The following is a 64,868-nucleotide window of genomic DNA, read 5'->3' on the forward strand; positions in this document are numbered from 1 at the left end:
CCTGAACTGACAAGATGGACACCAGCATCATATTATCACAAAAATTAGCATCACAGGGGCACCTGGTTGGCTCAATCAGTAGAGCATTTGATTCTTGATCTTGGGGTCATGAGTTCGAGTCCCACCTTGTGTATAGAGCTTTACTAAAAAAAAAAAAAAATAGCATCACAATTCTTGGGGAGATGTGACAGTGATGTGGTCTCTGATATTCCACATAGACAATCCTGCCTGGAGGAATGAAGGACTTATTCCACCAGCTCCTGGAGGTACTGTCAGCAGATGATCTCTAGATGAACAATGTCTTGGGGTACCTAGGCGGCCCAATCGCTTAAGTGTCTGCCTTCAGCTCAGGTTGTGATCCCCAGGGTCCTGGGATCGAGCCCCGTGTCGGGCTCCCTGCTCAGCAGCGAGTCTGCTTCTCCTTCTCCCTCTGCTGTTCTCCCTGCTTATGCTCTCTTTCTTTTCTTCTCTCTCAAATAAATAAATAAATAAAATATTTTTTAAAAGAAAGAAAGAAAGGGAGAGAGAAAAGGAGAGAGAGAGAGAGAAAGAAAAAGAAAGACAGACAGACAGACTTCTTTGGCAATTTCCTTGGCTGCTGTCTTTTTGAGGCAGCCTACATACAATGATTGATCAACTTGGGAACAGAGAGGCTTGGTCCTGTTGCCCCAAGTCAGGACAATTTTGGAAGACCTGTCCCGGCTTCAGAGTTTCCCATACCGTCAGTTGAAGCCTTCGTTCTGACATTGGTAGCTCAGAGTTCTCCCTCTGCTCTATCCTGTTCCTTCTTCTCTCTTCCACAGGTGATCCCAAGAACAACCCCCAACCAACCTCCTGCATGTCTGTCTCAGAGTTCACTTTCCAGAGAATCCAACCCCCACCCCCATCCATGCCAATTGGAATGTGACTTTGCAGCTTCTCCAATCAAGAGATTCTTTTTCTCCGCTCCTTGAATCTCGACTGGCCTTGTGACTTGCTGTGCTGAATGAGGCAGAGGTAATATTGTACCAGTTCTGAACCTGAGCCCCCAGAGCTCTTGCATGTTTCTCCTCTCACTCTTGGAGCCCTGCCACCACCATGACAACAGGCCCAAGCTAGCCTGCTGGAGTATGAAAGACAAGTGGCCGAGTCACTGCTGTTCCCCAGCTGACAGCCAACCACCCCCCAGAAGCAGAGCCACTGCCTAACCACAATGCATGAATGAATAGACAAGAAGAGAATACTATCTAGCCGAGCCCATCCCAAACTGTTGAGCGGAGAGAATTATGCCCTAATCAATAGTTGTTTTCAGTCAATTAAGTTTGGGGTAGGTTTGTTATGTAGCAATCCCTAAATGATAAGAGAGATAACTGTTTGAGAAACCACCTATAATATTGTGATTTGTTATAAGAAATATATATTTAATCTTTATCCCCATTTTTGCCTCACGCTCCCCAGTACCTTTGGAATTTCCTAAGTATTGAGAACAAAAGGCGTCTTTTGTTATGTTAATGACATGACTTTAGGAAAGCCCTAAGAATGGGGGCTGGTTGACAAGGGAGTCAGNTTCTGTTGTTTTTTTTTTAACTGATCTCCATGCCCAACATGGGACATGAACTCACAACCCCAAGATCAAGAGTTGCATGCTCCACCAACTGAGCCAGCCAGGCACCCTGGGAAGAACTTATTTTTTGCCCCAGTAAAGGAGGTAGAAATAGGGGATCGGAAGTGAAGACAGGAGGAGGAGATAGTTGTAAGCAAGATGGTTTGAGACTAGGAACAATAGGGTTGAAACAGCAAGTGGAATCCCCCAACAGGAGGTGGGAGGCGGGGATCTGTACTCATGGAGATGAGAAGGCAGAAAGACAATTAACCAGAGATCAACCTAATAGTCATTTTGAACTTCTTTTGCATTTCTTTGGTGTAACCACTTCCGTTTATTTGCATCCCATCCAATCTTCAGGAAAATCTTCTTACAATACAGGAACCCTCCCACTCTGCCCTAGAAGTATAACTGCAGAGCAGTTCGGTAGTATTTATCTAGTGAAGAACAAAATGCACGTGCCCTTTGACCTGGCAATTCCATGTCTAACTTTCTACAGAGAAACTCTGGCTAATGTGCACCAGGAAACATGCACAGAGTGTTTGCTCTGTGCAGCACTGTCTGTAATAAAGGAAATTTGGAAAAACCTCAACTGTCTACAAGCAGAACTTTAGATAGATGAATTTAAAATATTCCTGATAAAATACTACATAACAGATAAAGGAATGAACTAATATCTATATATACATCATCAAAGATAGATCTCAAAACACATTATTGTGTAAAAAAGTAAGTTCCAGAGAATAAAATACAATACCATTTTTGTGCATTTTATTTACTTATTTTTAATTTCTTTAAAGATTTTATTTTTAAGTAATTACTACACCCAACATGGGGCTCACACTTACAACCCTGAGATCCAGTCGCATGCTCTACTGACTGAGCCAGCCAGGTGCCCTTTTTGTGCATTTTAAGTCCATGCAAAACAGTGTTATAAGCATTTATGGATACATTATATGCAGTAAAATTATAAAAACAAGATTTGGAAGGACAGACACCAAATTTCTGATGGTGAATTCCCCTGGGGAGGGTAGTGTACAGAGATTTCACTTTTAACCCTACTAGTTTAAAAACAGCAAATATAAAAGGAAGCCAATGATAAAATAACATTAAATTCTGAGAGTTGGAGGGCATGGGTGTTTGTTAGATTATGTTTCGTTCTTTTGTGTATTTAAAATTTTTTACCAACTGAGAAAAAAAATCTAATTATACCCATGAATGCTTTCTGTGACTTGGGTGGTTATTTGTCTGTGTGTGTGGCTGAGTTTCACATCTGGGTCACAGAGTTTCATGCCAGAACCACGCCCCCAGAGGCAGATGTTACTGAGCATGTGAGCCCCCTGGAGTCTCCAGACTCTTGGAGAGAGTGTGACTGTAGACCTGGAATCAAGTCAGTCTTACTGAGATCACCCATGGTGAGAGACTCAAGAGTACATCTGGGTTACATGTGTAATTGTTACAGGCATTGATACCAATGGTAAGGTGCTCTTATCAATTACATGAGTGGTGAAAAAAACTCTTCTCACTTTGCTGATTTTCCAATGTCTATGATCAGGCTAGATATGCACGCATATTTTGGCATATTTTCTTCCAGTCACTTAGAAAATTAACTCCAGGGGCACCTGGGTGACTCAGTCGGTAGAGCATCTGACACTTGATTTCAGCTCGGGTCATGATCTCAGGATCCTGGAATCGAGCCCCAAGTCAGGCTCTGCATTCAGCAAGAAGTCTGTCCTTCTCCCTTTGCACCTCCCCCACCATGCACATGCAAGCACGTGCTCTCTCTCTAAAAATAAATAAATAAAATCTTTTTTAAAAAGATTTTATTTATTTATTGGAGAGAGAGAGAGTGCAGAGAGAGAGACCATGAGCGGGGGACTGGGGCACAGCATAGGGGGAGAGGGAGAAGGAAACTCTCTGTTGAGTAGGGAGCCTGACACAGGGCCCAATCATAGGACCCTGGGACCATGACCTGAGCGGAAAGCAGACACTTAAACGGCTGAGCCACCCAGGCACCCCTAAATAAATAAATCTTATTAATAAATAAAGAAAGAAAATTAACTCTACCCATTGCATCCAAAATGTTTTTTTGTAAGTCCTGAAACTACACACACACAAATCTTTTTGAGTGGGGGTTCATGTGTGGGAATTAAGGAAGAAGCGAGATTTCACATGTGATAAACACAGTGCAGAATCGTAATAGCTAACATTACATAGCTCTATGTCTGTTCTGGGTTCTTTACATACAGTGACTCACCCCCATCTTTATACCAACCTGAAGAGACAGGTGTTATTCTCATCTTCATTTTATAGATGAGGAAACTGAGGCCCAGAGAGGTTAACTAATCCCAAGATCACACCTGGAGCAAGTACTGGAGCAAGTACTGGAGCGAAGATTCGAACACAGGAAGTTTGTGCCCTGAGTTCACACCATTAAGCACCGAACCTCACTATCTTTCCAGACAGACTTACCAAAAGCCTGGAGTCAGGTACACAAAAGCAATGCATAAAATTCACAGGACTTTCTCTAGCACTTTCTCACAGGCATTGTTCTAAGCCCTTATTAGGTATTAATTTGCATAAAAGGTCAAGTGGGAGATTTTAATCCATCTTGGGTCACTCTCAGAGGGCTGGCAGGTGCAGCTAAAATGTAGATTGTGTGGGGCACCTGGGTGGCTCAGTCGGTTAAGCATCTGACTCTTGATTTCAGCTCAGGTTATGATCTCAGGGTCCTGAGACTGAGCCCCACATCTGGCTCTGTGCTGAGCATGGCGTCTCCTTAAGATTCTCTCTCTCTCCCTCTCCCTCTGCCCTTCCCCCTGCCTCCATGTGCTCGCTCTCTAAAAATAAATATTAAAAAATAGTAATTTAAAAAAATAAAATGTAGATTGTGTGCCCTATCTCATTGACTGCTTATAACTACAATCTCAAGTTGGCATTATCCCCATGAACAGATGTGAAAACCTAGCATCAGGGACGTGACATTCCATGCCCAAGATCACAGGAATGTGAGAGATTCACATCATGAAGCTGAAATTTGAATTCACATCTGTCTAGCTCCAAAGCCAGGCTCCCTTGGCCTCCTAAAATTTAAAGTGTCCTCAAGGTGAGGAGGCTGCTGGTGCCCAATGCCAGGAGGAGGGAAGCAATCAAGTTGTTTCCAACAGTTTGTCAGATTAATGAGGCAGACACTGGCTCATCCAAGCGGCTAAACAGCATCTAAACATGTTTCAGAACCATTTAGAGGCTTCAGGGATGCTTCCCCCGAGTCTAGAGTCTGCAACCACACTGAGTGACAGGGCACGACAAGGAATGCTGTGACTGGACATGGCACACAGCTTCCCCAACCAATAAACCACCTCTGCTAAGTTCTGCTAAGTTCTCCGCTAAGGTGTTGACAAATACAGTCATGGGAATAAAAGGGCTGGGACCTGGCTTGAAAGGACACCCACACTTCATTCCTAAAAGGCCAGTCTACCACAAAACATTCAAGGTCTTAGCATGGGCTGCTAGAGAGGCCAGGTGAGTGATGGTTCCACAGCCGAAGCAATCCTCCTCCAGGACTGGAGACATAGGGGGCAGAAGGAGCCCCTACCCCATGCCATAGATGGGATAGGATGTAAGCTGCCTCTCAAGAATGCAGGCCCCAAAGGGGGCCTGGCATGTGAAACAGGGAAACTGAGTCAAACCAGAATATAGAAGAGTAGAAGCTGAAGTTTTGTGAGCATCCCAGTTATAACTTGCATAACCAAACACTCAAAATTTAGTGGCTTATGATAGAAATCACTTATTTGTCTCGTGAGCCTAGGATTTGGGCAGGGTTCAGGAGAGACAGCTCATCTTTGCTTTTTTTTTTTTTTAATTACAGATTTTATTTATTTATTTGAGAAAGAGAGAGAGTGAGCAAGGGAGAGAGCACAAGCCAGGGAGAGAGGCAGAGGGAGAAGCAGACTCCCCACTGAGCAGGGAGCCTGATGTGGGGCTCGATCCCAGGGCCCTGGGATCATGACCTGAGCTAAAAATGCTTAACCAACTGAGCCACCCAGATGCCTGACAGCTCATCTTTGCTTACGCAATGTCAGCTAGGACGGCCCCAGTGAGCCTGGTGATTCCATTTCCAAGATGCCTCACCCACATGGCTAGCGCATCGGTGCTGGCTGTTAGTTCCTCTCCATGCAGACCTCTTCTCAAAGCTGCTTGGGCTTCCTCACAGCATGGTGGCTGGATTTCATGAATGAAAGTTCCAAGAGACAGGAAGTAGAAACCAACAGTTTCTTAAAGCCCATGCCTGGAAACTGGTACATCATGGCCACCACTGGTCCAGCATCTGGAGCCCAGACCCAACAGGAGGGGATATAGAGCCCACTATTTGCCAAAAAGAATATCAAAGAATCTGGGGGTATATTTTAAAACTGCCACAGTGAGAACTTCCCCTTGTATCCTATCACCACAGGGAACGAATGGCAAAAAGTTTTTTCTGTCTGCCTTTTCCGATGCATTGTGGGAGATTATGGGATGGACCACTGCGGTGAGGATTCAGAATCTCTCTGAAGGGGTGGATCCAGATTCCATCTCTGCAGAAACACCTTCTCTCTTGTCTCTCCATTGCTTCGGAAGCTTTAATTCATTTATTCATGCGTGCATGTATACATTTCTTCACTCTTACATTGATTTTAGCAATACTTGTTAAGCACCAATTCTGCTCCAATCCAGCGGTGGTCAATAAAGCAGATATGGAAACTGCACCCATGGAACTCCCATACTGTGGGGGAGTCAGACAATCAGCAAGTAAAGAAACAAATATGTAATTAAAATTGTGACACGTACTTTGAAGGAGCCCAAAGGGGGCACTGCTGAGACCTGTGCAGGAGCCCAGCAAGGACAGCCATCAGTGATGGACAAACATCCACGGGACTACAGACACCAGACTTCGACAGAGACACGGCGATGCAGCAAGAAGCAATGTAGTGAACTGATCCGACTTCCTAGTTTTCTCCGCGGGTGGCCCTGGAATTGTACTGATGCTCTAAACCCCAATTATCCCCTAGGATTTGAAAATCCAGGAATCAGGAGAAGCCTAAACAGGGAGATCTGGGCCCTTGTACAAATAAGCGCATGTAAGGATTTGAACGAGTGGAAAATTAAAGAACAGTGGCCTCATTTATGCCCTCAAGCTAGCAATGTAGGTCATTCTGGTTATTTCAGCTGATTAAGAATAAGAAAAAGACCATTTTTTAATTTTACTTTCACTTATTTCTTCCTAAAAGCTTTTCCTTTATGTAGACTTGAGTTTCTGACCTATATCATTGTCATTCTCTAAAGAACTTCTTCTTGCAAGACATGGAGACTGGCAACACATTTCTTCAGTTTGGGCTTGTTTCTGTTTGTTGTGAAGGATAATTTAGCAGGTACAGATTTCCAGGTTGGTAGGGTTTTTTCTTCCAACGCTTTTTTAAAAATTCTAATTCCAGTGTAGTTAACATGCAGTATTGTATTAGCTTCAGGTGAGCAAGGTAGTGATTGCACAGCTCCACACATTGCTCAGTGTTCATCCTGATAAGCGTGCTCTTTAGTTCTTGTCACCTATTTCACCTACTTCTCTTCTGTTTGTTGGCTATAGTTAAGAATCTGTTTTTTGGTTTCTTTTTTTTTTTCCTTTGTTCATTTGTTTTCTTAATTTCCATATATGAATGAAATCATATAGTATCTCTGACCAACTTATTTCACTTAGCATTATACTTTCTAGATCATTCCATTTTGTTTCAAATGGCAAGATTTCATTTTTTTATTGCTGGATAATATTCCATTGCATATATATACCACATCTTCTTTTTTTAAGATGTTTTTATTTTTGTGAGAGAAAGTGCGCGCGCATGCACCCCCTGCTGAGCAGGGAACCTTAAGTGGGACTCCATCCCAGGACCCTGGGATCATGACCTGAGCCGAAGGCAGACGTTTAACTGACTGAGCCAGCTAGGCACCCTATACCACATCTTCTTTATCCATTCATCTATTGAAGGACACTTGGGCTGCTTCCATAATCTGGCTATTGCAAATAATGCTGCAATAAACATAGGGGTGCAGATCTTTTTGAATTAGTGTTTTCCTATTCTTTGGGTAAATACCCAGTAGTGTGATTACTGGATCATATGGTAATTCTATTTTTAATTTTTTAGGTACCTCCCATACTGTTTTCCACAGTGGCTGCACCAGTGTGCACTCCCACCAGCAGTGCACAAGGACTCCCTTTTCTCCACATCCTCATGGACACTTGTTTCTTGTGTTTTTGGTTTTGGGTTTTTTTTGAGCCATTCTGACAGGTGTGAAGTGTTATCTCATGGTGGTTTTGATTTGCATTTCCCTGATGATGAACGATGTTGAACATCTTTTCATGTGTCTGTTGGCCATCTGTGTGTCTTCTTTACAGAAATGTCTGTTCATGTTTTCTGCCCATCCGTTAATTGGATTATTTGTTTGGTTATTCTGGTTTAAAAATCTCAAGCACATGACTTGTACTGACCAAGACCCTAGAACCTGGTGAGTGAGGAACCTAGTTATAAAATGCAAAGGCTGGACAGGCTATGGGATGGGAAAGAATGATTCAACTGAGTCTGTCCTGGGGCTGGAGTTATCAACCTCTTCAATTTAGAGCAGAATTTCCCCTTCGTAACTGGAGAAGGCCTGAGCCTGCGGTAGATGTCAAGAGGTCTCAGTTGTAGGGCAGGAAAGAGGCAGGAATAGAAACCAGGCAGAGGATAATGGATATTTCATAATACCATTTTGTCAGGGAGCCNTATTTCATGATACTTTTGTCAGGGAGCCAAAAAACTGGAATTGAAAAGGCACTGGCATATGTGCAATAAAGGCAACTGCTCTCAGATGTGATGATCAGTTGGGTTTAGTCTGGTTGCAAGTAATAGGAAATCGAACCAAAACTGCTTATGTAAAAGGGGACAGTAATGGCTCACAGTCCAACTGTGTCAGGCTTCAGGTACAGTTTGATCAGGAGATCAGAAGAGCTCACCAGATCCTAGTTCCCTCTACCCCTATTCTATTCTTCTTCAGTTGCTGCCTTGAGTTCCAGGCCTTACATGAGAGCAAGAAAGCAGTGGCGGATCCAGCTCTTGTGTACTCTTAGGTTGTACATACTGTAGGAAACAGACAGTCCCCTTTCTGGAATCCCAGGTAAGTCTCACTGTATCTCATTTGCTTTGGCTGGGTCCTGTGCCCATCCATGAACCAATTGTTGGGGCCAGAGGGATGAGATGTGCAAAGTCAGGAGTTTCACCCCCAGAAGAGAGGGTGAATTCAGTTTCATCTGATTCCATGTGGAGTGATGACAGGGCAGAGAGTGTTTTCTCAGAGGAAAATTGGGGTGTGACTACTAGAAGGTGTGAGGTTCACATGTGAGCTCCAGAAAGAAACCATATCTAGAAGTATTTAGAAGGGTGCATGGGGCCCTTGACAAATATGTTTTGGGGAGCCCTGTGTATGTAAACAATTTGATTAGAAATAAAAAATTCCTGGGCCCATATGAGGGGCAGGGATTTACTGAGAAGATTGGGGATAATGGGTATGAAGTGGTACTTTGATGTTTATTGTTCAGTCAGTACACATAGGGGTTCTTTGCGGTAGCCATCTCTTCCTGTTCTTTACTGTCAAATGTGCTGTTCTGGGATGTTACACTGGGAAGCAACTTAGTGCTTACAATGCCATACTCTTTGGACCCTGTTTATACTGAAACAATATAGATCTTGCTTCTGCATTTCCTTAATAACATTTATTTAATGCTGGTTACACTGTTACTCATGGGGCTGCACCATCCGTCGCGCTGCCAGTGAATAATGGCTCCCATGGACTCTCTCAAAGGCAGTGCCTCATTGAGGATGGCCACTGAGGTAAGTCTTACCCAGGGTATGGGGAATCTGTGAATGAATATTCATTTTTGGTCATGTTAAATTTATCATTTGGAGTTTCATAGTGTCCAACCACGACCTCTCTTTAACTCTTTGAGCTGCATCACGGCATTCCTAAAATGTGATCTATTTCAATGTTGACCTCACTCCTGCCTGCTACACATCACTGCCAGCAGGAAGCACAGATAGGGGGACCATGGGCGGAACAAGAACAGGGCAAACAATGTTTGTGCTCATGCAGTACAGCTTAAGGCTAACCCAGAACAGTAAGACTTGCCTTATCAGGGGCAAGAAAGGACATTGATAACGATGTACTTTTGGAATGTTGGTGAGGTGTGAAGCAGAAGGCCAAGAAAGAATTCTTGAGACAGTCATCTTTGGTGCAAAAGAGGTGATCTTATTAAAGCACAGGGACAGGACACGCGGGCAGAAAGAGCTGCTGCAGGGGGTTGTGAGGGGTGGCTGATTATATACTTGGGAGTTAGAGAAGGTAAGGAAAAGGGAGGTGTCCAAAAGGACTTTCATATGCTAAAGAAGACTCTGGGGATCCCAGAGGCCTTGTTGTCAAGCTAAAGCTGTTTTTCCCTCTAGCATTAACATTAAGATAGTTAGGAGTTTCCAGGAGGACTGTCACACACATCTCACCCAGGAGTGGTGGAGGTTGGGGGGCGGGGGGCAGTTACAGGGTGTCTGCTTGTGCTTTGTCCTCAGCTTGCCTTTGCTCCCTCATCAATAGGAAGGGCTCAGGAGCCCTGCAGACCAATGAGTTGGCACAGCTACACTCAGAAGACTGACACATGACCCAAAGGCTGCAGAGTGGTTTGGGTCCAACAGAAAAAAGTTCACAGAGTAAGGACACTTGCTGGTACCCTAAAATTACCGTGAGTGCTGCGGACCAGTGGTGGCACTACCGTCTGAACACAGATGGGCGAGAGCCAATGAGCAGGCCCATATATGTGGTCAAACCCAAGGGTCAGTGGTAGATCATTCATAGCTCAGAGCTCTGAACCCCTCCTGTGTCTGATGCGAGAGTCACCTAAAATCTGTGTGTCGGCATCATTCTGCAGACGTGATTTCATGTGATACCACAAAAGAAAACACCACACGGGCCAGAGGTAGTGATCCGCTCCTACATCATCCTTCTGAAGCAGGTCCTAGCCACAACACCCTAGGAACACCCCACAGGCATGATCTTCTCAGGTCATCTGGTCAAGTCCCTCAGTGTAGTAGAGAGTTAGAGACCACTTTGAACGAGGGGGAGAAAGAGGAACGAGAATCCATGTGAACCCCAGCTCAGGCTCAGGGAGCCCCATCTAAATGACACTGCCAGCCCTAGCCAGTCAGAGTGGTTCTTAGGAAATTTTGAGGTAGGGACACCTGGTAGCTCTGTTTGTTGAGCGTCTGACTCTTGGTTTCAGCTCAGGTCATGATCTCGGGGTCAGGGGATCAAGTCCTGGGTCAAGCTCTATGCTCAGTGGAGAGTCTGCTGGAGATTCTCTTTCCCTCTCCCTCTGCCCCTCCCCAACTTGTGCACGCTCACTCTCTCTAAAAATAAAATAAATCTAAAAAAAAAAACAAAACAAAAGGAAAGAAAGAAAATTTTGAGGTAGGTGCTTCTGGCAACCAGGACTTAACACAGGACAAGGTACAGGCGGAGGGTACCAGGCCTGAATACTACTGCCAGCCCCACCTGATTCCAGACACCAGAAGAGGACATCCTTCAAGGAATGCACTCCAAAGCACGAGGCCCCTGAGGCATGAGCCTAGAGCAAGGGACGCCCCCCACTGAATCTCAGAGCTAACCACACGTGCAAGTCAGATTCACAGTTCAGCTTGACACATTTCCTGAGCACCTGCTAAGTGCCAGGCCTGGGGTGGGGACAGACTGGAAATCTGCGAAGCCACGGTGCCTTGCACATTGCAGTGTCGCTGCAGCAATGAAGCACTGTTGCGTGGCATCGCTTCCCTCCTGTCCAACAGATTCCACAGTGCCCTGGGATCCAGGGACCTGTTCACACCTCACTGTATCCACTATTTCATTCCAATCCACTAAATATTAAATAACAGGAAATACCGTTATTCCATGTGTTCCAGGCATTTGTTTAGACCTCATTACTTTTTAGAGGGAGCTATTGGGTGGAGGGTGGGGAGTGGGGAGACAGTGAGAAGCCCAGAGAGGTGCATCATGAGGAAGCCCAGCCCAGGGCTGGGGTTTGTCAATGAAAACAATCCTCTTTCCTTCCACTGGGGTTCCTTTCATGCCTTAGTAAAGACTCTGCTGGTTATCAGGCGAAAACTCCTCAAAAACGGAGACTCCCAAGGGTTCACAGGAGGAGGCAGAGAAAATCACCAGTCAGATAACTATGGCACTCTTGTTCAGCTGAGAACAGGAAGCAAGCTGCTGGTGGGGCTGAGCAGCATGGAAAACAGAGAGCTGTTGAGGGAGAAGAGGAGACGAGACACAGGAGCAGTGAGTAGTGTGGGAGGGTACAGATGGGGAAGCCCAATTCGCGCCTGATGTGTGATGTGAGAGGCAAACCCCCTGCTCTGTCTCCTGAGTAATCTTCAGTAAAAGATCTTTTCCCATTAATGTCCTGTGGCAGCCTTCACTGTGCCCGCTCCTGCATTCCCAAAGCTCCACCAGCACAAGGTCCGTGGGGGGTATATCCGTTTCCTCGGGCTGTCATAGCCAATAACCACAAACTTGGTGCTATGAAACAACAGAAATTTATTTTTTCATAGTTCTGGAGGCCAGAAATCTGAGATCAAGGGGACATGAGGGTCTGGCTCCCTCTGAAAGCTCTAGGGGAGGATACTTTCTTGCTTCTGTCGACTCTGGTGGCCCCAGGCATCCCTTGGCTTGGGGCCATGTCACTCCAACCTCTGGCTCCATCTCTGTCTCTGTCTTTTTGCTTTCTCCTCTATGTTTTCCTCTTCTGTGTCCTTTTTTGTTTTTAAGATTTTATTTTTAGGGCTGCCTGGATGGCTCCATTGGTTGGGTGGCTGCCTTCGGCTCAGGTCATGATCCCAGAGTCCTGGGATCAAGCCACATGTCGAGCTCGCTGCTCAGTGGGGAGCCTGCTTCTCCCTCTCCCTTTGCCTGCTGCTCCCCCTGCTTGTGCTCTCTCTTAAAAAAAAAAAAAAAAGATTTTATTTTTAAGTAATCCCTACACCCAACATGGGGCTCAAACTTACAACCCCAAGATCAAGAGCCACATGCTCTGCCGACTGACTGAGCCAGCCACGTGCCTCTCTTCTGTTTCTTTCCTTTTTTTTTTTTTAAGATTTATTTATTTATTTTGGAGAGAGAGCATGAGCAGGAGGGGCAGGAGGAGAAGGAGGCAGAGAGAGAGGGAGAGAGAATCTTAAGCAGACTCCATACTGAGCTCAGAGCCCAACACAGGGTTCGAACTCACGACCCCACGTTCATGACCTGAACAGAAACCAAGAGTTGGATGCTCCATCAGGCACCCGTCTTCTGTTTCTTATAAGGACACTTACTATTCATTAGATTTAGGTCTCATCCAGATGATCCAGGATGATCTCATCTCAAAATCCTTATCTTAATTATATCTGCAAAACCCCCTTTTCCAAATTAGGTCACATTTATAGGTAGATTAGGGTGTGAATGTTATCTTTTTAGGGGAGCCACAATTCAACCCATTGGGATAACAATGACCCTGAAGATCTGGGGCAGTGTCATCACAGAATGAACTATATCTTTAAACTGAGCGTTAGACATCACTGTGGCCAATGTTCCCCACCTGGGAACGTCTTACTGGATACCTGACTCCTTTTGCCTTGGCCTCTTCCCAAGTTCTTTCCCCATCTTCCCTCTATATACTGTGTACCAAAAAATCTGTTAAAACAAGTCCTGGGCACCTGGGTGGCTCAGTTAGTTAAGCGTCTGCCTTCAGCTCAAGGACCACCCCCCCACTCCTGGTACTGAGCCCCACACTGGAGGTCCTGCTCAGCGGGGAGCCTGCTTCTCCCTCTCCTCCCTGCTTGTGCTCTCACTCGCATCTGTCTCTCTCTCAAATAAGAAAAATCTTTAAAAAATAGTGCTAAATAAAGGTTGGAAGTCAGGGAGAGATATATGAAGGAAGTGTGAAAAGAGTACTTAGGTAAAACTGAAAACCCCTGTATCTTAATCCAGAACAGAACAGCAAGGTTGGCCCCTCAGCAGGTATCCCTTTGCAAATCAACAGGTCTCTTGAAATATTTTCCCCCAAAAAAGATCAATACTCTCTTAAGGAAGTCTAACATCTGCCTATAGAGCGCAATAAGCAAAAACTGCTTCTGAAATAACGGGTTTTCTCCCAGCACCTGTAAACCAGGACACTGTGAACTGAGAACTTGACTTCCCTGGCTCCTGGTTCAGGAAGGGATTTTGCAGAGACCAGGAGAGTTCTCAGTACAGGGAACGTTCCATTTAGGGTGTGCTCCTTTTTCTCTTTAGGCCTTCAAGCAATAGTCCCAAACAGAAAAGCAACTCCAGCTTATTTATGTCTGTTATTTTAGAGTATAGAGTTATGTGGGAAAAGAGACATCCCCTCTCTGGGCTCAGTGTTTCTGTCACTAAGTGTGATATCGTGATTTATAGCAAGAAATACATATTTGGTTCTCTGCCAGGCACAGAGCCTCCAAAACCCTTGGAACTTCCCCAGTGGTTAAGTGCTATAAGGCAGCACCTTTTGTTATTCACAGCAAGCCCCTATCAACCACACCTGAATTTATGTTAATGTGACTTTTGAAAAGCCCTTAAGGATGGGAGCTGGTTTCCAGGGAACCAACAATGAGAGGATTATAACTTTCAGCCCCACCCCCTGACCTCCTAGGAGAGGAGGGGGGCTGGAGATCTGGCTCCACCACCAATGGCCCATGATTTAGTCACCCGCCCCCAAGTAATGAAGCCTCCATAAAAACCCGGGATGGGGTTTAATGAGCTTTCTGAGCTGGTGAACACGTGAAGGTATGGGAAGGGTGGTTGTTCAGAGAGAGCGTGTTAGCTCTGCGCCCCTTCCCCACCTACCTTGTCCTATGAATCTTTCATCCACCTGTTCATTTGTATCCTTTAATATTCTTTGTAATAAACTGGTTATCTAGTAAGTCAACTGGTTTTCTGGGTTCTGTGAGCTGCTCTAGCAAATTAATTGAATCTGAGGAGGGGGGGTCATGGGAACCTATTTATTACCGGTTGGTTGGTTGAAAGCACAGGTGACAACCTGGAATTTAGACTGGCATCTGAATGGGGGGCAGGGGGTAGACGTATGGGACTGAGCACTTGGCCTGTGGCTTCTGACACTATCACCAGGTCATGTCAGAACTGAGTTAAATCTGTAGGTCACCAATCAGTATCCACTGAGAATTGGAGAATAGCTTAGTAGTGTTGGAAAAGCACACAAGACTAACACAAGGAAGGGAACCCCAGGACATTTGCAGACGGTACTTGGAGGTGTTGTTCCTTTTTATCTGTTTTAATATAGGTCTTCCATGTCAGATTTCACTTGAAGTAAGTTTAAAGACTAGTGAACTTGATGACTTCTAAAGGCTACATCCAAGTCTGCCCTTTGCTCAAGTTACTTAATAAATATTTACTGAGCACCCACTATGTGTGAAGTATGGCTGTAGGCACTGGGGCCACAGCAGTGAACAAAAAAAGCAAACATTTTAATAAAGAAAAAGAGACAACAGGCTCAAAATGCAGTCACTTGTGTTAAGCCCCACATTAGCAAACCAAGACTTACTATCTAACCTAATCGTTGCTTCAACCTCTCCCAGGAATGTCCTCTTAATCTATTTTTTTTTAAGATTTATTTATTGGTGGGGGGGGTGCGCAAAGGGAGAAAGTATCTGAAACAGACTGCACTGAACTCAGAGCCCAGCACGGGGCTTGATCTCAGGATCCTGAGATAACGACCTGAGCTGAAACCAAGAGTTGGATGCTTAACCGAGTGCATCGCCCAGGGGCCCCTCCCAAGAATGTAATCTTAAATCAGTTAAATCTGGAATTTCCTGGTCAGCACTGGTGAAGCAATCTGCTGATAGACTGCTTTCTGCCCCCAAAGATGAGGTACTCTTTTTCCTTGTTCATGTCTTCTGCCTGGTGAAGGGGTTCAGGATAGTCTCACACAGATGTACCACTCTGACATGGGGACTGTTTTAAGCTGAAGGCACTTGAGACCCTCTGGGCTCAAGAGAAACTTTTGTCCCTCCCTACGTAGAAGAATTTAAATTGGGGGGGGTCTTTCCCAGAATAACGGTTATTAGCAGAGATAAATTTTATGAGTGACTCATCTGTATGGTAGGGCAAACATCTAATTACCAAACATCTGCTCTTCTTATAACCCTGTGAAATGCATTCCTTTACTCGGAAATCACAGACACCCTTCTCTTTAATTCAGAATGATGTATATACCTTATTTTGCCTGTCTTTGGCATTTCCGTGTCTATGTGGATTCCCTATACATATGCTTTAAATTTGATTGTTTCTCCTGTTCATCTGTCTCATGTCAATTTGATTCTTAGTCCAGCTAGAAGGACCTTTGAGGGGACAGGAATTCTTGCTCCCTGACACTATAAAAAGTCCCCCACTTTGTTCTGCTCTTCAGAACTCCTGTTTGCTAGATGGGATGCTGCCTGATCCGTGAATCGTTGGATAAAGCCAATTTGGTATTTAAATTTACTCAGTTGATGGGGCGCCTGGGTGACTCAGTCGGTTAAGCATCTGCCTTCAGCTCAGGTCATGATTCCAGGGTCCTGGGATCAAGCCCCATGTCAGGTTCTCTGCTCAGCAGGGAGCCTGCTTCTTCCTCTCCCTGCCGTTCCCCCTCCTTGTACTCTCTCTAATTAATTAATTAATTAACTTAGTTCAATTTTTTTTTTTAATAATTTCTACCCTCAGGGCGCCTGGGTGGCACAGCGGTTGAGCGTCTGCCTTCAGCTCAGGGCGTGATCCCAGCGTTATGGGATCAAGCCCCACATCAGGCTCCTCTGCTATGAGCCTGCTTCTTCCTTTCCCACTCCCCCTGCTTGTGTTCCCTCTCTCGCTGGCTGTCTCTATCTCTGTCGAATAAATAAGTGAAATCTTTAAAAAATAATAATAATAATAATTTCTACCCTCAATGGAGTGTCAACTAGAGGGAGAGGACATAAGACAATTTTCTTTTTAAAGTAAATGGACAGTAGATGAGAAGGTGATGAGTGCTCTGGAGAAGAATCAAAGAGCAGGGTGCAATGTTTAAAAGAGTGATCAGGGAAGGGAAGACTCCATGGAAAGGTAGCACTTGAGTCAACTTGAGGGAGTGAGGAATGAGCCATGAGAGATCTTACAGTAGTCTATACTGCCTATTATTTTTTAACAGTTATGTGTTTATTACAAGCATTTTTGGTATTCATTTTTAGTGGTGATATACAGTTATCTTTTAAGATTTTATTTATTTTATTATTTTTTTTCTTAAGACTTTATTTATGTGAGAGAGTGAGAGAGAGAAAATGAGCCAGGGGAAGGAGCAGGGGGAGAGGAACAAACAGACTGTCGGCTGAGCAGGGAGCCTGACATGGGGCAGAACCCTGGGATCATGACCCGAGCTGAAGGCAGACAACCAACCAAGTGAGCCACCCAGGTGCCCCTTATTTAGTTATTTTAGGGAGAGAGTGAGAGAGTGCACAGGAGGGCAGGAGGGGCAGAGGAGGAGGGAGAGGGAGAGAATCTCAAGCAACCCAATGGAGGGCTCCACCCCACAACCCTGAGATTATGACCTGAGCAAAAACCAAGAGTCTAACACTTAACCGACGGGGCCACCCAGGCACCCCTACAGTTTACTTTCTTTTCTTCCTTCCTTTTCTTTCCTTCTTTCCTTCCTTCCTTTCTTTCTTTCCTCCCTCTTTCTTTTCTTTTTCCTTTCCTTCCCCTCCCCCTTCCCCCCTTCCCTCTCCTTTCCCTTTCTTTCTCTCTCTCTCTTTCTTTCTTTCTTTCTTTCTTTCTTTCTTTCTTTCTTTCCTTCCTTCCTTCCTTCCTTTCTAGATTTGTTTATTTATGAGAAAGAGAGAGGAAGGGACAAAGGGAGAGGGAAGGACAGAGGGAGAGGGGGAAGAGAGTCTTAAAGCAGACTCTGAGCTGAGCATGGAGCCCACCGTGGGGACTTCATCTCTCAACCCTGAGATCACAACCTGAGCTGAAACCAAGAATCAGAAGATTAACCAACTGTGTCACCCAGACACCCTACAGTTATCTTTTAAAATAAAAGTTTTTAAGTTTACAAAGTGGGAACTGATTTAAAGTACAATACTAAGTAAATTAGCAGGGGTGATAAGCACATATAGTGTGGGGGTCCCAACTGGATGGGGGCCAGTGGTGAGGGGCTGGTGTGTGTGTGTGTGTGAGAGAGAGAGAGAGAGAGAGAGAGAGAAAGAGAGAAAGGATTCACCTGAGGCAGAACAAAGGAAAGAGTTTACTGAATATACATCAAGGGAGCAGCAGACAGGGCAGCAAAGGAGAGACTGCGATGGGGCAGTGGTGAAAAGCCACAGCATGAGTGAGGGAAAATGGACACTATGGAATTTTCCCTTTTTTGGTAATCTTAGGAACTGTACCTTGTTGTAACTGGTCAGTGAAGGCCTATGGTCATTCTGAGGCAGGTCATTTAATGAGCCTGTTTCATTCAGGTCAGTAGTCACCATGGGCCCTTTTGCCTTGCTCAAGTTTCCATTCCTCAAGCTTGTTGCCTAAAAGCAGCCTCTACATATAGCAAATATGAGGGTGATTCCCAAATGCTTGAAGCTGGGAAATGCCGACTTTAAAATTCATTAAATTATTACTGGTGGTCATTTCCTAGGGTAATCTTTTTTATTGAAGAACAGTCTCACATCCCTATTAAAGACAATGAGAAACTGGGAACCCAAACCTGACAATGGCTTTGCAAACCACCCCTCAAAAATGCATCCCAGAGTCTAAGAAACATTTACTTCTCACGAAGTCATTGTTGAAAAGGATAGAACATCAGTAGTGCAGGGCAGAGGTGAAAGGTCACCCCATGATGGCTGATCCAGGGGGATATGAACCTGCCTCTGATTAAGGCAGTGTCTTCAAGCCTGGCAGAGAATAAAATCACTTTTTTTTTTTAATTTGATTAATTTATTTGATGGGATGCCTGGGTGGCTCAGTCGGTTAAGCACCTGCCTTCAGCTCAGGTCATGATCCCGAGGGCCTGGGATCGAGTCCTGCATCGGCTTCCTTGCTTACCCAGAAGACTGCTTCTCCCTCTGCCTGCCATTCCCGCTCTCTCTCTCTCTCTGATGAATAAAGGAATAAAATCTTTAAAAAAATAAAATAAATTTTATTTATTTATTTGAGAGAGAGAGAGAAGGAGCAGGGGGAGGGGCAGAAGGAGAAGACTCCCGCTAAGCAGGGAGCCTGATGTGGGGCTCAATCCCAGGACCCTGGGATCATGACCTGTGTGGAAGGCAGACGCTTAACTGAGCTACCCAGGTGTCCCAAAACCACCTCTTTAAAAAATAAAAAATTTTAAAAAAAGTCCAGGCCTCACCCCAGACCAGTTCCATTAGAATCTCTAAAGGTGGGGTCCTGGCACTTGCTCACTTCAAAAGCTCTCACGTGATTTCCTGTCTATCTTCTTGCTCCTTGATACAGAGAAAGTACAGCTCTGAATAAGAGACCTAGGTTCCAACCCTTCCACTTGTATGCTGTGTGATCCTATTTGATCCTTCTGAGCCCCTCCTGCCTCATCTGTACCTAGGAACAATCATACCCCCCTCTAGATGTGTTGTGATGGTGCCACGACACGGGACTGGCTACATGCCCACAGAGCATGCCAGACAATGCAAGTTTGGTATAGCCTGTCCGCTCCTTTCTTCAGTGACATTCCTGCCACCCAGAGCTTGACACAGAATAAAGGGGCACCCAGTAGCAAAACCTCAGCTCCCACTCTCAGCGCTCTGAGAGAGAGGTTTGAGCTTATGATTCGGAGGCATAACAATGCCTATGAATCAAATCTTTAATCCATTCTTTTCATTTTTTTTAAAAACCTTATTTTCATGTAATCTCTACACCCAACACGGGGCTCAAACTTACAGTCCTGAGATCAAGAGTAGCTCACTCTACTGACTAAGCCAGACAGGCTCCCCTCCATTGATTGTTTTCCATTTTTTAATTAATATTTAATTATATCAGTTCTGGAGCACCTGGCTGGCTCAGTCAGTAGAGCATGCAACTCTTGATCTCGGGGTTGTGAGTTTGAGCCCCACATAGGAAGTAGAGACCACTAAAAAAAAATAAATAAAACTTAAAGAGAGGGGCGCTTGGGTGGCACAGCGGTTGAGCGTCTGCCTTTGGCTCAGGGCGTGATCCTGGCATTATGGGATCGAGCCCCACATCAGGCTCCTCCGCTATGAGCCTGCTTCTTCCTTTCCCACTCCCCCTGCTTGTGTTCCCTCTCTCGCTGGCTGTCTCTCTCTCTGTCAAATAAATAAATAAAATCTTTAAAAAAAAAAAAAAAACTTAGAAAGGTAATTATATCAGTTCTAACTGAGCCGTTGCTTTTTTGATTCCAGAAGTTAACATACAGTGTTTTATATTAGTTTCATGTGTACAATATAATTCAACAGTTCTATACATTACTCAGGGGTCATTATGGTAAGTGTGCTCTTAATCCCCTTTACCTATTTCACCGACCCCCCCCCCACCTCTGGTAACCATGTTTGTTTTCTATAGTTAAGAGTTTGTTTTTTGGTTTGTCTTTTTCTTTGTTCATTTGTTTTGTTTATCAATTTCCACATATGAGTGAAGTAATAAGATATTTGTCTTTCTCTTTTTTTTTTTTTTTTTTTTTTTTTTGGGTTTTTTTTTTTTTTTTTTTTNTTATTTATTTCTCAGAGAGAGAGAGTGAGCACAAACAGGGGCAGTGGCAGGCAGAGGGAGAGGGAGAAGCGGGCTCCCCACTAAGCAAGGAGCCGGATGCAGGACTCGATCCCATCATGACCTGAGCTGAAGGCAGAACCTTAACCGACTGGCATCCTTCTCTGCTTTTTTTTTTTTTTTTTTAAATAGAGCATTATAAATAAAGCACAAGTCTTCTTTGCTCACCTCACACAATCCTGGTGCCTGGTCCCTTTCTCAATATTGAATTTGGCAAGTGCCTTCCAGAACTTTTAAAAATACATTTACCCATTTTATAAAAAGCGACAGAAAATATGTAACACTGTTTTATGTGTTTTTAGTGGATGGGTTTTGTTTTTTGTTTTTTGTTTTTTACTATGTATATCATTATGGAACTTTTTAAATGCAACAACATGTTTACAAGAATTACCCACATTGTTACATGTAGCTAAATGTATATATACATTCCTTTTAGTTCCTCTCTAATATTCCACTGTAAGGATGGACCACATTTATGTAACTATTTTTCAAATGATAAGACATTTAAATTATTTCTAAATTCTTTAAAGATTTATTTATTTGAGAGAGAGAGAGGGAGAGAGAGAACTGTGCATGCATGCAAACAGGAAGAGGGGCAGAGGGAGAGAGAATCCTGAGCAGACTCCCGAGCAGACTCCCTGCTGAGTGCAGAGCCCTTCATAGGGCTCCATCCCAGGACCCTGAGATGATGACCTGAGCTGAAACCAAGAGTCAGACACTTAAGCAAGTGAGCCATCCAGGTGCCCCTAAATTATTTCTAAATTCTTAACATCACAAACAAAGCTGCCTGGAACATTCTTTTTTTTTTTTTTTTAAGATTTTATTTATTTATTTATTTGACAGAGAGAGACACAGCCAGCGAGAGAGGGAACAGAAGCAGGGGGAGTGGGAGAGGAAGAAGCAGGCTCCCAGCAGAGCAGGGAGCCTGATGCGGGGCTCAATCCCAGCACCCTGGGATCACACCCTGGGCCTAAGGCAGCTGGGCCCAAGGCAGACGCTTAACGACTGCGCCACCCAGGCGCGCCTGCCTGGAGCATTCTTGTACCTACTTCCACATACTCCTGTGTATTTAAAAGAAAAAAAAAAAAAAGCAAGCCCCAACGTGGGGCTTGAACTCACAACCCTGAAATCAAGAGTTGCATGCTCCACCAACTGAGCCAACCAGGCGCCCCTCTCCTGTATATTTTTCACCCTTAATCTTCATTTGTTCAGTAGTGGAATGAGCCCTGGATTGGGAGTCAGTGGACCTTGGGCTGGTGGCTTAAACCTCTGAATCCTAGGCTCTCCATCCGAGGCACAGTCTCTGCCCCTTGCCTGTGGTGATTCTCTCACCTTAACCACTTCACCTGCCTCCTCACTGAGCTCCTGTCTCTGGCCAGGTCCCTGGTTCCTCCCCGTGTAGCCCTAACATCAGCTATCATGCCCTTCTTCTACTTAAAATTCTCCCCCAGTGGTAGAGCCCAGCCCTGGTGAAGGCAGAGCCTGAAGGGGTGAGATATGGGAGGCCCAGGGGGTGGTGGGACAGGCAGCAGCACTGAGAAGGGCCGCAAGGCACAGCACAGAATCACAGCACCCTGGGAGTGACATGCCTGGAGAATTCCGCACTGACCACACGCATACTCCCAATGAAGTCTACCTAGGCATAACTGCTCCTTCCCACCTGCCAGTACTATGTCCCGCTATTTCAGCACTTTGCACACTGAATTTTAGCATGTTATCCTCCTGCCTCTGTCCTTCTTGGCCTGTGAACTTCTTGGAGTCTTGGAGTGTGTCTCTGAATCCCTATGACCAAAACGGGTGCGATTCAAGCAACAGATACAAATCAGTGTCTGTTGAAAAAAACGATGCACTTGGGCTTGGAGTTTGACGGGCAGGAGAACAGAGCAGCCCTCGCAGGTAGTCCAGGAAGTCCAACACATGTGTCAATCAGGGGCTCTGAAGTCGGCAAAGTATAATATAAAGGCAGGGAAAGTCAGACTCCAGTCCTACAAGGTTTGGTATTTCAAATATCTACCGCTACTTCACAAGCCACTGAAAATCTTTTTTTTCTTTTCTTTTCTTCTTTTTCTTTTTTTAAAATGTAAACTCGGGGCGCCTGGGTGGCACAGCGGTTAAGCGTCTGCCTTCAGCTCAGGGCCTGATCCCAGCGTTCTGGGATTGAGCCCCACATCAGGCTCTTCTGCTATGAGCCTGCTTCTTCCTCTCCCACTCCCCCTGCTTGTGTTCCCTCTCTCGCTGGCTGTCTCTATCTCTGTCAAATAAATAATAATAATAAAAAAATATTTAAAAAAAAATAAAATAAAATGTAAACTCACAACCCTGAGATCAAGAGTCGCATGCTCTACTGACTGAGCCAGCCAGGTGCCCTCACACTGCAAATTCTAATGGCTTAAAACAACCGTTTACTGGGATTCCTGGGTGGCTCAGTCAGTTAAGCATCTGCCCTGAGCTCAGGTCATGATCCCAGCGTTCTGGAATCGAGTCCTGCATCGGGCTCTTTGCTCAGTGGGGAGCCTGCTTTTCCCTCTGCCTTTTCCCCTGGCTTGTGCTCTCTTTCTCTCTCTGTATACGTATCTCTGACAAATAAGTAAATAAAATCTTAGAAAAAAAACACAACGATTTATTATTTCTTACCATTCCAACGGATGGCCAGACGCGGCTGTGCACTTCTTACACAGATGCTTGCTGAGTCACTCACAATTCAGCTGGGGACACCCCTGGGTCTGCAACATTCAAGATGGTGCCTGGAATGACTGGGGGCTGGCTGGGCCTTACTCTCCTGCAAGTGAGTTGGACTTCTTTCTCAGTAACACCACCTCTTGACGGGAAGAACAGCACGCTTTCTCTGGGAGGGATGGGAAGGTGGTGTTAACCTTAAAAATAAAGCTGCCAATTATTTTACCGGTAAAAAAAAAAGAAAAAAAAAAGTGCTTTTTTGTTGTTTTCTCTAGAATTGCAGAAAACTGCACCCTGAGAAAAGCAAACTATGACAAAACCATAGACAAGTCCACAAAACAAAGGAGAAAAATGCTCTTTTCACAGAGGAAAGGAATTGGGGGGGGGCTGCTATAAACACAAAGTCCATTGGAGTAAACTGGGAGTCCCAATTATAGCGTCTTTTCATTGGCTGAGCTGTGGCTGTCTCTCATTGGCTGGGCTGTTGCTAAGGCAAGAGGAAAGCCAGAGAGCAGACAGTGAAGCTGTATCCAGGTGCAGTCCATCTCTTCCTGTTCAGTTTACAACTGACCACAAGTAATAGGGCAGGAGAACTCCCCGCTCCAGTTTCCTGATTCCATTTTAAACAAGATTTCTTTTTTTCTTAAATTAACTTATCTTTAGAGAGAGAGAAAGAGAGCACAAGTGGGAGAGGCAGAGGGAGAAGGAGAGAGAACCCCAAGCATCCCCATCCCACGACCCCTAGACCATGACCAGAGCCCAAACCAAGAGTCAGACGCCCAACCGACTGCACCATCCTGGTTTCTCACAAGATTTCCCTTTATTAATTTTCACAGTGGCTGTCTTTGGAGGCAATCTCCCAGAAACTCCAGAAAACTGGAGTTTTTCTTCCAGGTACCAGCTTTTATGGTCCCCTTTATGTAGGTCTTAGGTGGGGGACTGATGGAGGAGGACAGGTGGTTGGTGATGTCTAAGGGAGAGGCTTAACATTTGTAGGAAAAATCCAGAATCGTCACTAACTGCCAAGGCTGTCAGAGAGGGAGTAGATGCTGTTAGAGGCAGGAGAATGGTAGGAAGGTCAAGGCTGAGGTTCAGGACTCAGCTCTTGGATGGCGGAGGGGCCAGAATCCCCCTACATGTATCACAGAGGTGAGCTGGTGACAGTCACGTCAGGATGAAATCCTTAATCTGATTTCAGTGGGGAGAGGGGAGGAGAGAAGCATCTGGAGACATTGTTCCCCATTCTGACCTGCCTTGGAGACCACAGGTCTCACCCCTCCCCAACCCGCAGGGATGGCTCTGGTCCTCTGACCCCCTGTAACTATTTCTGAGCCAACTCTCCGTTTAGGACAAGACAATTCCTTGAGTTTCAATTGCCCCCAGTCAAAGAATAAGGGTATCTGTCCAGTTTCTCCTTCTAATAAATATTTGAACAACAGTTTCTTAATTTTTCTTACTCTCTGTGACAGAGATCAATTGCTATTTTACATTACCCTCAACTTCTATTAGTTTAGGATTTACTTCCTCAGTGATAGCACCAGCATTGGGCTTGAATAAAACATTTTACCCTAGACAGGTTCATCAGATTCTTGAAGGTGAGGGGACAAAAGGGAGGGAGAACCAGCCCTGGTTTTACAATTTTGAGGGTATCAATTTAAATCCATTAGGGGAATGTCAAGCAGGGTGGGGGCCAGGAATCGCTAGATGATGGATAGAACCCACTGGAAGGACAATCCTGTTGGGCCTCAGGCCACCAAAACTAGCCCTTTCCCAGAGCCAACTCCACCCCCAAGCTGACTTCTGATACCCCTGCAGTGTTCAAGGCTTGGCCTCGAACAGCTCATCCTGACCCAAATAGGACTCCCATTTTCCAATCTATTCCCCATCTTCCTACTTTCTGACAATCAAATCATATTTTTTAGGGTCTCATCTTACTTCTTGGAACTGACATTCAGCCCTGCTGAGGGTGGTGAACTTTTCTTATCTTTAAACAGGGAATTTTATGGGCGCCTGGGTGGCTCAGTAGGTTAAGCGTCTGCCTTTCAGCTCAGGTCATGATCCCAGGGTCCCGGGTTTGAGCCCCACATTGGGCTCCTTGCTCAGCAGGGAGCCTGCTTCTCCCTCTGCCTGCTGCTCCCCCTGCTTGTGCTCTTTCTCTCTCTCTGACAAATAAATGAATAAAATCTTTAAAAAAACAAAAACAAAAAATAAACAGGGGATTTTATGAGGATTATCATGTTCACCATCATTATCATTATAAATATCATGCTATCCCTGACCCAACGGCTACACCCTGCTTTTCAGACTCCCGTCACTCGGGCACACACCATTGGTGACTGTGGCATCCTATATTGAGAACCCCTCTAGTTCAGAAGTCAACTGCGCCACCCACTCCTCTTTGATTCCAGACCCTGCCCCTGCTGGCTTGATTCCTCTCTTTGATTCTTAAAAGGACCCATATACCCATGTTCACCAAATGCTGTTTTGGGGTTGAAAAGCCTAAGGAATTTCCATAGGAAGTGTTAAAGAGTTGAGTGTTTAGATTTGATAAATGTAGTTTCTCATTTTCCTGCAAGACTTCACACTCCCAGATCTCACCTTATAGGTAGGGTCTGTTCTTGACCCTTCAGCTTGACACTCAGCTCTGCCCAAGGTCATGGGTAAAAGGGAAAGGAAATAGGGAAAGTTAAAAGTAACAAGATTGGATTTCTTCGCTAAAAGGACCCATGCTTTCCCAGCTGGCCTTTCTTCCCTCCATGTGCTCCAAAAACTGCTGGAATTAAACCCCCACAGCCCAAGAGTTGGTGTTGAACACTGGTCACCAGTTACAGACTCCCTTTGCATTTATGGTCATTTTCCCTGTGGGTCTTTATGTCCTTTTTTTCAGGGCTCTCAGGTGGGCTCATCCCAATCAACCAGAAAGGTTATGATCATGTTTTATCTCAAAAGAAAATGGCACAGGGTCTTGCTTTGGGACCTCCCAGGTAGCTCCTGGCCCATATGCAAATTCTCCCAGGTCATCCCCAGCTTCAGCTCTGCAAACCAAGGGTTAACTTTGAGGGGCATAATTATGAAGGCACAGAATGCCCTTTGTGGCACAATTCCCCAGAACGTGAAGTACCAACTTCCTTGTAACTGCCAATTTCAGAGGGAAGGGTCTAGAAGAGTCCAAGAGAATCTGCTGCACTTGGACAGGGAAGTGGCTAAATTTTTTTACGGTCCAGAACACCTAACATCCCATTTTATGACTATTTGGAAAGCCAAGAGGGATAAATCCAGGGCAGTGCTCATGGAGACCAGAACTTGAACCTGGTAACACAGGAACATTTTCCCCCTCTTCGGGTCCAGTCTTTCTCTCTCCCGTTCCCTTTGGCCAGCTTCCCTGCTCCTATTTCCACATAATGTCCACATGCCACCTAAGTTTGTTTGTGTTTCCCCAGCAGCAAACCCTAAAACAAGGATCCACGTGCAAGTCATTTACTTGAGAGGCACACCAGCAAATGCTGGTCAGGGAGTGGAAAGTGAGACAGGGAAAGCAAGGGAAGGATGCATGATTGGCCGGTTACCACTGTGCAACAGGATCTCAAACCTACCAGAGAGCTCTGGACATGGTGCAGAACATGGGTCAGAGTTAACCCACCTAAGGGGCGAGGGAGCTGCAGTATTCACCCCCCAACAGCAATCAGTCCTTGGTGGAGGACCACCCCCTGGGCATTAACCCTATGGTAATCCGGCTTTCCCTGTATGCCTGTGACTGCACTTTCAATGGAAAGCAGCCAGATGAAAGTCCTCAGGAGGAAGGTGGCAGGTGTTTGCAGTAAATGGTGTTCAGGGTGTTGAGCGGGGATCTCACATGGTTGCTGCATCAGTCATGGCTTCTCCCTTTCCCCGGCGAAATGCTCTGTAAATTTTCATCACTACTGCTTGCCCTTTGTCATGGGCTGAATTATGTCCTCCTAAACTTCGTATGTTGAAGGCCTAGCCCCCCATTCTTTAGAAAGTGACTGTATTTGGAGAAAGTGTCTTTGAAGAGGGGATTAAGTTAAATTGAGGCTATTTGCGTGAGCTCTGACCTACCTGGTGTCCTTGTAAGAGGAAATTTGGACACACCTCAGGGATGCGCACACACAGAGAAAAGACCACATGAGGACACAGAGAGAAGGTGGCCACCTGCAAGCCAGGGAGAGGGAGGCCTCAGGAGAAACCAACCCTCCAGCACCTTGATCTTTGACTTCTAGCCTCCAGAACCGTGAGAAGTTACCTCCCTCCCTCCCTCCCTCCCTCCCTTCCTTCCTTCCTTCCTTCCTTCCTTCCGTCCTTCCTCCCTCCCTCCCTCCTTCCTTCCTTCCTTCCTTCCTTCCTTCCTTCCTTCCTTCCTTCCTTCATAGNCTCTTTCTTTCTCTCTTTCTTTCTTAGGGAGAGAGAGAGAAAGAGAATCTTGGGTAGGCTCCACACCCAGCACAGCACCTGACACAGAACTCAATCTCACAATCCTGAGATCGTGACCTGAGCCAAAATCAAAAGTCAGACATTTGGGGCGCCTGGGAGTCTCAGTCGTTAAGCATCTGCCTTCAGCCTAGGTCATGATCCCAGCATCCTGGGATGGAGCCCCACATCGGGCTCCCTGCTCAGCGGGGAGCCTGCTTCTCCCTCTCCAGCTCCCCCTGCTTGTGTTCCCTCTCTTGCTATCTCTCTCTGTCAAATAAATAAATAAAATCTTAAAAAAAAAAAAAAAAAGAGTCAGACCCTTAACTGACTAAGCCACCCAGGTGCCCTGAGAAACACATTTCTGTTGTTTAAGCACTCAGCCTGTGGCACTTTGTTATGGTAGCCCATGCAAACTAACTCACCCTTCCCCGTTTCTGTTTCTTCATCGGCTGAGCTGCCTCTGGTTGGACCAGCTCATCTTTTCGAGCCAGGCCACCAGTCAGAAGTGACTGAGCCATCTTTGGGTGAGGTGTCCATTTCAGTCCAATCAGCTGTTGGGGGGAAACAGGGCCACATGGCCCGCACTGTGAGTGAGGACTGATCTCTGGAAAGGAAGCATCACTGGGGAAGGCACCCCAAATATGTCCGCACCTTGGCCTTCTGCGATGGTCCTAAGCTGAGGTGGCTAGTCATCCATGCGCTTGCTTTACTCTTGGGCATCTCCAACCACTGTGTCCTTATCCTAGAGACAGATCATCCAAGGAAATAAGCCCGAGCAATGCTCAACATCGAGACGCTGCTTCAGAGAACCCACAGCTCGGGCCACGTGTTGGCTAGTTTCTGGGCTGGAGGACTGTGATCTCGAAAGGCCCCAGCCCTGTCCACTGGGGCTGAATCAGACGTTGAGAGGCACAGCTCGCCTTGTCTTGAAGCCAGCAGGATGTGAAGCTGATAGTTAATTAGATTAATTAGGAAACCATGCCTTAAAATGTAATGTTGTTTTCATGAGCTTTTAAAGCCTATCAAAATGTTTGCTGAGCTTTATGGCTGGTAATTAACAACCTTGTAAAAATATACAAGGAAACAAGGAGATAGATGTCAGGGAGCTAATGAATGTGACAGCTGCCAGACACACAGACAGAGCCTCGTTCTGGCCTTCTTATCTGCTAAGTTCGAATCCCAACTCGGCTTCAACTTTCTGTGGCCTCAGGCAAGTTCCTCACCCTCTCTGGTGTCATATGCTTCTCTAACGAGAAGGCTGGATGACTGCTAAGCCCCACACCAGCTACATTTCTTGGCCTTTCCCTTTCTTGTACCTCAGAGCACAGGCCTGCAGACTCCACTGCTGTGAGGGCAATTAAAGCATCCAGGCCTAAGTGTCCACACAATAGGAAGGGCTCCAGTATCTCCGGGAGATCCTCAACAGTCAGTCCCTGGGAGTGGACATACAAACCTTTTGTGGCCAAAGGTCCATTCCACCTTCTTTGGCAACAAGATCTTCCTTTGTGAAATCTCTCCATCCCAGATCTTGGTCCCTACGGTTTAGACAGGGTTGATTTTACCCTTGGCCTTGCAGTGTGGGTCTTTGTCTCAGCTTCAGCAATCAGAGCATCCCAATCTCCTGACCACAGGGATTTGTTCAGGGATGGCCAACTGACCCAATCAGAGCCAATGAGGCACAACGGAGAGGCTCTCTGTTCAGTTCCACTGGGATGATTCAGGCCTAGGATTGTTGCAGCCATTCCTGCACGTGTGAAGTGTGAACACCAATCCAGCTTGGAGCAAGGCTGACCCATAGGATGGAAAGAGACCAAATTATAGTACTATTGTTTGGGTCCCCAAGTTTAGCCAGGTCTTAAATTTACTGTTGGACTTTTTGATTACATGAACCGAAAAGTTCCCTTTATTTGTTTTAAGCCATTTTGAGGTGCATTTTCTATCAGCTGCAGACAAGAGTTCTAACAGTTATCTGGTGTGTTTGTGAATATAGGTGTGTGTGTGTGTGTGTGTGTGTACGAGAGAGAAACAGAGGAAAAAAATTTTTTAGTGAAAGTACATGCTAGAATTTGCACATTTCCTATGTATAAAATATCATTTGTCCTCTTTTTCTCTTTGAGAATTCTTATTTATCTTCTCAAAGCCCATCTTAGTGGCATCTCCTCTTTCTCAGTTCCTGAGGCAGGCAGTCCCTCCCTCCTCCATGCCCTTGTGGTGGGTTGCTAGGTGAAGTTTCTCCATATACCTTTAACTCGGGGACCCTCCACAACTGGACTGGGATGGATACATAAGACTTCCACTTGCAGCTGAGTCAAACTGTCAGAAGGGAGAGAGGGAAGAACCTTCAGTGGTTGTTGACAAGATTTCATTATATCACCAATATATATATATCATTATATCACCAATGCCCCCTTTGTAAGAACACACAAGATAAATTACCAGAAAAAGTTGTCTCGAATAATTGGTAGGTTCATTTCTGGAAGAGAATGATAGTTGTGGAATCCATTGGGTTTTTTGATTTTACCACCAGGGGACCCAAAACTAAATCAATGCTCTCGTTGAGGTCACCAGTGACCTCCATGTTGCTAAATCCAATGGTCAGTTCTCATTTCTCAGCTTACTTATCCCATCAGCAGCACTGAACACAGATGACCACTCTCTCTCTCTCTCTCTCTCTCTCTCTCTCTCTGGCTTTCAGCACCATTTAAGCTCTTGGTTTCCCTCCTATCTCATTGGCAACTTCTCAGTCTTTTCATTGATTCTTCCTCTTCTCCCCAACCTCTTAACATAGGAAGGTCAGAGGGTCTGGTACCTTGTCATGTTCTTATCTTTGTGATACTACCTTCATTGGCAATCTCATCTAGCCTTGGGACTTTAAAGACCATTTCCCTGATTATGATGCCCAAATTTCTATCAGTAGCCTGGCCCTTTCTCCTGAATTCTGAACCTATATGTCCAACTGCCAATTTTATAAATCTTCTTAGACATCTGTATTAGTCAACTTGGGCTGCCATAACTAGATACCACAGACTGGTGGCTTAAACAGTAGACATTTATTTTCTTATAGTCCCGGAGGCTGAAGTCCAAGATCAAGGTGCCAGGAGGGTTGGCTTCTGATGTGACCTCTCTTCCTGGCTTGTAGATAGTCACCTTCTCACTGTGTCCTCATACAGTATTTCCTCTGTGCGCATGACGATAGATTCACTGGGTGTCTCTTCCTCTTCTTATAAGGACACCAGTCTATTGGATTAAGGCTCCATCCTTTCGACCTCATTTAACCTTAATTACTTCCTTGAAGTCCCCATCTCCAATACAGTCACAATGAGAGTTAGAGCTTCAACATATGGATTTTAAGGGCACCTGGCTGGCTCAATCAGTAGAGCATGGGACTCTTGATCTCAGGGTCATGAGTTCAACCCCCATGTTGGGAGTAGAGCTTACTTAACAACAAAAGCAAAAACATACAGATTTTAAGGGAACATAATTCAGTCTATAACATTGTATCCAACAGGCACCTCAAACTAAACACATCCAAGACTGAGTTCCTTCTCCCCAAACCTATTCCACTCATGGCCTTCCCCATCTCAAAAACTGAAAACTCCCCCCTTTTGGCTACCCAGGCCAAAACCCTTGGGGACATCCCTGACTCCTTTCTCTTTTTGTTTCATACTCCCTCCTCCAAGCCATCAGCAAATCCTATGGCCTCTACCTTTAAAATATAAAATATATCTTGTACCCAACCACTTCTCACCTCCTCACTGCTTCCACTTTATTCCAAACCCCATGATCTCTTGCCTGGATCATGATAATATTCTCCTAAATGCTTTTCCTGCTTCTGCCCCTATCACCCTCCAGTCTATTTTACTCCTAGTCTCCAAAGAGAGTCCTGTTAAGCCGTAAGTCAGGCTGTACCTTCCTCTGCTCCTGCAGCGGCACCACCATGCTTGGAAGTAAAAGCCAAAGTACATATGTGGCCTGAAAGGCCCCACGTGGTCCGTCTTCTTGTTACCTCTTTGACTTTTTCTCCTATTGGGTGATTGGCTTCATGCAAAGATGATGACTAGTGGTCATGGGAATGAGTGAGGTCACTTAGGGCAGGGGAGTTAAGCCAGAAGAGAAGAAAAGATAAGGGAAGGGGAAGGGAGGGCAGGGGAGGGGATGAACTGGGAGGGGAGGGGAGGGGAAGGGCAAAGAAGAGAAGAGGGAGGGGAGGGGAGAGGAGAGGAGAGGGCACAGGAAAGAGGTTGGAAAAAAAAAGTGAGCGGAGAAGGGGCAGCTAGAGGACTAGGAGAGGAGCCACCAGAGATGGGTCCACCAAAGCCCAGGAGAGAGATGTCTCCGGAAGGAACAATCTCTTACTGAGGGCCCACGAGGCTAAACATCTCATCTTTAATTTCCCTTTCGCGCTGTTAAAATTTTTAAACCTTTTTAAATGATGAGCAATTTGTCAGCAAAGCAGTTGGCAGCCAAGCCCGCTAAGGAGAAAAAATATTAGCATCTTTCAACTGGTCATTTTTTTCCCCTTTTCAGCATAAGCAGGCCAGAACCAGTATCCATTATTAATAGATGCATGTTTTATTAAAGGTATAAAGACCAAAGATTTGTAACTTTAATAATCCACATTCTTATTTTAAATTCTCCAACATTATTATTTATTGATCAGTGGAGGATGTTCCTTTTGCAATCGCCAACCTGCCAATTCCTGGAGGGGAAGTAAGGGAGCTAGCACTGACACCGACTTATTCAAGGGTGGGCAGCAAAACTCCCGCAAAATGAGCACCCCTTCTGTGCTGGGCCCTGGGCCAGAGGTGGTGCATAGGAAGCAGGATGACAACGACAGGACCCTCCCCTAATTGGGCAGATAGAAAAATATACAATATATGAACAATGCAATAATTTGGGTGCGTATGGGAAGTAGAGTTGAGCTGTTAAAAAGCTTTTCTCTGGAATTAGGAAGGTTTACGTCTCAGGGCCACAACTTACCAGCGGTGTGATCTTGGGCATGATATCTTTCCTGTCCAAGCCTCAGTTTCCTCATCTGTAAAATGGGGATGATACAGGGTTATCATGAAGATTAACTGCAATAATGATGCATATAGCTTGCTTGGCATGGTGCTCAGCACATAGTGAGCCCTTCTCCGTTAAATGCTAAGGTTGTGGGTAGTGTTATTAGGCACATACTCTGGGCATTGATTCTTTCTGGAGGGGAGGGGTTAGGAGAAGCTTTCACAGAGGAAGACAGCTGGTTCTTGAAGGATGATTAGAATTTCAAAAGGTTGACCATCTGCAGGGAAGGTTACTCCATACAGAGAAAACCACCAGGGAAGTGCAAGCTGCGTTTGAGGAAAGCCAAAGAGCTTGGTGGGGCTGGAGAATAGAGTAGCTGGAGGGGACTGAGGGGAGGTGGCTGCAAAGGAGGGTCCAAAATGATGCAGAGGGCCTCACAGGAGAAGGGGTCCAGGTTTGCCTTAAAGGTTATGGGGAGCCTTGCAGGTGTTTTTCTGTTTTTGTTTTCGTTTTTTTTTTTTTAATTGAGGCAAAAAACAAAAACACGTAACATGAAATTTACCATCTTAGGGGCTCCTGGCTGGGTCGGTCAGTAGAGCATGGAACTCTTGACCTTGGGGTCAGAAGTTTGAACCCCCATGTTGGTTATAGAGATTACTTACAAATAAAATATATTTTTTAAAAATTTTATTTATTTCTTTGAGAGAGAGAGAGATAGTGATAGAGATAGCAAGAGAGAGCACAAGCAGGGAGGAGAGGGAGAAGCAGGTGCCTGCTGAGCAGGGAAGCCGATGACAACAGGAAAGCCCAACGTGGGGCTTGATCCCAGGACCCTGGGATCATGACCTGAGCCGAACGCAGCTGCTTAACTGACTGAGCCACCCAGGCGCCCCTAAAAATAAAATCTTTTTTAAAAAGTTACTGTCTTAACCACTTTTTCTAAAAAGATTTTATTTTATTTTTTTAAGTAATCTCTATACCCAACATGGGGCTCAAACTCATGACCTCGAGATCAAGAATTGCATGCTCTACCCACTGAGTCAGCCAGGCAGCCCCACCATAACCATTTTTAACTGTACAGTTCAGTGATATTAACTATATTCATATTGTTGTACAAAAGATCTCTAAAACTTTTTCATTTTGCAAAACAGAAACTCTGTATCCATCAAACAACAACTCCCCCATTTGCCCTTCCCTGAACTCTGGGGAACCACCATTCTACTCTGTTTCTGTGAGTGTTGACTACTTTAGAGACCTCATGTAAGAGGAAGCATACAGTCTTTGTCCTTTTGTCACTGGCTTATTTCACTTAGCAGAATGTCCTCTAGCTTAGGGGTGCCTGGGTGGCTCAGTCAGTTAAGCCTCTGACTCTTGATTTCGGCTCAGGTCATGATCTCAGGGATGTGAGATCGAGCCCTATGTCAAGCCCCATGTCAGGCTCTCAGGCTCGGTACTCAGCATGGAGTCTGCTTGTCCCTCTCTCTCTGCTCCCCTTTCCCACCTTCCTCCACTCTCCCTCTCCCTGCCCTCCCCCCCGCCCCTGCTCCCTGTGAAATAAATAAATAAATAAATAAATAATATTTTAAAAAAGGAACGTCCTTTATTAGCATTAGTGTACTAATGCAACTAATTCTATCAATACTACCATTATCCCCATTGTACAGATGAGGAAATTACAGCATATCACTTGCCTGAGGTCACAGTGATAACAGGCAAGCCGGAATTCAAATCCAAGCAGTCTGGCTCCAGACCATTCCAGGGAATCCTTGGGAGACCTTTAAAATATCAGAGTGGGGCGCCTGGCTGCCTCAGTTGGTAAAGCATGAGACTCTAGATCTCTGGGTTATAAATTTGAGCCCCACAATCGGTGTAGAGATTGCTTAAAAATAAGATCTTTTGGGGCGCCTGGGTGGCACAGTTGTTAAGCGTCTGCCTTCGGCTCAGGGCGTGATCCCGCCGTTCTGGGATTGAGCCCCACATCGTGCTCCTCTGCTGGGAGCCTGCTTCTTCCTCTCCCACTCCCCCTGCTTGTGTTCCCTCTCTCGCTGGCTGTCTCTGTCAAATTAATAAATAAAATCTTTAAAAAAAAAAAGATCTTTTTTGTTTTAAAAGATTTTACTTATTCGTCAGAGAGAGAGCGAGCACAAGCAGGGGGAGCGGGAGAGGGAGAAGCGGCTCCTCGCCGAGCAGGGAGCCCGATGTGGGGCTCAATTCCAGGACCCTGGGATCACGACCTGAGCCTAAGGCAGATGCTTAACCGACTGAGCCACCCAGGCACCCCCAAAATAAAATCTTAAAAAATAACAAATAGGGTGCCTGGGTGGCTCAGTCAGTTAGGCATCTGCCTTCAGGGTCCTGGGATCGAGCCCTGCATTGGGCTCCCTGCTCAGTGGGGAGCCTGCTTCTCTCTCTCCCTCTGCCTGCTGTTCACCCTATTTGTGCATGCTCTCTCTTTGTCAGATAAATAAAATCTTTAAGAAATAATAATGATAAATAATAAAATACCGGATTTCTGGATCCACCCTGGGCCTGCACAACAGAGCCTCTAGCATGGCCCAGGCATCAACTGCTGAGATGCTCTCCAGGCTAAAGGTGAGGCTTGAAACTGAGGGTTCTGTGGGGACGGACAAAGCCTGAGTCTGAGAGAGAATAGAGCCTGACTCTCCCCCGCCTCCCCTGAGCACTGATTTTCCTTGGATCCAGGGGTGAGTGACCCTTTAGGGGGAACCCCAAAGTGGTGTTCAGGTCATTCCCATCCCTTCCCCCAGCCCCCAGAGGAAGTAGCCTTCAACCTCCCAACTGCCCCAGTCCTCCAGAGAAGGTTGTGAGGGAATGTGAAGATGTGAGGGAATATAAATGACAAATGAGCCCAAGAAAAGACACCCAACCTCTCTAGTAACCTAGGAAATCAAAATTAAAGCAATAAGAAGATTCTCTGGAAGGTTCTCAAGAGGGAAGGAATGTGGCAGACACTTTCCTAATCAAACTCACCCCTTTTCCACTTGGAACTTGAATGCCCTTGAGTACTCTCAAAATCTAAATTATTCCCCTTTTGGGGGGGGTACATACTATCATGACCGCATTAGATCCGCAAATATCTTGGCATTTGGTTATTTTTAGAAAGGACAACATACTGTCAAACTAGATACCAATAACCAGCAATCACTAGCATAATCACTTTTTAAAATTTTAATCTAAAAAAAAGTTCAAAAACACTGCTCTACGCGTTGAAGATGAAACTCCCAGACGCTGCAGATGAGCTAACGCGGCCAGACACACACGCAACCGGATACCAGGTGATTGCATTTATACGAAATTCAAGAACAGACAAAACCAACCTGGTGACAGAAGTCAGGGTAATGGTTCTCTTCAAGCTAGTGACTGCAAAGGAACATTCGGGGGGCTGGAACCATCCTGCGTCTTGATCTATGAGGGCATTACGTGGGTGTACCCCAAGTAAAAATTCACTGGGTGATAAATTTATAATGTATGTACTTTACTGTGTTCAACTCATAGCTTAATAAACATGTTTTGAAGAGTTGGCTTATTATGTCTTTCTGGTTATCCATGCCTTTCACTAAAATCTGGATGGTGACTCAACAGTACCTACAGCATACACAGCCACTCAGGGAAGGCAAGTGGCAGAAGCAAAGGTAGGTTAGGATTTGGCTTTCTACCCACAAGCAGCTGGCACGTGGTTCTGGACTTAGGACAAGGATCACAGCTGGAGGGGGCTACCCAGGGCCAATCAGGTTTGATGCCACTGAGATCCCAGTTCCCACACACACGTGCTCCGAAAGAGCCAAGGCCAGGCCTGGACAGTCCACTCCATCAGGCAACTGGCTCAGTCAGAAGGCAGCCAGACGCAAGAGGCCAGCATGGGCAGGGTCACTTTGGGATGGGAATAGATGAAGCGTTAGTTAACAGGTGCCCTGGCCACAGGGATCTGTCTACATCAAAGACAATAATGGAGCTTCCGCTATGAGCCTGCTTCTTCCTCTCCCACTCCCCCTGCTTGTGTTCCCTTTCTCGCTGGCTGTCTATCTCTGTCAAATAAATAAATAAAATCTTAAAAAAAAAAAAAAAGACAAGAATGGAGCTGGCCCATGGACAAGGGTGAGGCCGGGGTCAGCAGGAAGGAGCATTAGAAAAGGACATCAGGTGGCACCTAGGTGGCTGAATTGATGAGGTGTCTGACTCTTGTTAATAGGATTCTCACCTCCCAGTGGGACCACATGCCAGGAGGCCTGGGCTTACAGTGGGGACAGGAGGCTGGATGAAAGATGTTCAACCAGCCCAGATGGAAACCAGAGATACCCAGTTCCTGCTCAAGGTTACACAGCAAGTCAGCCACTGATCCAGGTCAAGACCCACACATTCTATACCCTATGGGTTTCTTCCCACCACTCCAGCAATACCCCAAGACCCCAAGATCATTTCTATTTTCCCCTTCAGATGCTCTACAACCTATATACCATGTGTTTTCAGCTTAAAAAAAAAAAAAGAAAAGAAACTTACTTCTCAAGTCTATGACAACTTACATCATCTTGAAAGTGAAAAAAAAAAAACCCCACACCACCCACTTTTAATACAGATCTTTGCTGTATTGGGAAGTATAAACAAACCAAAAGAGAGATAATTAGTTCTAAATTCAGGCGAGGTTTATGGAACGTGAACCGTTTGGGTAATCGGCTGGGGTGGTGCCATGAAGTGGTAATTAATTTGTTTTTTCCTTAAAATGTTTTACTTAATTAAGGGAGGTGCTGATTTATATACACCCATCCCCTGGGGATGGTTTATAAGGCAAGAGAAAATTCCGACTGTCTCCTTGCCACGTTTCTCATCGAATTATTTCGTTACGTTCAGATACACTTTTGTAACACTGATTGTGACAGATCCTGGAGTTATGGGCTCATAAATCCTGGGGGGGATGCTGGAGATGTACACTTCATGGGAAATGTTCTCATAATCAAAAGAATATTTCAAGCTGTGACAATGCAGGCCAAGAGAGGGAGAGGGAGCGCTTTTCCTTCAAAGAATAGCGGGTTGCTGAAACCAAGCCAGCACCTGCGGCTTTGTCTACTTAGTCCGCTGGGCTCCCGAATCTCAGCTTGCAGAGGGTCCAAGTCAGGAGGAGTTGGCTGTAGTCCAGGCTCCACCATAACTTCCTCTGAGCTGATCTATTTATTCAACATATATTTAATGAGCACCTACAATGTGGCAGGCACTGTGTTATGAGGATACGGTGTGCACAAGACAGTTTTGTTTCCTACCTTCACAGAACTTAGAGTCTAACGGGAAAAAGAACAAACACACAAAAGAATAAATAACTGATAAGCATAATCTCTCCCTATGATCTAGCAATTCCGTTCTCAGGCATACACCCAAGAGAAATGAGTGTGTATCTGTTGAAAGATATGAATAAAAATGTTCATAGCAGCGTTATCTGATAGCTCCAAATCAGGAACAGCCATCAGGTCCATCATCAGAGGAATGGATAGATAAATTGGGGTATGTTCACATAGTAGAATACCGCATAACAATAAAAAAGAGCTTACTGCATGTATCCACACACAAAAACACAGCTGAAACTCACAAACAATGATGGATGAAAGAATTTGAACAAAAGGTGTGCAAACCATATGATTCCATTTGTACGAAGTTCAAAAGCAGGCAAAATGAATATGACAAATCAGAAGTCAGGATAGCGATTACCTTTGGAGGAAGAGGCAGAGGAGCGTTGGAAACATTCCACGTCCTGATACAAAAAGTGGTTATGCATATACGTATGTACAAATTCACTGGGCTGTGCGCATAAGACATAGGTACTTGACCCATGCATATTATACCTCAATTAAACTTCTAAAAGGGAGAACATTCTAAAGTAATGAAGAGTTGAAATAATTTCACATCATGATGACAGACATGAAGAAAATAAAACTAGGTCACGTGGAGGGTTATATGAAGGTGGGGGTGGAAGATGGGCCATATTAGGTGGGGAGGCCCGAAAAGGCCCTTCGGTACGGTGGCTTACACCTGATACTGGAATGTCAGGAAGGAAGCTGCCCATGTGAAAATCCACGGAAAGAGCATTCCAGAGAACCAACAAGGGCAAAGGCCCTGGGGTGGGGGGGCATCTTGGCAGGTCTCAGGAAGAACATGGAGACCAGAGTAAGGAGAGGGAGAACAGAGGAAGGGGCCGGAGGGGCTGTCAGCCTCTGGGCAAGAAGAGCCCTGTAGGCCATGTAAGGGCTTGAATTTTATTCTAGGGGTGATATGAGTCACTGGAGGGTTTAAATTGGAGGGTTTTAACGGACCTGATTATTTATTTATTTGTTTGTTTTTGAAGTTTTTTTTTTTTTTAATTTGAAAGAGAGAGCGAGAGATCATGGGGGAAGGGGCAGAGAAGAAGGGGGAAAGAGAATCCTCAAGCAGACTCCCTGCTGAGCCCAGAGCCCAACACAGGGCTCTATCCCATGACCCTGAGATCATGACCTGAGCCAAAACCAAAAGTCAGTCGCTTAACCAACTAAGCCACCCAGACACACCAACCTGACTTTTTAAAATTGAGGCCGTAGATCTATTAGAATGGGGAAAAGAAAACACCCAATCCTGACAATACCAAGATGGGGAGGATGTTGAGCCACAGAAACTCTCACATATTATTGGTGGCGACGTAAAATGATACAACCACTCTGGAGAACACCTGGGCAGTTTATTACGACGTTAACCATACAGTTACCAAACGACCCAGAAATCCCACCTCTTGGTATTTACCAAGTGAAATGAAAAGCCCACATGCAAATATTTATATCAGTTTTGTTCATAATCACAAAAAACTGGAAACAATCCAAACATCCCTCGGTTGCGGAATGAATGAACGCACTGTCATACAGCCGTATCACAGACTACCACCCAATAGTAAGAAGCAACAATAGAGTCATACCTGCAACGACTTGGATAATCTCAAGTGCTAAGTGAAGAAAGCCGGACACAAAAGGTCACCTATCGTGTGGTCCCATTTATAAGACATTCTGAAAAAGGCAAAGCTATGGTGATGAACAACAGATGGGTGGTTGCCAGTGGTTCAGCGAGAGGGGAGGGTTTGACTACAAAGGGGCAGCATGAGGGAATTCGGGGGGAAAATCAAACTGTTCAGGATCTTCACTGTGGATTGTGGTGGTGGCTTCCGACTCTGCGTTTTCAAAACCCTTAGAACTATACACCCCAGAGTGACTCTAACTGTACACAAATTTTAAAATAATTTTTAGGGTCTCCTGGGTGGCTCAGTTGGTTAAGCATCTGCCTTCAGCTCAAGTGATGGTCTCAGCGTCCTGGGATCGAGTTCAGCAGCTGGCTCCTTGCTCAGCAGGGAGCCTGCATCTTCCTCTCCCTCTGCCTCCCTCTCCCTGTGCCTGCTGTCCCCCCTGTTGTGCTCTGTGTTAAATAAATACAATATTTTTAAAAATAAAATAAAATAATTTTTAAATGTAAAAAAATGAGGTTGTATTTTCCTATTAAAACATAAAGACTACAGAAAGAAAGAAAGAAAGAAAGAAAGAAGGAGAAAGAGAAAGAAAGAAAGAAAGAAAGAAGAAAGAAAGAAAGAAAGAAAGAAAGAAAGAAAGAAAGAAAGAAAAAAAGAGAGAGAGAGGGAGGGAGGGAGAGAGAGAAGGAAGGAAGGAAAGAAGAAAGAAAGAAAGAAAGAAAGAAAGAAAGAAAGAAAGAAAGAAAGAAAGAAAGAAAAAAAGAAAGAAGAGACTATCTGAAAAGTTGAGCCATATTTATTTAAGAACATCCAAAAATGGGGGTCTAGGCCCTCCCAAGCATGAGCTGGGGAAAATGTCACACAATCACACCCAACTTTGCCTCCGGACATTACGTTTTGCTAGAGCCATTGATCCCCTTCATGGGGTGGGATCGTCTTAGAAGCAGACCCAAAGGATTCCTGTACAAGTGATTTGTTAAGTGTGTGCCCCTACGAGAAGCTGGATATGGGTGTGGAAGACAGGCAGGAGAAAAGGGCAGACAAGAGGGCAACTTCAGCCTCGGCCTGATCCCTCCCAGAGCTTACATTAAGTTACAGAGAGAGGGCAAGCAGGAGCCAGAAGGTGTTATCTCTACCATCACGGGTTCAGCAGTTAGAAGGATAAAGAAGCTTGACTGTTTGAAATCCTCACCTTTCAGACGTATGTTCTTTATTCATATTCCAGGATCATCCATTTTCAGGGATTGATCTTTGGAAAAACCACCACCATAACAACCACAACGCAAAGCAAAAACTAAGTTATAAATGAACTGTTTGGCTGCTTATTGTCATTGACAATTTGGACAGAAAGTTTACTCATATGTGTAAAAATGCATAAAAATTCTAAATGAAAACAAAAAAGTACAGGGACTGCTCACCGAAGCTTCCGGTGACCCCCAGGGTGGGCTCAGGGAATATGGGCAAGACACTGATCCAAATGAGACGCTGTGGTTCACACATTAAATCTTGTCCATCCTCCTGTGAGATAGATACTATTTCTGTATTCCGTATTTCAACAAGACTACAATGGTATCAATCAAAACACAAATCATTATTTTGTTACCACCAAGAAAGAAAAAATGCTACTGCTTAAAAATACAGCATACCATCAATTGTGAGATACAGCCCAATTCCAGGGATGTAAAATGTGAAAAACCGTGCACCGTAGAATCAATTAAATATGGCACATTCCCATTTTGCAGATGAGAACACCAGGCAGCAAGAGTTAATGTTTTGTCCAAAGTCACATAGCTAATAATGAGCAGGGCCAAGATTGAAGCTGGGCCCATCTAACCCCAAAGCCTGAATCTTCTGAACCCCTGCAGGATGATCTGCTGAGTGTTACTGGACAGCTTGAACACTGGACTGTGAATGGTGCCCCCGGGATTGCGCAGTGCTTATCCAGCTGTAATTAGTGGTCCTATACTTGTTCCACTGAGCCCAGCTGAGATGGTGGGGTTAGAACCTTCTCAGAAAGCTGGGGATATACCCCGAGCCAAAGTACTAGGGTGGGAACAAGCAAGGAGCACGGGGCTAGACATCAGCCTGACCTTGGCAGGGAATGTACACTGGGAAACTCAGAGAGATATGAGCCAACAGACGAGGTGGCCTGGAATAATAGGCCACCTGCAACATGTTCTCAACCTCTCCTGCTTCCTCCGGGCCCAGTTTCTGGCATTGCCAGTTACCAAGTGCCCGATGACAAAACGAGCTCTTCAAGCCTCGCCCTGCTCTAAAATCAAGACCTTGTCCACCACTGCTCCTGTTTCTGAGAGATCTTCCCGAGGTCTAGCAATGATCAGACATCCAACTCGCTCACTGCTTACCTGGCTTTGAGGCTGAGTTGTTGATATTCCTGTCATGGTCCATCCTGGTGTATTTCTTCATTTTATTTTTTCTAATGCCACTGGGTGAGTTTTATCAAATGTAAAAAATAGATACTTGTCCAAATGCATGACCTTAGAATCCTTGGTCCCTGGTGAGGTTTTAGGACGTTCCCTGGAAATGATACTCTGTTTTACACATTAGGCATATCCTGGATATCCACAGGATTTGGGAAAGAAGCTGATGGAATTTATTTATCTCTTCCTCCACTCTGTCATTCCAAAATATCCACATTAGAGGCTGCCTGGCTGGGCAGGTGTAAGCAGCAGGTATTTTGAGCATTACCCTGCCTGCCTGAACTTCCCACTGTGCAGAGGGTCTGTTCATCTGCAGCCAGGGCCTCGAGGACAGGGTAAGTATGGCTACATCTCTGGGCTCCACCAGAGTGGAGAAGGTCCCAGCAAAGAGGCAGAGCACACTACCATGCAGTCAGCACTTTCCCGTCACTTCCTTCCTGGGACCTCACATTCTCCCCAGCCATGCTGGTGAGTGTATCATCCAGAAGAAGCAACAGAAACCCAGTCCACGCTGGTTATAATGGTTCATTGCATGTGTCAGCTGGACTGGGCTAGGGGTGCCCAGATAGCTAGTAAAACACTATTTCTGGGTGTGTCTGCAAGAGTGTTTCCAGAAGAGATCAGCATGTGAATTGATGAACTGAGTAAAGCAGAAAGCCCTCCCTAATGTGGTGGGCATCACCCAATCTGTTTAGGGCCTGAATAGAACAAAAAGAGGGAGGAAGGGTGAATACCCCATCTTTCTACTTGAGCTGAAATATCCATCTTCTGCCTTCGGACATTGGCACTCCTGGTCCTCAGGCTTTTAGACTCACATTGGGACTTACATCAGCGCGCCCCCCCCCCCAAGTTCTCAGGCCTTTGGATTCAGACTGAATTATACACCAGCTTTCCTGGTTCATGGGACTTCCTGGCTTTCATAGCCACATGTACCAGATCCTATAATAAATCTCTCTTTTTTTTTTTTTTTTAAGATTTTATGTATTTACTTGACAGAGCAAGAGAACACAAGCAGGGGGAGCAGCAGAGGGAGAGGGAGAGCAGGCTCCCCACTGTGTAAGGAGCCCAATGTGGGGCTAGATCCCAGGACCCTGGGATCATGACCTGAGCCAAAGGCAGACGCTTAATCAACTGAGCCACCCAGGCTCTTCTTATATTTATCTCTATATATCCTACTGGATCTGCTTCTCTGGAGAATCCTAATACACCAGCTTAAGAGAAAGGGAGACTGATTGGCTCCTGCAATGCACAAAGGAAGTTAACAACCTAGCCTCAGGCTGCGGAGGGATAGACCTGTACCACCCAATTCCTGGTACCTGGGACTGGAGGCCACCAGGATGCCCTGAATCCCACCCTGTCTCTGCTTCTCAATATGCTAGATTCCTTCTCTCTTACATCAAGTGCCACCATGGTCGCCAACATTCCCTCTCTTCTCACACAGGAGAGAGGAGCTGACTCACTCCGTTACAGATTAAAGGACTCTGGCCCAATTTGGATCGGAGCCCACCAGGAACCAGGCCTCTCAGCCTCGGCCAAGTGAACAGACTAAATAAAAACATGGGGCTCCTTTTAGATCCACAAGGTTAGACGAGAGAGGAAAGGGAATTCCTGGAAGAATGGGGGTGCAGATTCTGGAAGGAAGTGGAAATAATGCAAGCATGGAACCTCAGAATCCTTCTCAACACAGGACTCCGTCTAGATCACCACTACCCCTGGGTCAGACTTATCACATGAGATAAAACCATTAATCTCAACTTTAGACCCCAGATCAATAGAACACAGGGAGGGATCTTCTAGGTCCATCCTCCTTGGAATCCACCAAAATAACCACAACTTTATAAAGGACCTCGTAGATCAATAGCCAAATGATTTGTGACAAGGATTCCAGGATCTTACCAAGTCCCCGAAGTCTTCCTCCCAGCCCACAGAAACAGCTGGTACCCATCAGATGTCCTGTCGATAGCTAGTTAATGATCACTTAACACATTAGATGGCTGCCATCCTTCATGATGGCAGTTGGGCCCCACCAAGCCATCTGAATATTTTTATTTTGCTCTGTTCTTAACTACGATTGGCACTGGGGAATTTGAATGGCTGCTCGAGGTGTCAAGACAGTTAAACAAACAAAGCCATCATGTCCGTTTGCTCACACACCCATCCTTGGCTCGGCCCTGGCAGAGCTGGAAGGCACTCTGTTCACTTTTCTTAAGACGCAGCGTACTTCTCTGAATGTCGTTGTTATTATTATTGATCTCCCCAGGTCTCCTTATGGCCAGAAATAAGGAATCCAGTTTGATTAGGGGTTGATTTGGCCTGCAAGGCAAGACATGTCAATACAGCAACTGAGAATCATGCAGCCACCAATTTGGTTAGAGTTGATCCAGCACATTCAGAGGGATAGCAAGACTGCTGGCGCCCTTCAGGTGCCCCTTCCAGCTGTCAGCCTCCTCCATCCCTTTCTGCTGACCCCCTAACTCAGATGGGGGTTTATATGTAACAAATGGAAGATACTGGCAAGGCTTACACGTTCCACAGCTCCGTCTCTAAGCCTCCAGCCCCTCAACTTCTCTCAGAAGTGTGAAGAGGTGATTCATGCTGGCTTTGGAGTCAAACCAACTTGGGTTCAAGTCCTAGCTCTACGACATACAGTGCGGCCTCGGGCAAGTCATTGCTCTGAGCCTCGGCTCCCTCATCTGTAAAATGACTATATTACATTGACATCCCTTTGGGTTGCGATGGCAGAAAACCCCCTCATCTTTTGCCTTTCAAACCTTCACCCTCTCAATTCAGCCTTAGCAAGCCTCCTGTAGGTCCCTCCAAAGTGCCACCCACATCTCTTGCCAAAGGCCTTCCAGCCCAACGTATTCTCATGGCTGAACTCTCTTTTCTTTATTTTTCACCTTCAGGTCTCAGCATAGGAGTCACTTCCTCCGGGAAGTCTTCTCTCGCCCTTCTTCCCTTCCCCCAGCCGTCAAGAGCCCTGGCTCTGGTCCCCACCGTCCCTCATGGCTCCACCCAGCAATCATCTACCTCCCCATTAGCCCGGGGCACCCTGTGTCCTGTGTCTCTGCCTCCTCATTACCAGGCCCAGAGCAGGCGCCCAATGGATGAATCAAGCCTGTGACGGTGAGTTACTGTTCTGGTTACCATTGCTGTGCAACAAATTACCCCAAAACTTATTGGCACACAACCCTTTCTTCTGCTCACAGATTCTGTGGGTCAGGAATTCAGACAGGGCATGGAGGCCATGGCTTTTCTTTGCCCCATGATGTCTGTAGCCCCTGCCGGCAAGATGGGAGGCTGAGAACTGGAGGGGTCACCAGACACACCTCTGGAGGTTAGGTTAGTTACTGGATGAACCTTTAGCTGAAACCTTCAACTGGACCACTTACAAGTGGCCTGTCCCCATGGCCTGGTCTTCCTTGCGGCCCAGTGATCTTGGGGTAACTGAGCTGCCATTCAGGATGCCAATGCACGCACTCTGGGGGACAAGGTGGAAGATGCTGTGTTGCCTTTTAAGGCACAGCCTCAGAGGCCGTCCAGAGTTGTTCCCATTGCCTTCAGGGAAGGTAAGGATACGTCTTAAAACTGTTCCGTTTTCTTCCAGCTTCCACTTAGGATGTAGAAAGCTGGAAAGAGTATCACTTCCACTTGTGCCACAAGAAAAACCCAGGTAACTGAGATTTTATGACTTTTCTTGCACCTATCAGAGAGCTGAGACCACACAGGGCAACCAACTGGCCCGAAATCTAAAGAGACACAGACCTTGGGGCCCCTGGATGGTTAAGCGTACAACTCCTGGTTTCAGTTGTGGTCATGATCTCAGGGTTGTGAGATCCAGCCCTAGCTGGGGCTCTGTGCTCAGCATAGAGTCTGCTTGAGATTCTTCCTCCTTCACCCTCCGCTCCTCCCCCTTGCTCGTGCTCTCTCTCTCTCTCTCAAAGCAAGAAATAAATAAGAATCTAAAGGGACACAGACATCTCCAAGAAGATGGGACATGAGCCCTTGCTTACTCAGGGCCGATACCAATAAACTGGTAAGAATTCAAATTTTTCAAAAGCTGCAAAGCTGAGTGTGGGCTTGGTATGGGGTTGTGGATCGCTGAGAGCAGCTGACTAACAGGAAATTTTTACCTCCAACAGGCTCTTTGCAGACTGCACTGGGAGCTGTGAGGAGACTGGGGATGAGAAAGAAAGCCCACCTTGGGGTGCATGCCTAGCGGAGGGAACAGCAGTCACTGCTGGAAGAAAGGCCACAGACATGGGAAGGGACAGCAAGCCCCATGGCCCTCCGTGCCCATTGCAGCTGGGGGAAAAGCACAGAAAAATCCCTATACCAGTGAAAGAGGGCCCAATCACTAAGTCCCCTGGTCTCAGAGTGCCTGCCTAAGATGAAAACAGAACCTTAACAATGGAGAGCAGCTCCACACCTTCTACCCCCAGACTCGCAAATACCCAGTAATAGGTAACAGCTGTTTACTGCTGGAGGGGGGCGGGAGCACACAGGAGGGTCATAGGCAAACTCTAAAGCTGGGGATGAAACAGGATCATTGGGGGAAAAGCCCCCCCAGCAATCCAGCTCCCACCCTGAACACAAAGCTGTGCTAGAGGAATTTAAAGAGTGTAATGCACTGAAGGAAATCCTTGGAACAACAAAACCCAAACCCAGCTCAACTCCTGTCCATATTGATCCAACCCCATGCTAAAGACCTGGCAAAGGAAAAGGCATGACCATTACAGGCATAAATACTATTTACTTCAATCTCTACTGTCCTACACAAGACATCCAGCTTGCAACAAAAAATTAGAAGACACACAAGAAGCAAGAGAAAATAACATAGTATCAAGAGACAAATTATAGTGGACTTCTCATCAGAAACTATGCAAAGCAGGGGCCTGTATCTGACTCTTCATTTTGGCTGGGGTCACGACGTCAGGGTCGTGAGATCAAGCCCAGTACGGAGCCCCACGTGGGCCCCACGTCAGGCCCCACGCTCAGCACAGAGCCCTCTTGAGATTCTCTCCATCCCTCTCCCTCTGCCCCTCCCCTCCTCACATGCTCACCCACTCGCTCTCTCTCTCTAAATAAAATCTTAAAAAAAAAAAAAAAAGACTACGCAAAGCAGAAGATACTTTTAAAGACCTGAAAGAGGTGGCACCTGGGTGGCTCAGTCTGTTAAGCCTCTGACTCTTGGTTTCAGCTCAGGTCATGATTCAGGGTCCTGGGATCGAGCCCTGCAAGGCGCTCCGCACTCAGGGCAGACTCTGCTCGTCCTCTCCCTCTTCCTCCACCTGCTTTTTTGCACGTGCTCTCTCTCCATCTCCTAAATAATAAAATCTTTAAAAAAAATAAATAAAGTGCTGAAAAAGGCTTCCACCTTTGAAGTTTGGAATGGAGTGACATCTTTAAAGTGCCAAAAGCAAACAAACAAACAAACCCACAAAAAATTCCTGTCAATCCAAAATTCTCTGCCCAGAGGAAATCTCTTTCAAAAGTAAGAAATAAAGATAAGACCTCTTCAGTTAACCAACATCAGAGGATTAATTACCAGCAGACCTTCCCGATAAGATGTGTTAAAGGATGTTCTTCAGGAAGAAGAAATATGATACCAGAAAGAAACTTGTATCTATGCAAAGAAACGAGAAGTGCTGGAAATGGCATAAATGAGGGCAAATATAAAATTGATTGTTTTAAGTACAGCATGGGGAATATAGTCAGTAAGACTGTAATAAGTTTGAATGGTGACAGATGGTAACTACACTTACCGTGATGAGCATTTCCTAATGGACGTAATTTGTTGAATCACCATATTGTACAGCTGAAACGAACATGTCAACTGTACTTCAATTAAAAATAGAAATAAGACAATAAATAAAATTTGTTTCAAATTTGTAATTACTCAAAGATATTTGTCTAAAGCAAAACGGTAGAAATACATTGTGTGTTTATAGTGCTTGTAAAAATAAAATGCATGACAGAATACCACAAAGGATGGCAGGGAAGAGTTCAGAGCACATTGCTCTCAGGCCCTGACACATGTAAAGAAGTATAATATTAATAGAGGATAGACTCTGACAAATTAAAGATGCATAAGGTAAGCCCCCAAACAGCCACTAAAGCCACCACTGTCACCCTCCCAGCAGGTATTTATTCCATATCTACCACGTGCCGGATTCCAGGCCAGTCCTGTGGGTATAGGACACTCATGGAGCTCACAGGTGGACAATGGGTCTGTGGTGACAAGCACCTGGCACAGAAATAGCACAGAGGAGATGTCAAGGAATGTGGATTTCTCAGTAGTTTGTCCCACATTCTTAGCCCTTCATCTGGTCTGGGGTCTTCAGGTTATTGAGGATGGACAGAGGGACAGATGTCACAGGTTGTTAAATGTGACTTTTCCCTGTTGCTTCAGAATTAGCAATGGGACCCAGGACAGAAGACAAATAGGTATCAAACTCCTTTCTCAAGATAGCCACCAAGATAGAGAAGGGGACACCTTGGGACCTACTAGGGGGCAGCCAGACGGGCTCTTTTGCTCCCCAAGTGTCCTTCTCTGAATATACAAGTGATGAGGAAGTGCTCTTTGGAGTTGGGTGTTCTGTCTAAGGAGGAGGGGGCAGGTGGTATTACGGCCTTCCCTCCCCTGGAAAGGGAGGGGACGCCCATTCCCCCAGGTCAAGCCAAATGGAGGGGACTCCAAGAGAAATCTCAGAAGTTGGGGGGTGTAATTTAGAAGGAGAGACCAGCACCTCATTCTTATTAGATGTCTGCTTAGGCTCACCCATTCCTGGTGACTCTGTTAGTGGGGAAGGACTGGGGAGGGGTGACCAAGCAGAGAGAGGAGACACGTGGAGAAACTTGCACCCCAGCATCTGAGCAACAAGGTTGTGGGAGGTTTCTGGCCCTAGAGGATGTACCTAGAAGATATTTACATTTACATAAAGAAACTCTGTAAGGAGACACAAGGAACTAAGAAATCTGGTGGGTGATGAGACGTGGACAGTTGAGAGAAATGTGGAGGTGAGACTTTTTCACTGTGTGACTAGTTTGAGACCAGTGATTATGTGACTCTGGAGTGTTTTTCCCAGCACCACCTAGCAATTCTCCAATCTTGGTGGACACTGACTGGGTGTCTGACAATTTAGCTCAACTCTGTCACCACCTGCCTGGAGATAGCATCAGATCCCACGGGTTGAGGCCTCAGTCCCACAAGACTGCCCCCACTTCAGCTATAATAGGAAGTTCTCACAACTCCCTCCCTGGGTTCAATAAATTTGCTAGAGCAGCTCAGAGAAACATTTGCTCACATTTACCAGTTTATTGTGAAGGATATTATGAAGGATAGAGATGAAGAACCAGGTGAAGAAATACAAGGAGCGAGGTCCGGAAGGGTCCTCAGTACAGAGCTTCTGTCCCCACAGAAGTGGGATGTATCCCCTTTCTGATGGATACAGTCACCAACTTGGAAGTTCATCAAATCAAGTTGTTCAAGAATTTTCATAGAGCTTAGCCTCCAGCCCCAACCCCTTCCCAGAGGTCGATGGGTGGAGCTGAAAGTTCTAACCCTCTAATCACTTGGTCTTTCTGGTGACCAGCTCCATCCTGCAGAACTTTCTAAAAAGTGACCTCAGAAATATAATAAGGTGTGGCTGAAAGGGTCTTGAATAATAGAAGAAACCTTTATCACTCTTATCATTTCAGAAATTCCAAGAGGGGGCTCCTGGGTAGCGCAGTCATTAGGCGGCTGCCTTCGGCTCAGGGCGTGATCCTGGCGTTCCGGGATCGAGTCCCACATCGGGGCTCCTCTGCTGGGAGCCTGCTTCTTCCTCTCCCACTCCCCCTGCTTGTGTTCCCTCTCTTGCTGGCTGTCTCTCTGTCACATAAATAAATAAAATCTTAAAAAAAAAAAAAAAAGAAATTCCAAGAGTTTTAAGAGCTCTGTGCTGGCAATGGGATGAGGACCAAGTATATATTTCTTATTATAAGTCATAATATCACAATAATCAATTCTAAAAAATTAACTAGCAGGGGTGCCTGGGTGGTTCAGCCAGTTAAGCATCTGCCTTTGGATCAGGTCATGATCCTGGGGTCCTGGGATGGAGACCCATGTGGGGCTCCCTCTCCTCCCTGCTCGTGCTCTCTCTATCTCTGTCTCTCTCTTTCAAATAAATAAATAAAATCTTTTAATAAAAAAAGAGAAAGAAAAAGAAAAAATAAAAGCAAAAAGAGTACAGAGGGTGAGGAATGGGAGCTAAGGTCGGCAAGGCTAAGTCTGCTATTTATTTTGCAGTTAATAGGGAGACATAGAAGGAGCCATATAAAAGCAGGGGATAGAGACATGTGTGGCATGACCAGACATGTAAGAGGCCAGCTTGGAGGGTGGTTTACAGGGGGCAAGGCCAGAGCTGGGAGAGCAGCATCAAGGAGGCAGGTGTGATCATCCAGGCAAAGTACACGGCCACTGAGCCAGGGCTGAGATCCAGGGTGGGTGGGGAGAGTTGGTGGGGTGGAGGGGCAGTCAGAGAGGGATATGTTGAAGAGGAACAGCGCTAGGAAAACCAGAAAGCAGAGCCTAAGGAGGCCTCCACTGTGGGGCAGGGAGCCAGCTCCTTTCCCTTCAGAAGAGATGTGGGTGTGTGGATGTCAAACTCTGAGCTCCACCTAGCCATGCTGGCCCCTGATAAACCCCCACTCCCTCTTCAGGGGCCAGTCATTATTCTTCCAGTGTGCAGCCCCCTAATTGCTGAAAGAAGTGACTGAGGCTGCCCTCTTGCTATGGCCGACAAATGCCTGTCTGAACAAGAGCTGGGGGAGGACAGATGCGGTTCTGTTCGTCTTCCCTGAACCCAGTTCCCCCAGCCCTGCTGCTCCTGTAAGCTTTGGGAACCAACAAAACTCGGTGTTCAATGAGGCCACCCAGTCATTCATCATGCAAGGTCAGTGCACTGAGACACTGAGATGGAGGGAAAGTCCAGCAGCTGAGATCCAGGCCAGGGTCCCTGAGTCAGAGCAGGGAGAGGGTGATGGAGCTCAGCAGGAAGAACATGGGTTCAGTGCAGTCAAATCTGTAAATCACCACAGCTCTCTGAGCTACGACTTCTCCCACTAAATGAGGATAACTTTCCGTGTGGCAGATGTTACAAGTTACTCGCTCCAGACCGACTTGCTCTACTACTTACTAAGAGAACCACAATTATTGCATGGTGGGAAGGAAAGGTACCATCAAAAAAAAGCACTCTGCCAGCTTCTCTTTGCAGCCTGTGGCTGCCATGTGACAGAAGCTATGAGGGTATTTCAAAGATGAGATGCCTGCAAGTACAACAAGGAGGGGGAACACCGTACTCTGACGGTGATGGAGTGGGAACATCAAAGGTGCCCGAGCCTCCGGCAGCTTCATGGAGCCACCACACCAGCTTGCGGCTGCCATATCCAGACTTCTGGTTGGAAAGAGCTGGGGTTTTAATGCTTCTGTGAGCACAGAAGATGAGGTTCTAGACCCTGTGAGAGGCTGGGAGCTAGAGCCAGGATGCCTACATAAAGCAGAAGTTGGAAACGAGCTATTTCTTCTTTGAATGGAAACTGGATAAAAACTGCCCAATAATCCTGGATGGCAGTGTACAAATGAGTTTCCTGTTCTGGGTCATGGAAAGAAAAAAGTCATCCAAGATAAACTGAAATTAAAATAAACCCAATAGAAGCATTTGACAGAGGTCTGGACATAGCTGTTGCCTAGAAGATCTAGATATTCCGAGTCTATCGCCTGGAATATTACATGCAGAGAGACAAAGATGTGAACTATAAAACAGAAGTTAAGATGGAGGATGAAATGAGATGATCCATCATACATCTAATAGGAATTTCAATAAAAGACAATAAAGAAAGCACGGGAAAAGCAATGTATGAAAATCTAAGAATTTTCCAGAATTGAAGAAAGATCTGAGTCCTCATAGAGTTCAGAGTGGGATAAATAAAAACAAATCCACACGTTTGCAGTGAACAACAATAAGAATAAAAACAAAGTCTTTAAAGCTGCTGGGGGTGGGGGGAATTCCCTTCAAAAAAACATTTAGACAATTAAACAAGCAGACTTCCAATTGGCAACAATAGGAGCCAGAAGAAAGTGGAATAGTATCTCTAAACACAGTGAAAAAATACTTGTCAGCCTGGAATTGTTTACTTAACTAAACTGTCATGACAGAGTGAGACCAAAGTAAAGATCCTTCCAGACATCAAGATTAATAGGGCTCAGGGGTGCCTGGCTGGCTCAGTTGGAAGAATGTATGACTCTTGATCTCGGGGTCATGGGTATGAGCCCCATGTTGCATGTAGAGATTACTAGAAAAATAAATAAACTTAGAAAAAAAAAGATTCATAGAGTTTGCTACTCACAGGCTGTCACTGAAAGAAGTATCAAAGAGTGCACATCAACAAGAAGGAAAATAAACTCACAAGGGCGAAATGGAATGCAAGGTGCAGTGGTCATCAAAGCTTTTGGCAAAACGTGATGGAAAAATCTTTAAAAGTTTTTATGGTAAAAAAAATAATACTAAGGAGGCATCTGGCTGGCTCAGTCAAAAGAGCATCCGACTCCTGATCTTGGGGTCTTGAGATCAAGCCCCATGTTGGGTGTAGAGATTACTTTAAAAAATACTTAAAAAGTCCAGTTTTATAAATAACGTGGAACTAAAATCCTAAACCACAATTATAAAGTTGCTGGGAAAAGGGCTTCAGAAGGAAGGCGATGCATTCTGAGATTTTCTTTTTAACAATTTTAGATCGTGTTGGCATCCATGCAGTTAAATACCAGTAGGAAATTCAAGTGTAGTTTCTATGATGTTTAGCTTGATCAAAATTAAAGATGGCCACAAATCCTTTGTCACTCGTCCCATCACACCCCTTGGATCTGTTTTGTCCTTATGATTTGTTTTGTCTGAAAGAAAGAAGTGATGCTATGTAATATCGAAGGCTGGGCCTTAAGATACCTACAGCTTATGACTTTTTGAAATCCAGCCACCATGCTGTGCGAAAGTTCAAGCAGCCACGGGGAAAGGCTGAAGAGGAGAACCAAGGTCCCCAACCAACAGCCCCAACTAAGCTCCCAGCTAGCGGCCAGCACGATTTGCCAGTTGTGTTAGGGTGGCTTTTTTTTTTTTTTTTTAAGATTTTATTTATTTATTCGNATAGAGACAGCCAGAGAAAGAGGGAACACAAGCAAGGGGAGTGGGAGAGGAAGAAGCAGGCTCATAGCAGAGGAGCCTGATGTGGGGCTCGATCCCATCACGCCGGGATCACGCCCTGAGCTGAAGGCAGACGCTTAACCACTGTGCCACCCAGGCGCCCCTAGGGTGGCTTTTTTTTAGCCCCTTTAGTTCTCTCAATGCCCCAGTCACATGAAGCAGAATTGATTTTTTAAAAAATTTTGTTTTAAGCCATTCAGGTGGAATGTTTTGTCATGCTACAAAAGATACCTGAAACAGAATAAAAATAATATTTATACCTTCCAAACAAATAAATGAAATTAGCTAAAGAAAACCTAATCAGTCCAGTAGTGCCTGACTAGCTCAGTTGATCTCATGGTCGTGAGTTCGAGCCCCACTTTGGGCATAGAGATTCCTAAAAAAAAATAAATAAAATAAAAAAAAAATAGACAACTTAAAAAGAAAGAAAACTTGGGGCGCCTGGGTGGCTCAGTCGTTAAGCGTCTACCTTCGGCTCAGGGCGTGATCCCAGGGTCCTGGGATCAAGCCCCACATGAGGCTCCTCCACTGGGATCCTGCTTCTTCCTCTCCCACTCCCCCTGCCTGTGTTCCCTCTCTCGCTGGCTGTCTCTCTCTGTCAAATAAATAAATAAATAAAATCTTTTAAAAAGAAAAAAAAAAGAGGGGCGCCTGGGTGGCACAGAGGTTAAGCGTCTGCCTTCGGCTCAGGGCGTGATCCCGGCATTGTGGGATCGAGCCCCACATCAGGCTCCTCTGCTGTGAGCCTGCTTCTTCCTCTCGCACTCCCCCTGCTTGTGCTCCCTCTCTCGCTGGCTGTCTCTATCTCTGTCGAATAAATAAAAATAAAATCTTTAAAAAAAAAAAAAAGAAAGAAAGAAAAAAAAAGAAAGAAAACTTGATCAATCCAAAAGGAAGCTCTAAAGAAGAAAAATTAAGAAGCAAAGAAGAGAGAAGCTTCTCACAGCCCCATGTTACCTCTCATAAATGGCCTTTCTGGAAAAGCAATGAAGCTTTGGGTTTTACTCTGATTAGAGCTGAACCTTGACCCTCCTGGTTTTCAGAGAGGCAAGACCTGGCCATGGAGATGGCATGTGAGGAGTGACAATGTTTGTGTCCTTTCTTTGCTACTTCCTGGGCCCCCAGCTGCTGGCCATAGCTCTGACTGAGCCACCAAAACCCTTTGGTCTAATTAAAAAATAAAATCAAAGAAAGAAAGGAAACTTTTTATTACACTTTTCTAATGGTGGAAAATAGTTTCAGGCATTTAAAAAAGAAAAAAAAAAAAAGCATTCAGCTGGCTACTTCCCAGGCGTCAAAAATTAACAGCCACTACATTTTATTCTGAGGAATTAATGGAAAATTTTACATGGTAGCGTAAAATGTAGGGGACAAGATGAAGGACACAATTCTTCATTGAAGAGCTCACTCCCTCAGTTGCAGCAGAGACACTGGCTTGGCCACCTGCTCTGAGCAGGAACCGTAGGCTCACAGAAAACCAAGTGGGTTATGCGGGGCTTGAAGGGGCAGATGGGGGACATCAGTTACTTACTAGCTTCATGACCTTAGCCAAGTGACCTCTCATATCCCTAGTCTCCACCTCTGTAAAAGGGAAACAAGAGAGCACCCCTCCCAACTTGTCCCATCTTCCCCGGCTGTAGGGGCCTCCCAGGTGTACTCCCAGGGACCCAGGCCCAAGCTCTTCTTGTTTCCACAAGAGTTCATTCTAATACACAGCGGTGAGCTAACCCTCCACGGGGGTGGGGAGGACCAGGATTATATCACTCATTCTACAGCAAACAACTGAAAAACCCCTTTGGAGCAAGCACCAGTCACTGTCTGGGGAGTGGGATGGAGGTGGCAGGGGGAGTACAGGGAGGTGGTTTTTTTTTTTTAATATGTAATTTAAATATATTTAAATATATTTGGGGAAAAGAGCCCATAATTGACTGCTATATAAAGTCCATCCTTGTTTTTTATTTGAAATGTTTCATTCCAAATTTGCGTCCTCCTAAATATCTCCCCCCATGTCCCATCTCCCACTCAGGAAACTCAACATTGGCCACAGCTGCTCCCCACCCCCAAATCCCAGTCTGGGTGCCATCCTGGCCTCTCCTCCGATTCCAACATCAACACCCTTGACCCTACCTCTGGAACCTCCTTCAGGTCTGTCCCCAGTTCTCCAATTATGCTGTCCCTACCCCAGTAGAGGGCCCACCATCACTCATCTCCCCTCTGGTCTTTGCACAACTGAAGTGCGCCTTCTAAACACAATGGGCAATCTGGTCCCTTCCGCTGCTCCAAGCCTTCAGTGGCTCCAAGGGCTTCAGGACAACATCCACACTTCTCACCTGGCATCAGCACCCTCCAGGACCTTTCCAGTCGCATCACTCATCACTCACTACTTGGAGCCTAGAGCTACACAAAGGCCCTGCGTGTCCCAGCTGGTTCCTGCCACCATGCCTTTGCCCATGCTGTGCCCTCTCCCTGGCATGCCCTTCCCTCTCTCCATTTCTCTACCTTGTGTCCCCATCCCCAACACCCACACCTACTACATCTCCAGATCCTTTGTACATAACACCTTCCAGCCTGGTCCAACCAATCAAGAACTCTGTTCAAGAACATGTGTGCTGGGAACACGGCACTGAGTCAGACTGTGACACTGCCCTCAGTGCCCAATCTGGTGAAAAAGACAAAGATACAGATGATGAAATACTGTTTTGATGATGTGGGGATGAAGGACACTTACTGGCTTGCATTCCAGAAGAAATCCTACCTTAGCCAGAGAGGCCAAGGAAGGCTTCCTGGGGAGACAGGCCTAGAGGGAGAAGGTACTCAGCCAGCAGCGAAGGACGAGTCAGCAGGACAGAGAACACAGCATTCGCAAAGGCGGGGGGTGCCCCTTCCAACAAGGGCCTAGCCTAGCCTCAAGAAGTCTCCTCCCAGTGGCTCCTAGGCTGGGAGCATTTCCAGTTCTTCAGAGCACTGCCCAAAGGAAAGCTCTCCAGGTGGACGAAGATTTATTTATTTGGTGGTAAAGTGAAAGCCAGGCTCAAGTAGGGCAGAAATAGGACAGAAAGGATTACAAAGAGGCAGGGAGAGGATGGGCTTCTCCGGCTCTGGGGTCCCTGAGCCAGCAGCTGCCCCCAACTCAATGCTCCTTCAACAAAGGTGCCTCCCACAAGCACACAGTGAGTGCCTACTGTTTACCAGTTTTGTGCCGGATGCGGGGATACCGCTGCAAAGATGCAAAAGCCTTGCTGTCAGCCAGAGACAGAGGCACCCTAGGCAGGGACAGGCCAGAGGGGCTGGTGCTGAGGTGGTAGGAACCCTGGGGGTCAGGAGAGCCCAAGGAAGGCCCTGACCCAGCCTGGTTGGTGTGGGGGGCAGTGAAAGGGGATAGGCAGAGACGGCTTCCAGGGGAAGAGGGCCAGGAAGAGGAAAGTGTGTAAAGATGCTCCCCAGCCATGCCTTGCACCCCTGGGTGGGTACAAGTCTGCAGTCCTCAGGGGTCCCAACATGGGACAACCTCTGTGGCTCTGCCCCTTCCATCCCTCAGCTCCCACCCCTGGCAGCCCACTTCAGACCTTCTGCTGCCTCTGAGTCCTTGTCCTTGCAGACAGCTCTGGCCAGCCTCCTCCTCTGGGGTCCCCCTGACCACAGACTCATCTGTGCAGCCCCTCTCTGCCCACCCACATCTGGTCCAGGGCAGAGAGGCCAGGTGACTGCATAAGTGGAGTACCCCACGTGGCAGAGATGCCCGCCTGCCCTACTGCTGGTCCTCATCTTGCAAATGCTCCCTTTGGAGGTTCCCTGTCCTCCCGCATGGGGGAGTCCAGTACTTCTCTCCTCTGTCTCTCATGGTTTTCTGCTTCAGGACAAGGGGATAGGGGCTGGGAGGGGGTGTTGGGGGGACTGGGGGTTACAATTGGAATAACAGAAATTGCTGGGCTGTCTTTTATAAGCCCTGAAGGGTGTGTCTGGCCCCAGTTTTGCCTGAGCTCTTTAGAATGTGGGATACGTGGGGCGCCTGGCTGGTTCAGTCAGTGGAGCATGCAACTCTTGATCTCAGGGCTGTGAGTTCAAGCCCCACATTGGGTGTGGAACTTATTTAAAAAAAAAAAAAAAAAGAATGTGGTGTACTTGATGCTTTTGCCTATAGCTTTAGCCTTGGTCATGGCTGCTGGGGCAACAGGAAACTGTTCCGTGCCTCCTCTAGTACGTGGGCGAATGTATAAACCCCAGAACAGCAGGGACGAGTCTGCCTTGTTCATTGTTGTATCCCCAGTGACTACTGTGGTGCCTGACATAGTAGGTGCTCAGGAAACATTTGTGGGGGGAAAAGAAAGGGAAAAAGGGAGGAGAGGAAGAAGGGAGGGAGAAAAAAAAAACAAAGAAGTAACTTTGAAAGAGTCTTCCAGATCCCAGAAAGCAAACCCTCTCTCCTTCAGCCAGGTGGAGAAGATGCACTTTTGGGGAGCTGTTACTGTTCATTTTTAAAACTTCCGTCAAATGACTCCAAAATTTAATTCCCTCTTGAATGTTTTTCTTTTTTCATTTTCATCATCCCCCGTCTTTTTAACACTCACTGTTGAGTCTCCCGTTTGGAGCGGTTGATTGAATTGTGGCTCTGGGGACTTGGCAACAGTCATTTCAGACACTTAGAGTTCCAATCACGCCGCCACCATGCCAGCCCCCCCTTTAGCGCCAGAGAAACCATCTCTTATGAGAGCCGATTATATCTTTACAGCCCAGAACGCCACGCTCTAAAACATGGGCTGTAGAAATTCTCCGTGACTAATGTATGTCCAGTGAAAATATAAAAAGGCCTCTCTAACGGGAGAAGGGCTGACTGGAAAGTTCCACACACTGGTGAAGTTCTGTGGCGGACATCATACAGGGCCTGGGGCTGGAAAAGGCTGGGAGCTCCCCTGCCCAAGGAGGAGACTGTCCAATCGCTCAGGGCTCATGGAGGTTCCCCAGTCCTCCTGCCGCAGAGGAGGCAGCCTGGGGAGGCAGCCAGAGGGAGGCAGAGCAATAGAGCACCTTCTGTGTGTCAGGCACTATGCTAGGCACAATCTCATGGAATCCGGAGAACCGGCTTCAGGAGGGATTATTTATTATCACCCTTTTGCAGAAGGGGTTTCCTGTGGGATCTCAAAGGACAAAGAGGAGTTAGCTGGGGGAAGAGGGCAGTCCTAGAAAGGAAATACATGAAGAGGGAACAGCATGTGCACAGGCAGGAGGCAATAAATAGAATAAAAGCAGTTTGGTATTGCTGAAGCAGGAAGAGAGGAAGGATGAGGCTGGAGGAGTGAGTGGGAGTGAAGTCACACACAGTTCAGTGGACTTTGCCGAGTGGGGAAAGGACTGGGAGGCGCCAGCCAGGAGATGAAGCCTGGAGGGATGTGTCATGGAGACAAAGTCAGGAGGAATGGGTGACTGATTGGATGTCCAGGGAGGCTGAGGGGAGGAGAGGACCCAAGGATGGCACCCAGATTCCAGTCTCCAGGGCTGATGGTGGGGCTGCCTCTGACTCGGGGACCCACAGGAGGCACAGGTCAGCGGAAAGATGCTGCATTGCACTGTGCACGTTTGGGTCATGGTGCTTACAAGGCGTGAGCCCAGGATGAGAGGGTCTGCCTCAGAAGCGGTCTGGGGCCAACTTAGAGGCACAGCTGTCTGTTGCCAGTTTCCTTAAAGCCACAGAGCACAGGGGCTCACCTAGGAAAGTGTGAACTCCCACAAACAAGTTCAGTATGGCCTGCACGGTATTGTAAAAAGTTTTGGAGCCAATGTTTAAAAAAATTATACTCACTTAGGGCGCCTGGGTGGCTCAGTCAGTGACTCGGGTCATGATCTCCTGCTCAGCGGGAGGCTTAATCTATAGAGCCACCCAGTCGCCCCAGGGCTGCTGTTTTTCAAGCAAAACAGGAAAATGTATATCTCTGTAGATGCCGACACAATTCCTTTGCATTTAATATGCAAAACAAGTCTGTGTCAAAAGCCCAGGTCAGCCCTCTTCTCTCATTCACAAGACCCACTGGCAGTCCCTGATCTGCAGAGACAGACCAGACGGAAAAAAAGAGAGAGGGATCAGACGTGGAAGGTGACACAGGATGTGCCAGGGGAGAGACTTTTAAGGAGAGAGTGATCCTTATCATTTAAGCTGGAGTTGAGTCAGGTAAGGCCCGATTCATTTGTGACATGCACGCAAGGCCACACGCGCATCCACACACAAAGAATGCACATAGACACGTGTGTGCGTACACACATGCAGGCACATGGACACATGCACTCAGGAGCAAAGACGCGTGGCTGCACAAACACAGGCATGCAGGCCCCGGTATGTTCACAGAGCCTCCGGAATCTGTGCGCCCTCCCAGGGATCCGTGCTCACACCTAATGAAGCCCTGCCAGTTCCAAACCAGCAACTCGTAACTAAATAAATATGATAAACACTTCCCCTCCAGATGGCTCTGCACGCACACCCACTCCTCCCGCTCGGAGGGATGGCACATCCTATGCCAATAAATCCTCTTGTTTGAAAACATTTGCCTTCTTAATTGACCCGTTTACGGGTAAAATATGTTTCTGGGTAGTGCTTTGCCAGGAGGGGACACTGAGATGCCCACTCGCCCTGGGCTCAGCCCAGACACAGGACTTAGCGCTGCTGGCACCACACAGGTCCTGCTTGACCCATCCACAGAGACAAGACCCAAAGGGAAGGGTCTCAGGACTGCCAGGGAGGCTCTCTCCGTGGCTTTTTCCTCTCTGTGCCTCAATTTTTTCCTCTGTGTACACATTTCTTGAGCTTACGGCATGCCGCGCTATCTGAGGTCCTTGGAGGAATCCCGCTTCACACTTCCCTTTCTTGGGCAGCAGAGGTGAGGTGTGATAACTATGATAATCCCCCTAGTCGGTTGAATGGCAGCCCCCCCCAAAAAAGATCTGTCCACATCTAAATCCCTGAAACCTTTGAATGTGACCTTATTTAGAAAAAAGATCTTGGTAGATGTAATTAAATTAAGAATCTTAAAATGCTATCATTCTGGATTACCCAGGTGGGCCCTAAATCCAATGACAAGTACCCTTATAAAAAACAGGAGAAGACACACACAGAGGAGAAGTTAATAGGGAGGCAGAGCAGAAACTGGAAGCTACGTACCCCAAATGCCAAGGCTTGCTGGCAAATTAGGTGAAGAAGCTTCTCGCCAAGAAGCCCTGTTGACATATTGAGGTCGGACTTCTGGTCTGGACTGTGAGAGAATAAATTCCTACTGTTTGAAGTCACTCAATTTGTGTCAATTTGCTGCAGCAGCCCCAGGAAATTAATATCCCCCTCTTCTAGGTAGGGTATGACGACCCAGAGCTGGGACTCGAATTTTCATTTGGTCTTTACTCTGACAGTTCACAGTTTCCAAAGGAGATTCACAGTAGAGATGGGGAAACTGAGGCCCAGAAAGGACAGGTGTCACGGGGTGGCAAAGCAAGGACCAGAACCCAGCATGCTGCCCCGCCTCATGCCGCACCCCCAGCCATCTCCTTATCAGGAGCAGAGCGGGTGGGTGCACAGCAAAGGACAGCCCCGAGGGGAGGTTTTCCCTCAGGATGCCATTCTGGGACCCACTGAGGAAGGACAGGAAGGAGAGCCCCTTAGGGGTCCCGTTTTCCTCTGCTCTAAGATGAGCCCAGGATGAGTAAATCATGACAATCCCTCTTGGCCACTTTCTGCTGAGCACTCAGGATATGCCAAGTGTCTTGGCAACCTCTCCTTCCACGTGCCCACCCTCGCCTGGGGAGATGGGTGATGACATCTGTTCCCCACCTTGCTCAGGTGGGAGAGTAAGGCCAGAGAGACAAAGCCACACACTGGGTCACATGGCTGGTCACCAGCAGGGCTGGGATTTGAATTCAGGTCTGTCTGCTTCAAATGCCACTTGGCTGTGTCACTTCACAGGTGAGAGAGCCAGGGCACCTTCTAGGGGCTGGGGAGCAGCCATGCCACCAGGAGCAGAGTGAGGCCCTGAGTCCTCTTTCCTCTCTCACCCATAATGAGCTGGTGTACGGCTCCATGACCCCAGAGTGCTCAGGTCACCCACTGTGTGACCTTGGCCAAGTCACTCCCCCCTCTGAGCCTCCCTTTTTCTCATCTGTAAAATGGGGTACATAATAACAGCCACTCCTACGGGTTTTTGTGAGGACTGACGGAAAGAAAAACGAGAAAGCCCTCAGTAACATGTTGAGCATCCAGTAAGTGCTTAATAAATGCTGGCTGGCATTAAAGTCGGCTTTAGAGGCCAGTGAGAGAAAGCATATAGCTTCTGGCCATGGAAAGTCATTTTATGACCAAAGTGAGGCCAAGATGTCAGGCTATGGCTCTGCCTCTGTGCTCACCACTAGCATTCCTCCCCAAAGGACACATACCCTCTGCTTGTGACTCAGTCCAACTGCCCTTCTGAGAGTTGAGAGGTGCCCAAGAGAGATGTACACAAGGAAAGGGGAGAAAGCAGAGAAGGGAATGCTGGTGGAGCAGGCTCCCCCAACCAACACCCAGCCCACCTTTCCTGGAGGTATGCAGTCAGTGCTCAGAATAGGCAGCCTCAGTGACATTCTCTCCCCTCTTCATGGAAACATCATCTGGATGGATAACCAATGTGACAGCTGAGGGTTCAGTCTGGCTAATGGGAACAGAAACTAGATCATTAGCATTAGCCAAGAGGGGTTGGCTAAGGTTCAATGTAGGAAGAAAAGGAAAATGGCAATATTGCCACCAAACCAGGTCCATTGAAGTCGCCCTGTTCTGCAGACAATCAGTGATCATGTGGGGTTCCCATGCAGACCAAACATCTACTCTTTTTTTTTTTTTAAGTACTCTCTACACCCAGTGTGCTTGAACTTACAACCCCAAGATCAAGAGTCACACACTGCACTGACTGAGCCAGCCAGGTGCCCCTAAACTTTTTTTTTTTAAGATTTTATTTATTTATTTGAGAGAGAGAGAGAAAGAGCACGCGTGGGGTGGGGGGCAGAGGCAGGGGAGAGAAGCAGACTCCCCACTGAGCAGGAAGCCCAATGCAGGGCTTGATCCCAGGACTCTGAGATCATGACTTGAGCCCAAGTAGATGCTTAAACAACTGAGCCACACAGGTGCCCCCAAAACTATTTTTTTTAAAAGATTTTATTTATTTATTTGACAGAGAGAGACAGCCAGCGAGAGAGGGAACACAAGCAGGGGGAGTGGGAGAGGAAGACAGGCTCCCAGCAGGGAGCCTGATGTGGGGCTCGATCCCAGGACCCTGGGATCACGCCCTGAGCCGAAGGCAGACGCTCAACGACTAAGCCACCCAGGCGCCCCTCCCAAAACTATTTTTTAAAAATATGTAATGGGGCGCCTGGGTGGCACAGCGGTTAAGCTTCTGCCTTCGGCTCAGGGCGTGATCCCGGCGTTAGGGGATCGAGCCCCACATCAGGCTCCTCTGCTATGAGCCTGCCTCTTCCTCTCCCACTCCCTGCTTGTGTTCCCTCTCTCGCTGGCTATCTCTATCTCTGTCAAATAAATAAATAAAATCTTAAAAAAAAATAAAAAATAAAAAATAAAAATAAAAATATGTAATGAGTTTCCCTATAAGATCTCAATCTCATTTGACTAAATGATTCTGTTACCAAAAAAAATTGAAAACCCCTATCCCGGTCCAACTATCCTTTTCATCAATAAATTCATTTATTCATCTAACAAGTGTTGAGGCTACCACGTGCAGACACACAGTGGTGCTGAGCACAGGAACACAACAGCCGCTGCCCTCCTGGAACTTAGGGTATGGAGGGAGAGACAGACGTTGCATTAGTAAATGTAAAGTCTCTCCAGGGATAAGAGTGAGGCAGGGGAGCAATGAGGATATATCACTGAGGAGCCAAGGGTGGGGGCAAGCAAGCCAGGCAGAAGGGTCTTGTGCTTGCTCTTAAAGACAATAGGCAGGCAGAGGAGTGAGAATGTCTAGCCTAGATAGTAAAAGGTCCCCCTGTCTGCTGAGTAGAGAATGGTTTGTAGGGAGTAAAGGAGACAACAGGGAGGCTGATGAAGTCGTGACAAGTGAGCGATGCTGATGGCCTGGATCAGCAATAGGGCAAGCTTCATGAGTGTGTGACCTGTGCAACTGCACAGGGCCCTCACTCAGAAGAGCCCCACTTGGTTTAATACCCTTTTGTCACTGTCTTGAAACTCTTAATTTTTTAACAAGGGGCCCTGCATTTTCATTTTGCACTGGCCCGCACAAATTATATAGCAGGCCCTGACCACAGCAGAGACAGGATCTTCTTAAAACACTCCAACTCATAAACAGATCTTTTCCCACTGGTATGCTGGAGCCAGCTTGTACCAGTTCCCAAGAGCCAATTGTTCAATTTTGAGGAATTATGTTGTCTTGTTGGTATCTTGAAATTGGCCATGGTGTGAGTATTTACACCATGGAAATCAGCACACCTTTCAAGTCAGGGCCTTTTTTCTCTGAACATGGTTCTTCGTCAGTGTTTCCCAGAGTGGGTCCACTGCCTACTTTGGCAGTTAAAAATATAGTTTCTAGGCACCCCTCCCCAGACTTGCTGGGTCACCTGCTGAGTGATTCTGGGGGCCCCCTAAAGCTGGAGAGCCAGGGCAGGAAGACCCTACACAATGGGCTCACAAGTTTCACAAAAGGAAAAACCGGTTTGGGGGGATTGGAAGAGGAAATTGGCAGAGGTGTGGGGGTGTCGGGTCAACAAGAGAGCAGAAGGACAGCCTTTGGGGTCTGTACCCTTGGGGGCCCAGCTCCAGGTCAACAACTGAAGTCCCCAGACTGGGCCTCACCCTTACCTTTCCATGTGGGGCCCAAACCAGAGGGGGAGATATCACCCACAGTGCTGCCCTCCTTTGTAAGAGTTTTGGGGAAGGGCAGGAACCTCCAATAGAGAGAACTACCCAGAGGATGAGGGAGGAGCGCACACCCCCAGCACCTCTCCCTCCCACGGCCTCCAGCAAATAAGGACATTATTACCGTTGTTGTTGTTCTAATGGCCCCACCTCAAGGCTGGCTTGTCCGTTTCTCCTACACCTCTCCTTTCAACCCCCAGGCCCTGGAAGGAGCTGAGACACACCACCCATCCCTCTCCCATATAGTCAGCTGGTCCCCCGCAGCCTCTCATCGGAGGACCCCGCAAGGCAGGGCGGGGAAGGGATTCTAAGCACATACACACCCCGTCCCCGCCCGGGCTCCCGCTTCCTTTCGCCTCTCGCTTCAGGGGTGCAGACCACCCGGGAAGAGCCCATCCTCCCCAGAAAGTTCCCCACAGCGCGGGGTCTCACTCCCTGGGAAATGGCGCCACCTACAGGCCCCAGGGAGCGTTGCGGCGTCGGCCCCTCAAATCCGGGAGGAGAGGGCAGAGAGGATCCCATACTCTTTAGGGACCTGAAGTGTGCTCCATTATCACTGGACCACAGCATCACATTGCCTCCCATTGTCCCCGTACCTAGAAGGAGCCGTGGCAATTCCCCAAAATGTTCCGCAGAACCCACACCCTGGTCAAGAAGTTTGGAAAATGTCCCTTGAAGATTCTCCATGCACATTTGCCCCTGATGTCTGACGTGACTCTTCAGTTTCCTCAATGAACATTGAGGCCATGAGAAAGTTATTCTTTCTCGGCCT

At 46.4% G+C, this 64,868-nt stretch overlaps 1 long non-coding RNA gene across 1 annotated transcript; it reads right to left on the reverse strand.

The window, feature by feature from the left end:
• Nucleotides 1-28,190: 28,190 nt before the first annotated feature.
• On the reverse strand, nucleotides 28,191-32,549 carry LOC117795698. Its single transcript, XR_004619827.1, has 3 exons — nucleotides 32,519-32,549; nucleotides 29,781-29,851; nucleotides 28,191-29,325 (listed from the first exon to the last, which is right to left on the reverse strand). It is a non-coding gene; the product is annotated as an uncharacterized LOC117795698 (long non-coding RNA).
• Between the last annotated feature and the right edge of the window lie 32,319 nt (nucleotides 32,550-64,868).

This window comes from Ailuropoda melanoleuca, chromosome 13 (genome assembly GCF_002007445.2).
Source record: "Ailuropoda melanoleuca isolate Jingjing chromosome 13, ASM200744v2, whole genome shotgun sequence".
NCBI classification, from domain to species: domain Eukaryota; kingdom Metazoa; phylum Chordata; class Mammalia; order Carnivora; family Ursidae; genus Ailuropoda; species Ailuropoda melanoleuca.